Source organism: Oncorhynchus nerka, linkage group LG9a (genome assembly GCF_034236695.1).
Source record: "Oncorhynchus nerka isolate Pitt River linkage group LG9a, Oner_Uvic_2.0, whole genome shotgun sequence".
NCBI lineage: Eukaryota > Metazoa > Chordata > Actinopteri > Salmoniformes > Salmonidae > Oncorhynchus > Oncorhynchus nerka.
The window spans coordinates 27,850,170-27,917,107 of record NC_088404.1 but is presented as its reverse complement, the minus strand read 5'-3'; the positions used below and the strand labels follow the sequence as shown (position 1 = coordinate 27,917,107).

The 66,938-nt window shown below is 44.1% G+C and overlaps 3 protein-coding genes across 4 annotated transcripts in view; 1 reads left to right on the top strand and 2 right to left on the bottom strand.

Annotated features, from left to right (window-relative positions):
- Positions 1–15,792: 15,792 nt before the first annotated feature.
- On the bottom strand, positions 15,793–20,975 carry LOC115134724 (uncharacterized). Its single transcript, XM_029668914.2, has 4 exons — positions 20,737–20,975; positions 20,243–20,459; positions 18,881–19,072; positions 15,793–17,303 (listed from the first exon to the last, which is right to left on the bottom strand). The coding sequence occupies exons 2-4, from the start codon at positions 20,439–20,441 to the stop codon at positions 16,975–16,977; spliced, it is 720 nt and encodes a 239-aa protein (XP_029524774.1). The 5' UTR covers positions 20,442–20,459; positions 20,737–20,975; the 3' UTR covers positions 15,793–16,974.
- Positions 20,976–21,892: 917 nt separating this feature from the next.
- Positions 21,893–32,778, bottom strand: accs (1-aminocyclopropane-1-carboxylate synthase homolog (Arabidopsis)(non-functional)). Its single transcript, XM_029667832.2, is given in 16 exon segments — positions 21,893–23,314; positions 23,523–23,676; positions 23,809–23,951; positions 24,026–24,167; positions 24,315–24,360; positions 25,437–25,526; positions 25,928–26,028; positions 26,139–26,216; positions 26,350–26,447; positions 26,623–26,689; positions 26,880–26,949; positions 27,146–27,216; positions 27,463–27,522; positions 27,706–28,343; positions 28,346–28,447; positions 31,616–32,778. Coding segments are annotated over 16 exon segments (2,961 nt in total). The 5' UTR covers positions 32,292–32,778; the 3' UTR covers positions 21,893–22,889.
- A 9,543-nt stretch (positions 32,779–42,321) lies between these two features.
- The window catches only part of furinb (furin (paired basic amino acid cleaving enzyme) b), a 212,393-nt gene continuing 187,776 nt past the window's right edge, over positions 42,322–66,938 (top strand). For both annotated transcript variants that reach the window (XM_029667831.1, XM_029667830.1), the window contains exon 1: positions 42,322–43,084. The gene's annotated coding sequence lies outside the window, so the exon portion shown is untranslated. The remainder of the gene's footprint in view (positions 43,085–66,938) is intronic.

Below are 66,938 nucleotides of genomic sequence, written 5' to 3'. Positions count from 1 at the left end.
ACAGACAAACAAAATTTGCCCAAGATCAGTCTTGTTTAAATTCATCCAGAGGATGAATGTGGTATCTCTTCACCTGGGGAGACTCTCGCTTCGCCGCTGTGCTGTATCTGCCTGCCAAGTCATTAGACACACAGTGAGCTGCCCCAGTAGAAGCAGTGGAGTTGTTTGGTCTCTGTTATCTCCTACTCATCTCTGCCTTCCACTGTTCCACAGACCTGGAAGGAGGAACAGTACTGTATAGTGGTGGTGTTTGACTGTTGAGAAGGATGTTAGGTTATGTAATTATAGTTAACTGGGATACAATGGGCCACACAAAAAGGCAGGGATAGCCATATATGAAACTAAAAATAAATTGAAGGAAACAGTTTAAAGATCTGCAGTTCACCATATCTGTGGACATGAAGATATATGTATAGGAACCGATGATGGATTATGAAAACATAACCCAGAGTTCAAATTAGGAATTCGGAAGTGGGAGAGCCGTATTTGGAGGGGTAAGGGTTAAGGTTGAACCAGGGTGTGGACATGAAGCTAAGTTTAGGGTGAGTGTTACGGTTAGGGTAAGGGTTAGGGTTACTCATGTAAGTATGTATTACCATTCTAGGGTTAGGATACTATTATCCAACTTTCTATCCTACTCCTTTTGGACCCATGCAGTGCTGGAGGTTGGCTCTGGGTAGCTCTGGCTCAATATAACCATCGAACCCAACCCCATGTTCTGTATAGTTATAGGTGAGCACATACAGACAAAGAGACAGAAAGACAGAAAGAAAAAGCTGCAGGTGTCTGTCCAATAAACAAGCAGGACCCCCTGAGACCCCCATCTCTCTGAGACCCCCATCTGACTTGTTATTGATCAACTCAACGGCTGGTTGATGTATGCATGGAAATAGAGCCTGGCAGAGACAGACACCTGGCATGTAGCTGACTGTTATGAATGTGGATTTGGGGAGAAGTAGAAGGACTGGGAAAGGAGAGATGTAATGGGGTGTAATGGATTACTTCCTGTGTCGACCCTGTAAAGAGAGCCCCGCTTTCCAGGGTGCTGAAGGTCTCTGTGGACGTCTTCTCACATGTTGAAGTTTAAGTGGTCAATCCTACTATGACACACTGCATGACCAAAAAAAGACCAGCTCTGATGAAGACCATGAGGCCGACACATATGCTTGAATAAAAAATGAAAAAGAGCTATGTGCAGGTTTCTCTTGTCTTTGAAATAATCACATTCCTACGCACCTGCAACAAGATACCTCAGATGTGCGAGTGCTTTTTGAATTTCAAATACAGACTATACAATCCAGTGGAGGCTCTTCAGAGGAGGAAGGGGAGGACCATCCTCAGTGAATTTCAGAAAACATTAAATAGTGAAACATTAAAAAGAAAATGAAAAAGTGAAACATTGAAAAAATAATACTTTTCAGATAAAATTATTAAATATATTCACGTCACCGAATAATTGACTAAACCACATTGTTTTGCAATTAAGTTCTACAGTAGCCTCAACAGCACTCTGTAGGGCAGAACCATGGTGTAGCCAGAGGACAGCTAATTTCCATCCTCCTCTGGATACATTGACTTCAATACAAAACCTAGAAGTCTCGTGGTTCTCACCTCTTCCATAGACTTACACAGTAATTCTGACACCGTTCTAAGACAGCACTGAAGTCCACAAGCGAAGGGAAAAGGTGAAAGGAGAAGAGCACGTAGATGCACAAAGGAATTATCCAACTATCAAAGGGAAGTTTGTATGTGGCTGCCATGAAAGGGAACTGTGTTTGAGTGTGATTAGCGGTGTATTCATTCTGCCGATTCTGTTAAAAAAAACGTTTCTTAAACGGAAGCAAAAGGAAGAAAACAGGAATAAACATGCAATTACAGCCTCGTATATTCTTGGGTATGACACTACAAGCTTGGCACACCTGTATTTGGGTTGGATGGGGAGTGTTGGAGCACAGCTCCATTCATCTTTCCCTTGATCCTGATTAGTCCCCCAAACCCTGCCGCTGAAAAACATCCCCACAACATCCCCACAGCATGATGCTACCACCACCATGCTTCACCCTAGGGATGATGCCAGGTTTCCTCCTTACGTGACAATTGGCATTCAGGCCAAAGAGTTCAATCTTGGTTTCATCAGACCAGAAAATCTTGTTTCTTATGCTCAGAGGCCTTTGTGTGCCTTTTGGCAAACTCCAAGCGGGCTGTCATGTGCCTTTTACTGAGGAGTGGCTTCAATCTGGCCACTCTACCGTAAAGGCCTGATTGGTGGAGTACTACAAAGATGGTTGTCATTCAGGAAGGTTCTCCAATCTCCACAGAGGAACTCTGGAGTTCTGTCAGAGTGACCATCGGGTTCTTGGTCACCTTCCTGAAAAAAGGCCCTTCTCCCCCGATTGCACAGTTTGGCCAGGCAGCCAGCTCTAGGAAGAGTCTTGGTGGTTCCAAACTTCTTCCATTTAAGAGTGATGGAGGCCACTGTGTTCTTGGTAACCATCAATGCTGCAGAAATGTTTTGGTACCCTTCCCCAGATCTGTGCCTCGACATAATCTTGTGTCAGAGCTCTACCTCGTGACTTAGTTTTTGCTCTGACATGCAGTTAACTATGGGACCTTAAATATACAGGTGTGTGCCGTTCCAAATCATGTCCAATCAATTGGGTTTATCACGGGGGGACTCCAATCAAGTTGTAGAAACATCCCAATGATGATCATTGGAAGCTCAATTTCAAGTCACATAGCAAAGGGTCTGAATACTTATGTAAATACATTTTATTAATTTTTTGCAAAAAATGTACTTTGTCATTATGGGGTATTGTGTGTAGATTGATGAGGAAAACAATTAATGTAATCTATTTTAGAATAAGGCTGTAACGTAACAAAATGTGGAAAAGTCAAGGGGTCTGAATACTTTCCGAATGCACCCTACCTGCATTTGTCCATTAGAAACTCTCATTTGCAAGTGTTGGACTAATGATCACACCCTTGATCAGCTAGGTGCAGATTGTGCAAGACTGTATTGAATGTGTCAATGTCTGTCACCTTGATTACTCAAATTTCTCTCGACCTGTGCATCTACGTTGTAAACTTCCATTCATAGGCTAGGTTGTAGCAACCTCATGATGGGTACAGGGAAAGAGTATCATGTAGTAACCTAAACTTATCAATGTTACATTGAGCTGAGTTAATGGAATATGAATGGCAGTCATCCAATATGCTGTTTCCAGAGTCTCCAGCGACGGTCTGCGGTCTCCAGTGACAGTCTGCAGTCCAGAGCCTCCTGCGAGGGTTCCCAGTCCGGAGCCTCCGGCGACGATCTACGGTCTGGTTCCTCCGGCGACGATCCACGGTCCGGAGCCTCCGGCGACGATCCACGGTCCAGAGCCTCCGGCGATGATCCACGGTCCAGAGCCTCCGGAGACGATCCACGGTCCGGTGCCTCCGGCGACGATCCAGGGTCCGGTGCCTCCGTCGACGATCCACGGTCTGGAGTCCCCGGCGCCGATCTACGGTCCGGTTCCTCCGGCAACGATCCACGGTCCAGAGCCTCTGGCGATGATCCACGGTCCGGTTCCTCCCGCGACGATCCACGGTCCGGAGCCCCCGGCGACGACCCACGGTCCGGTTCCTCCAGCAAGGATTCACGGTCCGGCGCTTCCGGCGACGATCCCCGCACCAGAGCCGCCATGGAAGATGACGTATCTGAGAGCGGAGTGGGTACTTCACCCCGCACCGGAGCCGACCCCGACGGTAGATGCCCACCCAGACCCGCCCCTATTGAGTCAGGTTTTGCGGTCGGAGTCCGCACCTTTGGGGGGGGGGGGGGGGGGGTATACTGTCACACCCTGATCATAGAGAGCTGTTTATTCTCTATGTTGGTGGTTGGGGCATGACAGTGACTAGGTGGGTTATCTAGGTGATTAATGATTTATGTTGGCCTGGTATGGTTCCCAATCAGAGGCAGCTGTTTATCGTTGTCTCTGATTGGGGATCATATTTAGGCAGCCATTGCCCCATTGTGCTTTGTGGGATCTTGACTATGTTTAGTTGCCTGTGAGCACTATTGTAGCTTCACAATTAATTTTGTTTGTTTATAGTTTTGTTTTGCTTTGCTTTGAGGTTCACATAGAAATAAAGATGTGGCACCCAGATCACGCTGCGCTTTGGTCAAGTTATTATGACGATCGTGACACCTATAGCTTCTGGAACACTAAACTGCATGATTAGAGAATGCTCAGTGCTTCTGCTATTAGTTTATTTTCTCTCTTACTCTATAATTACCTTATCTCTCACACCGTCTGTATGTACCACTCTCTTATGTATATACCCTGGCCTAAGGTTATCAAGTTTACCATCACACCCACACCATTGCAAACGTGTGTAACCTCCCTCTTTGTCTGTCTACTCCCCCAGATGATTTGGTTCATTTGGACTCTGATGCTCAGCCATTTATCAACACTACCTGTCAGAAGAGATCCCTATCCCAACCACTCATACTGCCCTCATCCATCTCTTCCTCTCTCTTTCCTTCTATTTCTCCCTCTCTCTCCCGCTCTTGATCTCTCACTCTCCTTATCTTTCTCCGCTGTCTCCCTCTCTCTTCACCCTGACCTTGCTAATAGTCATTAATGGAATGATGGAGATTCATTACTTGCTCCCTCCCTCCCTCTCTCTCGGGTAGAGGCTCCATAATCACAGGCTGGCAGAGAGGGGACAGGGGAGGTGAGTGATGTCTTCTAGAGACCTTGTTGGGGTTGGCCCTGCGACGTCACCCTGTGTGATGGGACTGTGTTGGAGTCCCCTGTGGAGAGTGGCAGGGCTTCAACACTGAAGTACACACACTGAGCATCACTACTCTTATCATTGGTCCTCAAATGTTCTACTCTCAAGTGCAAACATTGTCAATGTTAAAATACATTTGATTAATATTTCCCTCTTCCTGGTGCTCAAAAAGCTTTATGTTGATTATGTGCAGATCTTGTTCTATTACATTTTTCTGTTCTGTAGAGACTAGACAATATAGGAAACATTTATTCAAATAACTTATTTATTACAAAGAAATCAATCCCAAGAGAAGCCTGCAGAGGTGAAAGTAAGCCGGAACGGTCCAGTAGGGAGGACAGGCAAAATAAATAGTGGGGCTACAGATTTACACCGTACTGGTAAAACATGAGCCTATCACAATAATTAAAACAAAGATGCCAAGAAAACTGTAAGCGTACACTATTATTATCATTACGCATGTCAGTCGCACGGAAAATGTATAAATTAACTTGGAAACGTGGAAATACACTACAAAATTTGCCAAGGCAGAGATGAGTGGCCGAGAGCAAGACGCATGCGGACAGCAGTGGATGTATCAATTCAGGGTACAAGTGTAGGCCTATTTGACAATCATCAAATGTCATTCATAACATTTTGTGACAGATGTGTATATGCCACATGAATAGGTTATATTTTAAATCAACAAATCTTTACTATTAGGCCAACAAAGATCCTTTAAATGAATAATTTTATGATTAGGCCCATACAATTTTGAGCAAGTAAGGCACACATGCATAGGAGGTTAAAGATGTTAAATCTACTTTCACTCCTGGAAGCCTGGCAGTATGTCTACAGACAGTACCCCAGACCAGGAAGTAAAACATGGGTCTGATCAAGAGGCAGACACTCCACATGGTTCTGATCCACTCTCCGTAAAACCAAATCAAATTAAAGCTGGATTCAGGGACACCGGAGTAGTGTGGGTAATACAGCCTGGTGTCTTTAATAAAAACAATGCTCTTTAATTCTGTGTTAATTAACTGTAGAGTTCCCCGAGTGAAGAGAGGGGCACCCGTGAGCCGGGGGGAACTCCAGCCACATAAACACTCACTCAGAGGATTTGTTTTGTGTTTAATCGCCTCTGTATGTTTTTTTAGAAACCCATACAAATGTACACAGCCAGCCCATCACCAGCAGGCTTGTGTCTCCTGGAAGAACCTTTACAGGAGTGTGCTCAGGCTCTTTCAAGGCACCAGAACTTTGTGCTACTACTACAACTGAACAGATGTGGTGGAGCTCTTCAATGCTTATCTGGTTATTAGCAACAGTATTATGGAACTCTACAGAGGTGGTCAGTTGTGTTTGAAAAGGTGTAGCCACCCTTTCAGAGAAAGAAAGGGTGGCTACAGAGAAAGCATAGGTTCCTCCAAAACCTGAAGATATTTTCTCTTTCATCTCATCTTTCTCTCCATCCGTGTAGTGGGCAGATCGCTGACCACGGGAGAAAGGTGTGAAGAGAGAGAGAGAAAAAACTGTCATCCTGCTTGTCTGAGTATGAAAAGAGCAGCGTTGTCTGTCAGCTCAAGCCCCCAGGCCCCCCAGGGCCCGCAACCCCTGACAGTCCCGTTCTGGTCTCCACTCTCCAGGAAGATTCAAACAGCCCTGTTCCCAGACATAGTTCTGGTTATTATTTTCCTGTCCTTTAACTAAAACATCCATTATGGGAAATGCCAGGACGACCGTGCCCTTTTCATTGGAGTTGGTGTCATAGCTCAGACGGAGACAATGGCAACGTAACACACATTGATTCAGGACTGATTTAGAGGGACTGTTCTTTAAACCAATTCACAGCCTAGTTTTATTCTTTTATTTTTTTATTTTACCTTTATTTAACCAGGCAAGTCAATTAAGAACAAATTCTTATTTTCAATGACGGCCTAGGAACAGTGGGTTAACTGCCTGTTCAGGGGCAGAACGACAGATTTGTACCTTGTCAGCTCGGGGGTTTGAACTTTGAACTTTGAACTTGCAACCTTCCGGTTACTAGTCCAACGCTCTAACCACTAGGCTACCCTGCCCTGCCTTCCCTGAGCGGAAGGGAGAGAGGGAGACACTGGCGTCATCTGGAGGCTCGCTGGTCAAGTTGGCGATAGAAATAACAGGCAGAACCAGAGGAAAATAAAAGTTGAGACGTGGAGAAGAGGAGCAGGAGTGAAGACTGTTGTCTTCTGGAGGTTGGCTGGTCCAGTTGGAGTGAGAAATGACAAGAAAACATGACTCAGAATACAACAGGGAGATATTATTTTACCAGCCTGGCCTTCTCTATCTCACACACACACACACACACACACACACACACACACACACACACACACACACACACACACACACACACACACACACACACACACACACACACACACACACACACACACACACACACACACACACACACCAACCTGTTGGTCACACACACACACACACACACACACACACACACACACACCAACCTGTTGGTCATGAGGGTTCCCCTCTGAAGGAGGAATAGGTGTGTGGACACACCTGCTTAAGAAAGTGTTTTGGGATGGGGTAGATTTGGTGGTACACCATTGCTTCCATATCAACATATTTTACCCCCTCTACCTTCCACTCTCAATTTAACTCCCTAGAGCGCATCATTCTAATACAAACAGACACAGAGAGACAGAGCGAGAGGAAGAGAGAGTGAGACACACAGAGACAGAGAAAGAGAGAGAGACAGAGAGAGAGAGAGAGAGAGAGAGAGAGAGAGAGAGAGAGAGACACAGAGAGTGAGAGGCAGAGAGACAGAAAGAGCGAGAGAGAGTAATTGAAATTGAGAAAGATAGCAAAAGAGAGAGACACAGAGGGAGAGAGAGAGACAGAGAGAGACAGAGAGAGAGAGAGAGAGAGAGAGAGAGACTGTTTATTCAGTCAGATGGTCCAACATGGCTGGGATCATGGGAGCCTGGATGTGTGTGCATGCGTGTGCGTGCATCTCAATGTGTGCTAAACTATAATCATTGTCAAGTTATTGCAACATTGTAAGCCTCCCCAAAACTATTATCAAACTCCCCTTACATAGCGAAGTGAACTAGGAGATAACAGTAAAAAGGGAGAATACCTTTAAGACGGAACAGTGAAAAGTTTCACTTTAGGTTATCATTCTAATCACCTTTTTTAACTAATCTTATTTTTTATACAAGGAAATGTCTGTTTCGATATACTTACTGTCTCCTACAACAGCTCTTTACACTATTCTAAAGTATTCGCTTACACAAAACAGTAAATGCAGAAATGTTTCTGCCACCAGATGTCTGTACCTGTCTCTCTCACCACCACATCTCTCTTTCCCCAACCTTCTCCTCCAGATAGCTTTGTGAATGTGAACAACAGCGTAAAGAAAGTGCGTGACTACTTCGGCAGGTATAGGGCCAGGCCCATTATTTCAAACAGGCCTATGAGTAACTTCGCACCAAGCGTCCCCAAAGCAAGCACACTCTATATGCAAAGCAGATGCATGCCGTTAAAGAAACTGGAACAGAGTGATTATATTTGTCATTTAATTTCCTTGGTCACCGGGAGATAAGGGACGGGAGACTGCAGTTGACCAGGCATGAATAGAGAGATGAGAATGGAGCCACAGGCCTACACAAAAAGACACACACTAGCTAGGTCTCCATCCAATTGGCAAGAGATTTTCATGCCAATATTCTAAAATCTGCATAAAAACAATATGCACATTTTTCCACCAGACATGTGTTTGCATCAAATAGACTTGTTGCAGATAAAAATATGTGTGATGACATAGTGCACATAAAAATTACTTTTGTGGTTAAATTCCCATTTAAGACGTTAAATGGGTTTCCATTGCATTTTCAACTCTACTGATGGTTTTGTCACCAAAAATGTTTTATGTTACATAGCGAATGTGTCTACTCTGGTCTTGGCATGTGTGTTCTAGCCAACTGTTCGCAGTTACAGTGAGGGCAGGCTACCTACATATTATGCATTTTATTATGGACAAAATAGAGAAATTATTTGTATTTGTCAAATGGCAGCCAATGTCACCAAAATAAGACCCTAAATATTTATTGAAAGGTGCATCAAGCTCTTCATTGTGCACTTTCACCACCATGTGAAGTTCTTCATAACATATTTCATCTGTAGCCAAGTCAACTATATGCTTTCCCGAGTCGTAGTATCATTGCGTGACTCAAGGTTTACTTTCATATGATGGTTATCATATCAATATTTGAGCATAAGGTGTTTCCACTGACTTTTCTCACATAATTAGTTTTACTGAAACACAAAAAGATTCCACCTTGTCTAGAATATTTTGTTTTGTGGAAATTTGGAAAGTTTACCGTCAAATTTGTTGTTTCCATCAGGCCTGACATTTTTTTTTATCCGACATGTACTTTACATAAAAAGGTTGGATGGAAACCTGGTTACACAAACACACACACACACACACACACACACACACACACACACACTGGGCATATACAGAAAGACACAAACACACACAGGCCCACACAAATAGACAAACAAAACCATTGACATGCACAATAGACAAAGACAGTATAAAGGCCTTTGGAATATATGTACTGCCCTCATACACTGACCACACACATAAGTACCTACACACATACAGACACTCACATACATACTGTCTACCAAAGGGATGACCGTGACCTTCGACCTTCACAATCTCTGAAACATTTTCCTTTGCGCTCTCTTTCTTTCTCTCTCTCTCCTGTTGAAGGGAGTGTAATCAGCAGGGGTGGTCTCACTGGCGTCATGCGCCTAGGAGGCACAAAAGCGCGTGCCCCCTCATATTTGTCCTTTTCAAACATTTTCAAATGTTAAACTAATTATTAAACTTTACACTGGAGCAAAGAGATGCCTAGCAGGGCGCTAGATAATCTAGTGCAGGGGTGTCAAACTCATTCCTTTGAGGGCCTTATGTCTGCAGGTTTTTCTTTTTTTCTTTCAATTAAGACATAGACAACCAGGTGCGGGGAGTTCCTTACGAATTAGTTACCTTAATTCATAAATCAAGTACAAGGGAGGAGTGAAAATCCACAACTACTTGGCCCTCCGTGGAATGAGTTGGAAAACGGTGCTCTAGTGCCATGCAGCATCATCAGCGCAGGAAAGAGAGTGACACACAGCCTTTGATTTGATTTTAGCTGCCGGTAATGAGCAGGAAGTATGTTTGTAAATTAATTTGATCAAGCTATGTAACCTATTGATTCCTTCTTGATGAATAAATAAAACAAAAACGTTTTGTTTTTTCTCCGTAATACTAGCCACCTAGCAATTTTATGAAGTTGGCTTTAGCTAGCCAGCTACATAGGTTCCTAATCTCATCACCTTACCAGCAATTGACAACAATTATTGGGTTATGATACTATATACCAGTGTGGCAGTTGTAATAAACTCCTATGACATAAAACGTATTTAAAAAATCTATGTGCATCATTAATTAAAAGAGGTAAATATACATGTTTTTTTTTTTACATAGAATTAGGCATAATGATTATGGCTCTGGCTGTTTCAGGTGGTTAAAAAATGCAGGACCACCCCCCCTGACGTACTTCATGCCCCCTTTAAAATAATGGGTGCATGATGCCCCTTGGCGGTCTGGACGAGATGGGACACCAGTCACAAAGAGCAAAGGCACGCTTAACATTCACCAGGAGAGACGCACAGCCAGGGTCCTCCTCGCAAGAAGGGAGAGCCTGAAGGACACCAGGGCACTGAGTTTACTCTCCTCACGTCCATGTCCACCTTTATCTCTGTCTTTTTCTCTCTCTCTCTCTTTTAGTCACTCTCTCTTTTAGTCACTCTCTCTTTTAGTCACTCTCTTTTTTCACTCTCTCTTTTAGTCACTCTCTCCCTTTCTCTGGGAGACCAAACATCTTCTGATCTTTCCATTCACTTAGATACTGTAGACTGACCATTTATATTGAATGACTAAAATGTAAAATGCAATGGAATTGACGGTAGAGATCCCATAATAGAGGGAACATAACTATTACATTATAGCGGAGAAAGAGAGTTAAAGAGACAGGGAGGCAGAGAGAGTGGGAGGGAGGGAGGGAATTCTGATGGGCATTTTATCATGACAGGTCTGTGACACAACACAATTCCAACATTTGGTAGACTACAATGAAGAAACGTTAAACCATCTTCTGACTTCTCAAATCCTCACTCCCTCTCTGCCTCTCCAACATCTCATAATTTCCACCTCTGTTTATCCCCTGCTGTCTTGTATTTCTGCATTTCCCCTCAGTGTCTCTGCTCTAACATAACAGCATTTAACTGTCAGAGAAGTTACAAATATGCACAATGAATTATAGAAACCACAGAAAAATACAACTGCAGAGAACACTGAGTTCCTGCTTTATTTCATAATTGATCATCCTCCAAGAGGGAGACAGAGCTGAATAACAGCTGACTTATTAAATCGACCGCCGCATCCTGGCTCCTACTAAATATTCAGAAATATTGTTCTGGATACTTCATCAGGGTTTTTCAGGGTTTGTCTGTAATATATCAAGAAACCCGCAAACGTGTGTGCACTCAGTCACACACGGACACATCATATGAGTCCATCTTCCGTCATTTCATTACTCATCAAATGACAACAAAAATATAACACGTTACACTAGCACCACCAAAAGGCCAAGTTGGCAAACAACACTAAACCACCTTCTCGTCCTCTCTCTCCCTTTCCCTTCATCCTAAGCTATTCTTTTTTTCTATATTACTCTCTTTCTCCTTTGTCCATCACTCTTTCTCTCGCTCCATCAGACTCTGTCTCTCTCTTACCCTCGCTGTTTCTGTCTCTATCTCTCAGGTTGGGGTGAGAGGAAGGTGAAGTGGGTAGAGGAAGTAAGTAGTAAAGGGGTTAAGTGCTACTGGGTTATATAGAGGGGCAAAGTCACACGATAAAGGAGTCACACTCCCACTATAAAAACTGTATTTTTTTACAGTCAGGGTCAAGTCTTAATGCTATGTAGGTACGTGTTAGTGTTTTTATGCAATACTAACAAGTAATTGTTCAAATATATCTTTCAAGCAAAACATCTCAAACTAGTGCTTGGTAATTGAGTCACAGCCAGTTAACATATTTTTTTCGGGGGGGGCTATATGCACACCTACATAACGTTCTGTTTTTTGTGATAATCCATTAATGTAACATATCATCTCACAAATTTTGGTATCATTTGATATAATATTTCATCATGAAAATACAAATAATTGAAAGAGATGTAACGGAGTGCAAAACAGCATATTGCAATACAATTGTCTGTGGATATGTATTTTTAGGACAATTTCCTGATACAAAATGTTCTATATATAATGGACCATATGGGAGTCATAAAATGCATACAAATTATTTTGTTTTGTTTCTGGGCAGCTGTGACTATCACCCACCACTAATAGTTTTTTTGCATGACAGATACAGTATATTTGAACAATTACTTGTTAGTATTGCACTAAAGGACTAACAAATACCTTCAGATAAATGTATAGCATTAAGATTTGGCCTTGATTATAAAAAAAAATATCTGCATATTTCTATTGTGGGAGTGTCACTCCGTTACCACATGGCCTTGCCCAAAGGTCTCAAAGGGCCAGGCAGAGAGCCTCAGCTGTGGCTGATCAAATCAAATCAAATCGTATTAGTCATGTTACATTTACATTTAAGTCATTTAGCAGACGCTCTTATCCAGAGCGACTTACAAATTGGTGCTTTCACCTTATGACATCCAGTGGAACAGCCACTTTACAATAGTGCATCTAACAATGAGAGGATTTAAAATTCCTTAAAGAGGTGGGGTTTCAGGTGTCTCCGGAATGATTGAGAGGATTTGTTCCACCATTGGGGGCCAAGCAAATAAACTGTACTTCCTCAGTGGTAAGGCAAGGCCAGAGGTGGAATTTGTTTGGGTGTAGGGGCCTGATCAGAGCCTGGAGGTACAGTAAAAAACCATGGTCTTGTAGCGGATGACTGGAGCCAAAGAGCAGGGGGGTGACGTGAGAGAACTTGGGAAGGTTGAACACCAGAGTGCATGAGTTGTAGGGGTTTAATGGCACAGGCAGGGAGCCCAGCCAACAGCGAGTTAGTAATCCAGACGGGAGAAATGCCTGGACATGTAGGTGTTGTAGAGTTAGGAGTTATGTTATTTGAAACGACAGGGTGTTGTCCAGGATCACGCCAAGGTTCTTAAACAATGGAGTTGTCAAGAGGCCATGGAAGGGCAGTCCTTCCCGGGAGGAAGAGCAGCTCCGTCTTGCCGAGGTTCAGCTTGAGGTGTGATCCGTCATCACTGATATGTCTGCCAGACATGCAGAGATGTCCACCTGGTGTCAAAGGGGAAAGGAGAAGATTAATTGTGTGTCCTGAAGCAATGATAGGAGAGACCATTGAATGACAGAGCCAAGTGACTTGGTGTATAGCAGAATAGGGAGGGCCTAGAACAGAGCCCTGGGGGACACCAGTGGTGAGAGCACGTGGTGAGCTTCTCGCCACGCCACCTGGTGGAGCACCTGTCAGGTAGGACGCAATCACGTGGGCCGCGCCGGAGATGCCCAACAGAGGGTGGAGAGGAGGATCTGATGGTTCACAAGACAGCCGATAGGTCTAGAAGGATGAGAGCAGAGGAGAGAGAGTTAGCTTTAGCAGTGCGGAGCGCCTCCGTGATACAGAGAAGAGCAGTCTCAGTTGAATGACTAGTCTTGAAACCTGACTGAATCAAGAAGGTCATTCTGAGAGAGATAGCGGGAGAGCTGGCCAAGGACGGCACGTTCAAGAGTTTTGGAGAGAAAAGAAAGAAGGGATACTGGTCTGTAGTTGTTGACATCGGAGGGATCGACAGAAGGGGGTGCAACTCTCGCTCTCTTGAAGACCCAGGGTCAGGGATGAGTTGATGAGCAGGTGAGGTAAGGAGAAGGTCACCGGAGATGGTCTGGAGAAGAGAGGAGGGGATAGGGTCAAGCGGGCAGGTTGTTGGGCATAACAAGACCATCTGGAGACAGAGCTAGGGCAGTGTGAGCAGAACACTTAGCAAACGAGGATCGGATGTCGTCGACCTTCTTTTCAAAATGGTTGACGAAGTCATCTGCAGAGAGGGAGGAGGGGGGTGAATACAGTGAAATGCTTACTTAAGAGCCCCGAACCAACAATGCAGTTAAAAAAATATGAATAAGAATAAGAAATAAAAGTAACAAGTAATTAAAGAGCAGCAGTAAAATAACATTAGCGAGACTAGAAACAGGGGGGGTACCGGTAGAGTCAATGTGCGGGGGCACCGGTTAGTTGAGGTAAAATGTACATGTAGGTAGAGTTAGAGTTATGAAGGGCCCTGCTCTACTTAAATTAAGAGGCCAGGGAAGGGTCACATCTCCATGTATACACAATGTCAACAAGTGGAAACCTGAACTCTTGAAGAGCAATACAGCACAAGGGAGGTACATTCAGTGCAGCTGGGTGCACTACACACACAACAACACTACACAAGACCCAACAACACACAACACATAACAAACCAACACTACACACACAACAACACTACACAAGACCCAACAACACACAACACATAACAAACCAACACTACACACACAACAACACTACACAAGACCCAACAACACACAACACATAACAAACCGACACTACACACACAACAACACACATACACAAGACCCAACAACACACAACACATAACAAACCAACACTACACACACAACAACACTACACAAGACCCAACAACACACAACACATAACAAACCAACACTACACACACAACAACACTACACAAGACCCAACAACACACAACACATAACAAACCGACACTACACACACAACAACACTACACAAGACCCAACAACACACAACACATAACAAACCTACACTACACACACAACAACACTACACAAGACCCAACAACACACAACACATAACAAACCGACACTACACACACAACAACACTACACAAGACCCAACAACACACAACACATAAACAAACCGACACTACACACACAACAACACTACACAAGACCCAACAACACACAACACATAACAAACCGACACTACACACACAACAACACTACACAAGACCCAACAACACACAACACATAACAAACCAACACTACACACACAACAACACTACACAAGACCCAACAACACACAACACATAACAAACCGACACTACACACACAACAACACTACACAAGACCCAACAACACACAACACATAAACAAACCGACACTACACACACAACAACACTACACAAGACCCAACAACACACAACACATAACAAACCGACATTACACACGCCACAACACCACAAAATCACAAGACAAAATATGTCACAACACAAGGCAACACACCGACAACACAGCACCACACTGCATGTTTGTTGTCTATGTAGAGAAAAAGAGCGCACTTGATCTTGATCACACTCTCTAGCACACACTCTCTAGCAAGACAACCTTCAATGACATTCCACTCTCATTCCAACACAAATTCATCTCTACCCTGTTGATAAATTGAAAAAGAGACCCAAATCCTTGGCGGATTTAATAACACAGTCATTAGCAGGCACCAACAGGGAGGAACTGCCTTTTAATTAGAGCAACACCTGATTAGCGGCCAATTAACAAAGCCAGAGCCTGTTAATTCTCCCCTACTTTAACAAGGATCAGAACGTAAACATGTGGCATGATGGCAGGCAGGCAGCCCACTCTCTCCTCTCCTGTTGGGGAAGTAAGAGAAGAGAGAAGACTGAGAGAACTAAAGAAGGGCTGTGAGAGGGACTGGTAGACAGTAGCTTGGCAGTGCTGAGTAGATGGCTGACATGATTCAACTGTACTGCTGTATGTGATGGTTCTACTGCTCATAGGGGAAGAGGGGCGTAATAATAAGGCTTTCTGTTGGACTGGAGTGTGCTATGGCACTGTTCTCTGGTGATGCCTGGTAGAGATACTGGTTAACAGGGCTGAGTAAATAAAAGCAGCAGTTTGTTTATTCATCTGTTTTTTAAAGGTACAATATCAATAATATCACAGTCCCATTGCAAAAACTTTGTGATATCAGTCACTTTATAGTGGTGATGAGTATCAAGCTTACTGAGAAAATTCACATTCACATAGGACTGTCTTAGAAGTATTAGTTAAACTGTTAAACTGTAAATGTATGTATCACTTTCATCTAAATTCAACAAGTAGTGATCCCACTTTGTACACAAACAACCAAAATGTGTGACTTTCCACTAATTAATGTTGAATACTTGCGAACAGAACACTGCTGCCAAGCTGTATCAAAAATAGCTTTTTCAACATCAAACCTTGGTCATACTCACCACATGAGGCTGCTATTGTAACATAAATATTTCCTTTACTACACAGAAAATCTTACTGAAAGTGTGCTTGGCAACAAACAACTACAAATAATAAATTGTTCCTTGCTTGACAAGAACCCTTTATCTCAGCATTGACACTTTAATAATGTTTACATACTGTTTTACCCACTTTATATGTATATACAGTATTCTATTCAAGGCTTATCCTATATATCTACTCCTGTACACAACTTTTCTATTCATATACTGTCTATACACATACCATTATATTTGTGTATATATACACTACCGTTCAAAGGTTTGGGCATAGAAATGTCCTTGTTTTTGAAAGAAAAGCACATTTTTGTCCATTAAAATAACATCAAATTGATCAGAAATACAGTGTAGATATTGTTAATGTTGTAAATAGCCATTTTAGCTGGAAACAGCTGATTTTTTATGGAATATCTACATAGGCGTACAGAGGCCCATTATCAACAAACATCACTCCTGTGTTCCAATGGCACATTGTGTTAAGCATTTCGCTGCATCTGCGATAACATCTGCAAAATATGTGTGCACAACCAATGAAATTGGATTTGATTAGTCTAAATATTACATATTCTCAGAGTGCGTCTGTAAACATTCTCCTACAGTGGAGAAATCTCTGATACAGACACAGACTACAAGCTCCTCTCCCTGGTGAACTGCTAGTGTGAACATGGACCCCTATCAGCTGTGTGCCCAGTCCAGTCCCATTCTGCAGTCAGCTCAGTCTCTGAGCCTGAAGAACGTTACACTAATATTCAATCACTGTCCTGTGTCCTCTCTATTCCTCCTCTCAGGGTACAGACATGTACCTCCTCAGCCCTCTCGCAATGTCTTCATCACTCTGGTCTTCATGACAACGCTGGTGACTCACGATGAACGAGCGCTGGGCGTACGGTACCTGGGAGGCGCCCCGCCACCCATCAGCAGCCTTCATGAGATCTGGCAGGATGTCCGGGACCACACACTGCTCCACCAGGAAGACCACAGGCTGAGCAACCAATAGCAGGGCCCAGCCCAGGGTACCCAGCCAAAAGGAGGAGCCCAGGCATGTGAAGTCCTCGCTGATCTCCACCCGGTGCTGGTAGGTGAAGAGGGACCAGCTGAGGAGGAAGAAGAATCCTAGAGAGAGACAGAGGGAGGAGAAGAGTGGAGTCAGTCAAGTTATCATCAGTAGATAGGAGTCTAAGGAGTCTAGACAGAGGAATCTGAGTGTTTACTGAAGGCAATACACAGGCAATCCATCTTCACTAATATACCTGTGTGGAAACACTCGACAAAACCTCCTCCAACATAAAATAGGAGTGAGCAGAGGAGAAACTAGATTAACATAAGCAGTGACAGGGAAGGGAAATCTTCTCTGAAAACATGTTTTGTATTGTATAAAGCAACATAGTGTCACGCCCTGGTCGAAGTATTTTGTGTTTATCTTTATTTATTTGGTCAGGCCAGGGTGTGGCATGGGTTTTTGTATGTGGTGTGTATATATGGGGGGATTGTAGCTAGTGGGGTGTTCTAGATAAGTCTATGGCTGTCTGAAGTGGTTCTCAATCAGAGGCAGGTGTTTATCGTTGTCTCTGATTGGGAACCATATTTAGGCAGCCATATTCTTTGGTTGTTTTGTGGGTGATTGTCCTGTGTGTCTTGATGTCCTTGTTAGAGGTTAGTAGACACTTGTATAGGCTGTTTTCGGTTACCTTAGTGTTCTTGGGCACAGGAACTATGGTGGTCTGCTTGAAACAAGTTGGTATTACAGACTCATACAGGGAAAGGTTGAAAATGTCAGTGAAGACACTTGCCAGTTGGTCAGCGCATGCTCGGAGTACATCTCCTGGTAATCCGTCGGGCCCTGCGGCCTTGTGAATGTTGACCTGTTTAAATGTCTTACTCACATCGGCTGCGGAGTACGTGATCACTCAGTCGTCCGGGAACAACTGATGCTCCCAAGCGACCATAGAAGTAGTTTAGCTCGTCTGGTAGGCTCGTGTCACTGGGCAGCTCTTGGCTGTGCTTCCCTTTGTAGTCTGTAATAGTTTGCAAGCCCTGCCACATCCGACGAGCGTCGGTGCCGGTGTAGTACTATTCGATCTCATTCCTGTATTGAAGCATTGCCTGTTTGATGGTTCGTTGGAGGGCATAGCAGGATTTCTTCTAAGCTTCCGGGTTAGAGTCCCACTCCTGGTAAGTGGCAGCTCTACTCTTTAGCTCAGTGCGGATGTTGCCTGTAATCCATGACTTTAGGTTGGGGTATGTACCTACAGTCACTGTGGGGACGATGTCATCGATGCACTTATTGATGAAGCCAGTGACTGATGTGGTTTACTCCTCAGTGCCATCGGAAGAATCCCGGAACATATTCCAGTCTGTGATAGCAAAACAGTCCTGTAGCTTAGCATCTACTTCATCTGACCACTTTTTTATAGACCGAGTCACTGGTGATTCCTGCTTCAATTTTTGCTTATAAGCAGGAATCAGGAGGATAGAATTATGGTCAGATTTGCAAATGGATGGAGGGTGAGGGAAAGCATTGTACACGTCTCTGTGTGTGGAGTAAAGGTGGTCTAGAGTGTTTTTCTCTATGGTTGCACATTTGACATGCTGGTGGAAATTTGGTAAAACGGATTTAAAAGCCCCTGTTCCAATACTTTACACATGCACCCTTTCTTCCTTTCAGGCCTGCGCCCTGGACCCATACTGACCTGTGGGTCCCAGAGTGAGGAGCAGCAAGACGGTGGGGTAGAGGGCCTGGCCTGCCATGAGGAGGGAGCGGGTGTTGGAGTAAGAGCGCACTGTCTGGGATGTCCAGCAGAGGGCGAACACGAGGCACAGAGCCCCTGAATTCACAGCCATGAGGAATGACAGCACCCCAAACACTTGCTCTGCCTCCAGGGCTGAAGACACACACACACACACAGTGGTTATAATATGTAAACAGTGACACATGATTTTACAGTGACTTGTAATAATTTCTGCTTCGGACAGTGTTTCTCAGTTATGTGTACATTGAACTCTTCTTCCTCTCAGCAGTGAACTAGAGTTCATGTCTAAACCTGTCTACATCTGCAGGCTATATTCAAGTCCAACATAGAAGAGAGAGCAATAACAACCGGCTATGTCACTTCTGAAAAACTCTTCAAGATCCCAATAATGATTCCAAACGGAGACGAATACAAGGGCCATTGTCAACGTCAATACAATGACAATACACAATGGCATGTATTGTCAAATTAACTGCTGATCTATCATTCTAACATTGTCCATCTTTGATGTCATACTAAACAGAGAACAACAGTGAGAGGCCATTGATTTAATCAGATACCCTTGCTGCCTCAAAACCACACTGAACAGCGAACCTAACAAACCTGTCAGGCCCTAAAAGTTCATCAATAGAAGAAAAGCCTCCACACAGCATACGTCACTACCGTTAATATACATTTAATGGGTGCAGGAATATAGCAGGGGAGCAGCATGTACTGTATACAAAGCTTTTCTATCTTTAACATCAGTTTTTCCTTTACCCCAGCACTGGTGGAGGAATTTGGGATGTGTATATTACCTGTTGTACACCCTCTTCAGCCCTAAAAGTTTAACGTGACCCTCCCATCTCCCTCTCTTCCTGTTCTCTGAGAATGTGAATGATTGGTTCAGGAGCAAGTTCATACCTGTTCACATTACTGGGATTCTGAGGGAAAACTCCACAGTGCCAAAGGCAGGCAGCCAACCTTAAGTGTAACTAAAATGTTCAACAACACTCACAGTTAAGCCACTCCTTGTACGTCTGCTACCTTTAGCATTCCATTAGGTGCAACCACACACTTTGAATTAGCAACCAGGTCTCTGATATTTATCTCAATAAGAATAACCTGGTAAAATAAAGGTAAAATAAATGTTTCTAAACAGATGGTATTACCGTGATTAATTTAAAACATTATAAATGAAATTGTATAAACATGTCACTGACGTTAATACACCCTGCGTACACAGGAGTAATAAGCATTTCTCATTCTGAGTCAAACAGAGCGAAAGTTGATGCTGATAGTCAATGTAGCTTCTTGACTCACCGTTAAAGATGATGTCCCCAGTCTGGTCACCATCACTGTCTATGTTGGTGCTGTTGTTGCCTATAGACCACAGTCCCTGGTCATTGAGCCAGCGAGGGGTCCAAACAGAGTAGGCCACACACAGACACCCTGCCAGCCCCACACATGACTCAGCCAACCTGAACTGACTCACTGAGTCTCCCACCTCTAACACCTTCATACTGACAGACTGAGAGGGCTGAGAGAAAAGAGAATGAGACAGGGAGACGGGAGGAGAGCAGGGAGAGGGGGAGAGAAGGGGTGATGTGGCAAGACAGAGGGTGGAGCATTCACAGGTAAATCTACTACAGTATCAATCTGTTTAAAAACGTTCATCCTTATCAGTAACAGTTCAAAGTTTAAAAGGTATATAAAAGAGAAATTCAATTGGCGCCATAAATCAACAGAGCAATGTAGAGTGAATCAGCTACATGACATTAGCAACAGACAGATTGTATAGTACATTTTCATCTTACCTTTAATTTTGTTTTGTTGATACAGAGGATCAGACAATCTTGTTATGTTGAACTCTGTCTGAACTGTGGACTCCTGAATGCTGGATTAGAGTGTGCGATGAAGCTTTGTATAAATCTTCCCAGCATGAGGAGAGCAGGAGCAGGTCAGATGCGTGATGGACTACTGTACAATGAGTTCACTGCCATCAAACACTCAGATACAGTGACTCACACTACCAGTGTAACAGTCAGGAACGCACACATAGTGGTGGAATATGACACTAAATATTTTCCTCTGTGTTGCTCTCCGCCTCCCCACTACAGTGGAAACCCCCCACTCAGTGTTTGAGTTCCCTCGGCATCTCTTGGCTGTGACACAAAGGCTCATGCCGTTTGGAAAGTGAAAACAGCTCTCTCTCCCTCTACCATATCCACCGTGGTAGTGAAAGGACAATAGTCAAACAACTTCTTATTTTTTTTACTGCATTTATATCTGTTTTGAAGGGTGAGGACACTTTTAAAGCTTGGTCCCTGTTCCCTCACTCTGCAGGTGTGTACAAAGGACAGGTTATCATCATGGAGGGGGGGGGGGGATACCCACCACCACACACACACACACACATTAACACACACAAACACTTCGTGTTTCACTCCTCACCCACAAGAGTAAGTAACATGATGCTTTTACCAGATCACAATCAACCACAAGCTCCCACTGAGCCATGACATTATAGATTTCATGTGTTGGTGAACAGGGGCTCGTATGTGTATGTGTATGTGTGTGTGAACTCAGGAAAGGAAACTGCACTCTCTCACACACACTGGGTACCCCCACACAAATTAAGACATCCAGCTTCCTTTTCTAGCCCCCAGCTAGAGCAGGGTCATCTTGGAAAAACCCCACCTGCCCAGAGCCAAACTGCCAACAACAGCCTATGCAACATTTATTGGTCAATTACTATGTATCAAAAGGCAGGCAAAAACAGATTATGTTGTGTCCTTGGAATATCTACAGTAACAAAAACAGGCAACAATATACTTCAATAATTTGGGTTTCAAAACTATTTCATGTGAGTTTCACTTCCTTGATTTACCAACTAAAAAATGTAATCTACAGTATTTAGGCTTTCAATAGAATTGATTTGGAAAACCACATACGGTACTTCTCCACAAGTGGTAAAAATAAGGCTTTTATTGAACGTTGACCAATTTATCAACATTAAGACTTTGTGAAATATTCAGAACCATTTACTGTACATATGTATACAGTATGAACAACAACTGTATTAAAAGCTCATGAATGGTACTATAGATGACCACGTCATAAACATATAACCATATTCAAGGTTAATCATTAAAGTGGATTACAGAACAAAAGTACAACCAGAAAACGAGTTATAACTAAAGTATAAAATGTATTTGACAGAGACTTAAACTTAACTCTGTATATTCGTTTGAGTCAACATTGGCATTCATTGAACAGAACTGCAGAGATTACAGCACAGCCTGATACACTGACTTCTGGCTGAAATAATGAAGAACAGCTCTCATAACAACAAAAAATTAAGACATTCTGATGTGGACAAACTGGGGAACCTTTGTCCTTTCTTGCCTCCTGTCCTTTCCTTCCACCTCCTCTCCTCTCTATCCCCTCCTCTTCATCCTCTCCTCTCTATCCCCTCCTCTCCTCTCCATCCCCTCCTTTCCTCTCCATCCCCTCCTTTCCTCTCCATCCATCCCCTCCTTTCCTCTCCTCTCCATCCCCTCCTCTCCATTTCCTCCTCTCCATTTCCTCCTTTCCTCTCCATCCCCTCCTTTCCTCTCCATCCCCTCCTTTCCTCTCCTCTAACCTCTCCTCTCTATCCCCTCCTCTTCATCCTCTCCTCTCTATCCCCTCCTCTTCATCCTCTCCTCTCTATCCCCTCCTCTCCTCTCCATCCCCTCCTTTCCTCTCCATCCCCTCCTTTCCTCTCCATCCTCTCCATCCCCTCCTCTCCTCTCCATCCCCTCCTCTCCTCTCCTCTCCATCCCCTCCTCTCCTCTCCATCCCCTCCTTTCCTCTCCATCCCCTCCTTTCCTCTCCATCCCCTCCTTTCCTCTCCATCCACTCCTTTCCTCTCCATCCACTCCTTTCCTCTCCATCTCCTCCTTTCCTCTCCATCCACTCCTCTCCTCTACTTTCTGGCTCTGTCCAGCAGGTCTTTGAACACATCCAGAAGCTCTGGGTCCTCCCCAGCAGACAGTTCCGGAGTGTTCTTCTCAAGCCAATCAGAGGTGTGGATCTGTTGCCTCAGGGCACCAATCAGGGAGTCCAGACTTTCTGCGGGGTGGGACGTCTGGCAGTCAAGCAAGATCAAATCTTCACTGACCAATGGGATGGCATCAGGGATGTTATTATCCTTCTCCTCTGGCTCTTCTGATGATCTGTTCTTGGACAAGGATGTTGACTTAACAGCAAGAGGTTTTTGTGCGTCTGTTGTGTCCCCCTGTGTTGTCTTCTCTGTCCCTTTCTCCTCTGTGGCCTCGTTGGTTGTGCCCGTGTCAAGGGTGGATGTGACCCCATCTATCTCCTCCAAGGCCCTCCTGATCCTCTGCATGCCTACAACAACCACATATAACACCATCTCTTTGATTTAGTTTTCATGTCATTGTATGACTTCACATACTGAGATGAAGAAATGGGAATTAGAGGAAAACAGGATAGAAGAGAGAAGAGGGCGAAAAGGGAGGAGGAAAAAATATCAACATCTCCCTATATCTGTTTTCCTCCCCCACTATCATGAGAAGAGAAAAGCATCTGAATGTACCGAGCGTAAGGTGTTGCTGTCGGTCTGTGAAGACAATGCGGAACCAGCCGGGAGTGGAGCAATGGAAGGCTTGGCCACAGCTCAGCACCACCTTGTGTCTGAGGAAACACCTCCACAGGGACAGTTCCTCCACAAATGACGGTTCATACAGGTACTGACCAAGAGAGAGAGAAAGAAAGAAAGAGAGATAAATAAATAAAGAGAGAGAGGAGGAACCATGTCAGGAAGAACCAAAACAGCAGCTCCACACCATGCAGTAAACCCCAACCTGTTTCAGTATTCTTACCTTCCTGAGGTCAGCCCAGATGTAGAAGCCAGCAGGCCGGTGGAGGTAGGGGACTCCCAGGCTCTGTAGCTCCCCTGTCATGTACCTGTGAGCTGCCTGCATTCTCAGCCTGTTCTCTGGAAGAAACTTCCCATTGATCCAATCTACAGAGTAGAACACAGGTAGATTGAACTCCCTACTTGGATGGTATGTCCTCTCATCTAGTGTGTGTGTGTACCTTTGTCCTGGAGCAGGATTGCAATCTGGTGCTGTATGGGACCAGGGACACCATGGAACATCCCCAGTTTATCTAGAGCTTCCACCAAGTCCCTGTTATCAGAGTACACAGTGCCCACACGCACTCCTGCCATCGCAAAGTCCTGCACAGGGACAACACACAGGAGACAGGGGACAATCTAACAGGATGAACACATAACCCCCAAATAGTCCCCACAACAACATGTACGTACAAACACATTCAGACACATGCATATGCACGCACACACACCCTCACTTTAAACTCTTACCTTGCTCATCCCCCACATCACATGTGTTCTCTGGGGGTCCGGCAGGCTGTAAGCACACCATTGTTAATGTACACTACCGTTCAAAAGTTTGGGTCACTTAGAAATATCCTTGTTTTTGAAAGAAAAACACATTTTTTGTCCATTAAAATAACATCAAATTGATCAGAAATAGAGTGCAGATATTGTTAATGTTGTAAATGGCTATTGTAGCTGGAAATAGCTGATTTTTAATGGAATATCTACATAGGCGTACAGAGGCCCATTATCAGCAACTATCACTCCTGTGTTTCAATGGCACGTTGTGATAGCTAATCCAAGTTTATATTTTTAAAAGGCTAATTGATCATCAGAAAACCCTTTTGCAATTATGTTAGCACAGCTGAAAACTATTGAAAAAGCCATATCTCAGACTGGCCAATAAAAAGAAAAGATTAAGATGGGCAAAAGAACATAGACACTGGACAGAGGAACTCTGCCTAGAAGGCCAGCATCCCTGATCACTGTTGACGTTGAGACTGGTGTTTTGCGGGTACTATTTAATGAAGCTTCCAGTTGAGGATTGTACGAGATCTTCAGTTTCTTGGCAATTTCTCGCATGGAATAGCCTTCATTTCTCAGAACAAGATTAGACTGACGAGTTTCAGAAGAAAGTTATTTGTTTCTGGCCATTTTGAGCCTGTAATCAAACCCACAAATGCTGATGCTCCAGATACTAATAAACTAATCTAAAGAAGGACAGTTTTATTGCTTCCTTAATCAGAACAATAGTTTTCGCTGTGCTAACATAATTGCAAATGGGTTTTCTAATGATCAATTAGGCTTTTAAAATGATAAACTTGGATTAGCTAGCACAACGTGCCATTGGAACACAGGAGTGATGGTTGCTGATAATGGGCCTCTGTACACCTATGTAGATATTCCATTAGAAATCTGTTTCCAGCTAAAATAGTCATTTACAACCTTAACAATGACTACACTGTATTTCTGATCAATTTGATGTTATTTTAATGGACAAAAATAGTGCTTTTCTTTAAAAAACAAGGGCATTTCTAAGTGTCCCCAAACTTTTGAACGGTAGTGTACATTTAATAGGCAGAGTTTGTGTGCGTGTGTGCATCATACCTGTCCATGCTGAGGACGCTGTGGAAGGTTACTGTGTCTTCAAACACTGTCAGCATGTACACCTCATCTACAATGGCGTGCAACTTATGCCTTAGGCAGGGGGAAGGAATGGAGAAAACAGAGAGGAAAAGATAAATCATTTATCATGAATTTCTATTGCACTGTTTTATGATGTATACTGTTCTTTAACATAAAGGCAATACAAGCAGGCAGTAAAAGGCCTCTATCAGTAGGCAGCCGGAGGGAGCAGCGCATTGTACAAACGGGCTGGTTTATGGTTACTACAGCTCAGTGCAGCTCAATGCATAGGGAGGTCTGTAGAGGGTGCTAATGCTGAGTGAACCACAGACTACAACCAATGGTTCTGGGAGAATCCTCAGCCCTTAGCTGCACTTTAAAATACAACTACAGTCATAATACTCAGTGTTATATGCGCAAGAGGGGAAAAAATATTGCACAATATGGAAATATGATATGAGGACAAAACTCACCTCTTGGCAAACTCCAGAAAGCCAGTCATCTCTTGAGGGGAGTAGACATCAGCCAGGGGGTTATGGGGGTTCACCAGGACCACGGCCCGCACATTCAACCCCTGACAGACAGGGCCACAACAAGGGACAGTTACACCAATGAAACTTTCAAATACCTGTATCTTTGTTTTATCAATGGATAACTATTCTGTTTTTTTTTGGGGGGGTCAACCTCGCTAATCGCCTTCCTCATAGCTTCCTCCAGTTTGTCCACAGTGAGGTGGAACGGCCGACTGCCACTGCCACTAGGCTAAAAGCACACACAAAAAGCACTTCAGAAAATACATTGCCCAGAAAATGAAGCCATCAAATAACATCTACAACAATACAACACAGGGTGATATTATGGTATAGGGTGTATTACGTTAAGAAAGGAGACCTACCTCACAGTCGAGATGAACATGGAAGAGCTGAACACCGCTGTACAGATGCATATCCTCAGTGATCACTCCATAGAATGGAGTTGGAATGAGGATTGCATCTAACACACACACAGACACATTGTCAGGATAAACCTTAAATTCAACCACTGAAATCCATGAATTAAATACCATATCTTACACAGTTTGACAAGGCATGGATGATATTTAAAACTATAATATGTGAGACATAGGTGAAATGACTGGACATACTTGAGTCTACGGAGTTGAACTAACCTTCCGGGTCACAAAGCACTGCGGCTATGGATGAGAAGAGGGAGCCACAGCCATTCATCACCACAACCTGAACACACACACACACACACAAATAAAACACTAGCTTTATGAGTAAAAACATTCTTCATAATTGAACTATTCACACCCATAGATGAATCCAGCAATCACAGCCTTATTCCCTAATGGCCAGGATTATAGACTAGATTAGCGCCATTATACAGTACTACTAAGGGCTGAGGCGAGCTCAGTTCACTCACATTGTCTGCTCTCAGTGGCCTGGGCGAACCACAGTAGTGGGACAGGAACCTGGACACCTCTTCTCTCAGACTAAAGAGGGGATATCATCACCATCATTATTAACATCCTCATCATCCTTATCTTTATCGCTGCTGTAATCAACATCTTTCTTGTATGTAATAAAAATGTTATTGAATTGAACTTCAATTATCTCTAACGAATACATGTACATTAACCATCCTTTTCCACATGACATATGAAGTCCTCATACAAGGTAATTGCTTACAAGCGGTGGCCTTTCCAGTCAGGATACTGCAGCAAGGCTGGGTCGATATGAAGCATGTCAGGCTGGGTCATCTGTGGCAGGGAGGCAGGGGCACAAAAAGGGTTTTGATTTATGGACGGAGAGAGAATGGTTACATTCCATTGGAGTGTAATGCAATATAGTTACAGTAAGTACAGAACCACATTCTCCAACAGACACATCACTAGCTATAAATAATGTATCATTCTGATTGACAAAGTCAGTGATTAGCAATGTGGAGCTACCACATGAACCACTCTCCCTCCCCTATTTTCTCCTGTTTCTTCCCCCTCTCTCACCCGTTTGTGCAGCAGATCATAGCACAGCTTGTTCTCACTGGTGCCCATGTTGATGATGCCCTGGAGATGAGAGACATCGAAATCTATCAATCTATCTTTCAGTCAATCTATCAATTATTATCTGTCTAGCACTTTTTACAGAAACATTTGCCACAAAGTGACATGACAAGTGGTATGACACCACACACAGGTCTGGAACGACTGTTCTCAACATGCGGAGCAGCAGCAGTGTTGGAGACTCACATTGGGGTTGTCAGTGTGCTGGTATTTGTCAGCGTGGTACTGGGTGTAGCCCTCCTGTAGAATGCCCTGGTGCTGTCTAATGGAGTTGCCACGGCGGGACAGGTACACACTGTGGCCAGGGGTCTCTGCACCACTTAGTGTGGCCAGTATGCTCTCAGGTTTAGTGGGGCAACGGGCTGGGATGGATGGTGGTGGTTCTGTAGTTGGGGCAGGACAGCCAAATGGGACAGACGAAGTAGCTGGGGCAGATAGGGCGTTAAGTATAGCGGTATGTCCAGAAGTGGCAGAGGGTACAGTTGAGTCAGTAGAGAAAGTAGGAGCAAACGGTGGAGCAGTAGGGGCAGTCTGTCTAACAGCGGCCAGGGCCCCAGTGAACATGCTGAACAGACGGAGCTCATGCTGTCTCTCCTGCTCCGCCCTCCTCTCCTCCTTCTGCTCCCGCCTCTCCTCCGCCTGCGCCTCCCTCTCCAGCCGTGCCTCCTCCAGGGAGATGAGCCGCTCCTCAGCAGACCGCTGCCAGCTTAGGAAGCTGACCAGGGCCTCGTCCAGGGGCCCCCGGCCCCCACATCCACCCCCTCCTCCCCCACCAGCCCCTCTACCTGCACGCCGACGCTTCCTCTGCCTCACAGGGGCTGCAGGTCGGGAACCCCTGGGTCACGCTGGTTCCCTATGTCCCGGCCATCAGGACCAGCAATGGAGGCCCCTGTGCCTGAGGACCCAGCCTGGTTCTGATCACTGAAACCTGAAGACGGAAAGAGAGAGAGGAGAGAAGAGGGAAGAAGGGATAATAGATCACAAAAACGTATTTTGCTTATTAAATCCATACTTACACGTACACTCCCCTACGTATTTATTTAGACAGTGAAGCTAAAACTTTGATTTGTCTCTGAACTACAATATTTGGGATTTGGGATCAAATGTCTCATGAGTCAACAGTACAGAATGTCACCTTTTATTTGAGGGTATTTTCATACATACGTATTAAAGTAGTCCAAAGTTTAGTATGTGGTCCCTGTATGTGGTCCCATATTCCTTGGGACTCTTCAAGCTTGGGACTCTTTTGTCATTTTGGAGTCACTTTTATTTATATTGGATAATCATGAAGGAATCCTGAATAATGATGAGTGAGAAAGTTACAGAGGAACACTCCTAAAAAATGCTGTTATTGTAGCCTCATGGTGAGATGTTAGCATGATCTTTGTGTCTCTAACTTTCTCACTCATCATTATTATTCACAATTAATTTACGATTATTCATAATCATGGTAGCATCCACATTAATGTAGAAGTGTTCAGAGACATCTTCTATTCTTATGTACAATAAAAATGGGTCCAACATTACACAAATATATTATTCATCCATTCAGTTCCTAAGATACAAAACTGCAAATGCAGTCACACGCTTGATATAGTCATTGATTGCTAAGAATATGGGACCAGATACTAAACTTTTCACAACTTTAATACACTATAAGTGAATATGTCCGAATACTTATGAAGAAAAATATATATATTCAAATGAGGGGACTAGATACATAAAGTGATTTTACTTCTAAACGGTAAAACAGATATGTATGAAGCAGTGGCAGTCGGTGCCGTTTAAGGTGATGGAGGACGATCATTTTTTTCATGAGCTTGGCCATATTTCTATTATAGCATATTAGATGACTTTCATTCATATTCTATTCAACCAGCTTAATGTAACATCGATAGGTTTAGGCTACTACATGATACTCAAATTTTCCCTATACCCATCATGAGGTTGCTACAACCTAGCCTATGAATGAAAGTTTACAACGTAGGTGCACAGGTCGAGTGAAAAATTGGAGTAATCAAGGTGACAATACCGCCTTCAACACTCTTGACTACATCTAGCTGATCTAGGGTGTAATAATTTGTCCAACAGTTGCAAACTAGAGTTTCTATTGGACAAATTCAGTTATGTTTATTCCCGTTTTGTTCAAGAAATGTTATTCAACAGAATTGGCGGAATGAATAAACCCCTGATCACACAAGAGTTCCCTTTCATAACAGCCACATACAAACAGTATAATTCCTTCTCGCATCGAAAGTGCTCTCCTCCTCTCACATGTTACCTTTGTTTGTGGACTTCAGTGCACAACACATCAGCTATCTGTGACCAGGCGAAAAAACCTTTCCAAGCCAAAACTTTATATCATAAGTGCTAACCGTTACACACAGCCTACATCGTTGTCACCATATTCGCTAACGTCATCGTCAACATAGCTACTAGAACTAACGCGTTAGTAAACCCACTAAAATAATACAGTACGGTGTACAGTCAGCAAGCAGTTTAGCAGTTACACTGGCAATAAATGAAAAAAATCTAAAGCTTACCTTGACTTGGTAGAGTTCCATTGTTGGATAGCCATAGCCAGCTAGTCAACATAGCATCCCTCTCTGTTTGAGCCGGGTGTTTGAGTAGGCTAAGCTAGCTAGCTGCATTCGCTATCTAAAAGTGGAAGTGAAAACAAAATACAACAAAATATAGCTCTCGCTCTCGCTTCTCTTTCATTTTTGTTCAAAACTGTTCAACTATTGTCTTTGTCAACTACTCACCACAGTTTATGCACTGTAGTGCTAGCTAGCTAATGCTTTCAGTACTAGATTAATTCTCTGATCATTTGATAGGGTGGACAACATGCCAGTTCATGCTGACAGGTTGGAGGACATCCTCCGGAAGTTGTCGTAATTCATGTGTAAGTCAAGGGGTTAGAACCACTAGCCTCCTAGGTTTTATATTGAAGTCAATGTACAGAGAGGAGGATGGAAACTAGCTGTCCTCCGGCTACACCATAATGCTACCCTACAGAGTGCTGTTGAGGCTACTGTAGACCTTCATCGCAAAACAGTGTGTTTTAATAAATTATTTGGGGATGTGAATATATTTAGTATTGGGAAAGGGGGATCCCTAATCAGTTGTCCAACTGAATGTATTGCACTGAAATGTGTCTTCCGCATTTAACCCGACCCCTCTGAATCAGAGAGGTGCGGGGGGCTGCCTTAATCGCCATCCACGTCTTCGGCACCTGGGAAACAGTGGGTTAAATACCTTGCTCAGGTGCAGAACAACAGATTACTACTGTGTCAGCTTGGGCATTCGATCCAGCAACCGTCCAGTTACTGGCCCAACACTCTAACCACTAGTCTACCTTTTGTTTTATCTAAAAAGGAGAATTTTTTTCATGTAGCACTTTTTCATTTCCTTTTTTATTTACTGAGGTGGATGGGAGGACCTCCTCTGAGGAGCCTCCATTGGTATGAAAATAACCTCAAATAAAAGGTGACATTCTGTACTGTTGCCTCATAGAAATCATTTGATCTCAAATCCAAAATGCTGGAATATAGGACCAAATGTACTCATCTTCACTGTACAAATAAATACATAGGCAGAGGAGTGTATGATTATCTGACCCTGCTGGTCATCTATGAACATTTGAACATCTTGGCCATGTTCTGTTATAATTTCCACCCGGCACAGCCAGAAGAGTACTGGCCACCCCTCATAGCCTGGTTCCTCTCTAGGTTTCTTCCTAGGTTCCGGCCTTTCTAGGGAGTTATTCCTAGACACCGTGCTTCTACACCTGCATTGCTTGCTGTTTGGTGTTTTAGGCTGGGTTTCTGTACAGAAACTTTGTGACATCAGCTGATGTAAGAAGGACTTTATAAATAAATTGATTGATTGATTAATTGATATGTGCACAAATCAAAGTGTAATCATGTAGTGTGTTTTTGCAAGGACAAAGTTCAGTTCGAATTGCGCAATGATACAGTGTACCAAGTGTTTGGACTACAACATAATAGTTGTAACTCATACCCTCACTTTTAATAAAAGTACCGAATGAATATCCATGCAAAATTATACAGGGCAAGAGGCATTTTTAGCCAACCTGAAGGAGAGAATCGCGCGCTCGTCGTGCGCTCTCCTCTCGCCATCTCGACCGGATCCTCTTGGTCCAGCCCGGCAGACTTCCCATCAGTGTCATGCTCATCTCCAGACCCGGTATGGTACAGTAGCTCTGGGGGCGCAGCATCGGAGTTCAGCAATCCGTCCTCGGACTCTGCATGCTCACATTTGATCTCAAGCAGCTCCCCCAGCCTGGGCGGATGACCAAACAAGAACCCGCCCGAAGCAGTGGAACCAAAGGCACCACCTGGCAGACCATGGATGTATGCGTCTGCCCCACTAGGCGGGCTCTGGAGGACTTGGTGGGCTATAACGGCACCGCCCAATGAGGAGTAGGATATGGCCGGTCGGTTCGTTAAGACCCGGTCCATAACGTCATAAAACTTCCACGACCTCCCGCCGCGTATCATCCTGTGGTTGTCCTTAATGCGGCGGTACTCCAGCTTCATCTTTTTTATCTTCTCCCTGCACTGGTCGCCAGTGCGATAGATACCGTTCTCCCGCAGGACGTCCGCTATTCGGTTAAATACATGTTGATTTCGGAGGCAACTTTCCAGCTCGAGTTGGACCGACTCATCTGACCACAGCTGGAGGAGTTCGGCCACCTCTGGGTCGGACCAGTTGCTGCCCCGCTCATACTTTCTACCGCGGAAGTCCATTCTAGACGCCACTTTGACAGATGACAGGTCTTCTGAGTTAAACTCTGTTTTTTTCTCTCCAATCAAAGTAGTGATAGCCAAGCATTAGCCCGAGATTGGCTGAAGGCTAATAACCCTGCTAGTACAGGCTATCCTATTCCCTATTATTTAGGCCTAACCTGAATTAGCTAATACATGATTTGTAGGCTAAAATTATTTAAATCGTATTATGAAGCATTCAACTAAAGTAATAACAAAATCGGAGCCTACAACCTCAAAACTAAGGTTTGTTATGCTTACAGTACTGCCAAGCTTCAGTAGACCTACCACTGCTGTCAGCTGTGACAGTTCACGCGACACTTCTGTCTATCCCGGTCTAGACCGGTTCAAGCGTGCCACAAAAGGACTACGTGTTCTATTTTTGACACAGTTAGCAACAATGTCACATAAAATAATCAAATATGGGAAGCGTATCGTACAAATTCTACATCCGGGTTGACTGCACATGCGTGCTGTCCTTATTCCGGGATAACTTTGACCCGTGTTAACAGTTGAGCCACTAGGCTGGAAACGGGCTGGTTTATTTCTCTTGAACCCGGCTGCTTGTCATGGGGTTTGTGTGCGAGCAAGCGTGTCAGAATAAAAAGGATGGCTCTTTTGCACCATCTAGTAGTCAACCGTACAACATTGAACGGAACCAATTGTTTATGCATGAACGTATGGTATAAATCCGGGAGATGGCGGTCGTAGACAACAGTTTGTGGTTGCGCAAGGTGGCGGCGTTCCACTTATGATCGAACGGTGACGTAGAGCTGTAGCACAGATACAGGGTTGCCATGTACATTGTTTTCTAGTAAATTGGGATACTTTTAAAACGATGTCGCGTTGAAAATATATTGGTCGTGGTTTGCGGGTTATTGATGTGGTTACATTAATTCGCACGGAGATGGTTAACTTTGCTAAAAGAAAACGTTATCAAGGGAAGTGTTTTACGTATGCTCAGTTATTGTGTCTCGGGGGCTGCCTGAGTGGAAATGTGAAATGAGCGTGGTTCTTTTATGAAGAAAAGTACTATATGAAACTGACATTAAATGTGGAGAATGATACATTTGCCTCTGTTGGCCATCAAGTAGTCTATTAATTGATATGCCATTGTAGTCTACTTTAGGCCACCATTTGATACAATAAATATTTTGAAGTGATGATATCACTGGTCATAGGCGGGGTCTTGTTTCAGAGGACGCATAGCTCTCGACCTTCGCCTCTCCCGAGTCCGTTCGGGAGTCACAGCGATTGCATAAAACTTTACCAAAAACATCACGGAATGTGATGCCACCAAAACAATAAAAAATGGTCATTGCAAATAAATGTGCCCTTGTGTAGCCTACCTGGAGCTGGCAAAACAATTTAATAAATAGCCTATAACTTCAGTTTATTGTTGTTGTAAACATGTGTTGTTATGCAATTATTAATGGACATGTTTAGTAAATTAAATTAGAAGTCATCAAAGCTCTATCAAAATTCCCCATCAGTTGTTAGAACGCATTAGATTGATGGTAACAGTAGTAAGATTAGGCTAAAAATAAACATATTCAGTTCATATACAGTACCAGTCAAAAGTTAGGACACATATTCATTCAAGGGTTTTTCTTTATTTCCACTATTTTCTACATTGTAGAATAATAGTGAAGACATCAAATCTATGAAATAACGCATATGGAATCATGTAGTAACCAAAAAAAGACATCAAAACTATGAAATAACACATGTGATCATGTAGATTTTAGATATGGAATGGAATGGAATCATATAGATTTGGAATCATATAGATTTTAGATTCTTCAAAGTAGCCACCCCTTGCCTTGATGACAGCTTTTCACACTCTTGTTGCAGTACTCCATTGCTCTCCCTCCTGGTCAAATAGCCCTTACACAGCCTGGAGGTGGGGTTTGGGTCATTGTCCTGTTGAAAAACAAATGATAGTCCCAACTAAGAGCAAACCAGATGGGATTGCGTATCGTTACAATATGCTGTGGTAGCCATGCTGGTTAAGTGTGCCTTGAATTCTAAATAAATCACAGACAGTGTCACCAGCAAAGTACCCCTACACCATCACACCTTCTCCTCCATGCTTCACGGTGGGAACCACACATGCAGAGATCATTCTTTCACCTGCTCTGCGTCTCACAAAGACATGGCGGTTGAAACTAGAAATCTCAAATTTGGACTCATCAGACCACAGGACAGATTTCCATTGCTCGTTTTTCTTGGTCCAAGAAAGTCTCTTCTTATTATTACCTTTAGTAGTGGTTTCTTTGCAGCAATTCGACCATGAAGGCCTGATTCACGTAGTCTCTTCTGAACAGTTGATGTTGAGATGTGTCTGTTACTAGAACTCTGTGAAACATTTATTTGGGCTGTAATCTGAGGTTCAGTTAACTCTAAGGAACTTATCCTCTGCAGCAGACGTAACTCTGGGTCTTCCATTCCTGTGACGGTCCTCATGAGAGCCAGTTTCATCAAAGTGCTTGATGATTTTTGCGACTGCACTTGAAGACATTTTCCGAATTGACTGACCTTCATGCCTTAAAGTAATGATGGACTGTTGTTTATCTTTGCTTATTTGAGCTATTCTTGCCATAATATGGACTTGGTCTTTTACCAAATAGGGCTATCTTCTGTATACCACCCCTACCTTGTCACAACACAACTGATTGGCTCAAACGCATCAAGAAGGAAAGAAATTCCACAAATTAACTTTTAACAAGGCACACATGTTAATTGAAATGCATTCCAGGTGACTACCTCATGGAGCTCATTATTTCATAGTTTTGATGTCTTCACTATTATTCTACAATGTAGAAAATCGTGGAAATAAAGAAAAACCCTGGAACTTTTGACTGCTACTGTACATATTATTAATATTTAATTCAGTGATTAAAATGATGACCCCATCCTTCGTAGCTTATTACAGCAGGCTATTGGGAAACACAAGCATTTCTTACCTCTAAATCACCTACCTATTCATGTTGATTTAATGAGTCTGTTAATTTTAACTAAGCAAGCTGCTAAATTGTTTAGTTTACATATTGCCTACATCTTGTCTAGGCTACTGTAGACTATCTGAAATTAGATGTAGGCCTATCAGCGGCTATAGGCTACCTGCCTTTATCTAAGCAAACCATGGCAAAATGTAATTACAATCATAAACCCAGATTTTAGTCTGTAGCCTATGCCTATTGAAATGACAAGTCAATCTCGCAAATGGGCGGTTTATAGTATTGTAATGACCTGACTAGATCATAAATGAACAATTGTCCAGACAGAGGCTTGAGTTTGCGAATTGACGGTTTATTAAACCAACTTTACACAGGCTACTGTTTGGGCCGTAGCACACGCCAAATAGATGACAGATAACCCACAAGCCAATCGTGACCTTCTCTTGTGAAGCCCAGACGTAAGAGAGGGAGAACAAAGGCTGAACCTGGTCTTAACTTCCAATGCTCCACCCCCCTGCCCAACCCCCCCTCCACGCCACTCCGCCAACCACCAGGATGCCCGGCATCAGAACATTCCAGGCATTCCCGTGATTGGCAGATAGCAGGTTGATTGACATGTCGGACCCCGCGAACACCGGGTACTGGTCAGTACAACACAACCACCTCCTAGCCTAGCACATAACACACAGCTGTCTGTGCGGGTCGCTACACAGCCCCCCCCACCACAAAGTCCCTCGTCCCCGAGGGAACAAACAAAGTCTCTGAAGCGACCCGGAGGTCTCCTTTGCCTGCGTGGCCGTGATGGTCGCAGAGTGCCCCTCTGGGAACCAGGGGATGAAGGCAGGGATATGGGGGACAAGGAAGCGGGAACGGGTAATACAGTCCGTGGCTCTGGGGAACCACGCGGTGACACAGGGGGAGACAGGGGGAGGGCTGTCTGGAGCCTTTTCTGCGGCACCTGAGGGTGGGTGCCTGGAGAATGTCATTGCCAGAGAGGGGAATTGTGGGGGTTCCTGGGGTTTGGGGAGAAGAGGCCCCTCTGTATGGGGCTAACCTGTCCCGGTGCAGTGCCACCTTTCTCCCCCTGGGAGGAAGCTGCACCCGTACACAACCTCCCCTACCCTCTCCAGGACACTGCAGGGTCCCACCCAGTGACTGTCCAACTTGGGGCATCTGCCTTTTTCCTTAGGGGCTGTAGACCCAGACCAGCTCCCCAGCCACAAAGTGCCTTCCCCGGGTGTGCACGTCATAGTTCCTTTCTGCCTCACACCTGCATTCACCAGCTGCTCTCTGGCGAAGGTGTGGGCTGTCTCAGGCGGTCCTGGAGTCTCCGGGCATACTCCGGCCCCGGAGGAACATGAGGGCTATCCAGGGGCCGACCAACGCCATCTCCGCAGGGTGCGGATCTCTCCCCCAGCATGAGGAGGGCAGGCGTGCAGGAGGTGGAGTCTTGGACGGCGGAGCGGCATGCCATGAGGACCATAGGCAGGTGCTTGTCCCAGTCACGCTGGTGTTTGGAAGAGACGATGGCCAGCTGCTGTCCAAGCGTTTTGTTGAAGCGCTCCACAAGGCCATCACTTTGAGGATGGAGAGGAGTAGTGCGGGTCTTGTGCATACCCAGCCTCTCACACATGGTGGCGAACACACGGGACTCAAAGTTTCTGCCTTGGTCGCTGTGGATGGACTCTGCAGCTCCAAACCTGCTGAACATCCCCGCTGTCAGGGCGTCGACGATGGTCTCTGCCTCCTGGTCAGGCAGAGCATAGGCCTCGGGCCATTTTGTGAAATAGTCCATGGCCGTGAGCACCCAGCGGTTTCCACTGTCTGTGGTGGGGAACGGCCCAACTACATCCACTCCCACCCTCTCCATGGGAGCCCCCACTGGGAACTGTTGGAGCTGAGCATGAGAGCGGCCTGGGGGCCCTTTCTCGCTGTGCAGTTGTCACAGCGGCGACAAAAGTCCTCCACATCCCTCTTGTGCTGCCCCCAGTAGAAGCCCTGACGGAGACGGCGCAGTGTTTTTGTGACCCCAAAGTGTCCAGTCCCCACCCCCATGAGTACTCTGGAGCACAGCCTCCCGCAATGCTTTTGGGACCACCACCTGCCACCTCTCCTCTCCCGTACCTGACTCCTTCCATGCCCGCTGTAGCACGCCATCAGCCAGCCGCAGTCTCTCAAACTTCGACCACAACCCTTTGGTCGCGAGTGAGAGCGCTGTCACCTCTTCCCATGGTGGCCTCACCTGCGCCTCTACCCACTGTAGCACTGGCTGTAGGTCTGTGTCCCGTCCCTGCTGCTGCCGCCATTCAGCCACGTCAACAGTCTGCAGCTCACAGCAGACAGGCCCGCTCGCCCGACACACTGTGGCACAGACACCCTCCTCTGCCCGCAGCTCTCTCCCGTCCCTCTCTCCGTTCACAGTGGCGGCAGCCGTCTGCAGTACAGGGCCGACGGGACATGGCGTCGGCGTTGGAGTGGCGTGCCCCTGCCCTGTGCACCACCGTGAAGTCATACGGCTGAAGCTCCTCCAACCAGCGTGCCACCTGCCCCTCTGGCTCTCTGAAAGACATGAGCCACTGGAGAGCAGAGTGGTCAGTCCTTACAGTAAAGGGCAGACCACCCAGGTAGTACTTGAAGTGTTTGACGGAAGCCACAACAGCCAAGAGCTCCCGCCGGGTGACACAGTAGCGGCGCTCATGTTTGTCAAATGTTTTGCTGAAGTACGCCACCACTCTCTCCCCCTCTGGCCCCACCTGGGCCAGCACCCCACCCATGCCCACATTGCTCGCGTCTGTGTCCAGGATAAAGGGCAAGGTGAGGTCAGGGGGGGCGAGCACGGGGGCCTCGATCAGTGCACGTTTGAGGGTGTTGAACGCCTCCTCACACTCCACTGTCCAAGTGAAAGCCTTGTCCTTCGGCAGCAGGCGGTTCAGTGGAGCAGCAACGCTTGAGAAGCCCCGTACAAACCTCCTGTAGTACGAGGCCAGGCCCAGGAAGCTCTTCAGCTGGCGCTGGTCGGTGGGGGTGGGCCAGTCTCTGACAGCCCCTACCTTGTCCTCCATGGTGCTGATCCCCTCCTTCCCCACTCGGTGGCCCAAGAAGGACACCTCTCTCCTCATGAAGTGGCACTTCTCGGGGTGGAGCTTCAGACCTGCGGCAGCCACCCTCTCCAGCACACGCCGTAGCGCCCCCAGGGCTGACTGGAAGGAGCTGCCATGGGCCAGGATGTCATCGAGGTATACCAGACACTGCTGTCGGGGGATGCCATCCAGCACCCTGTCCATCAAACGCTCAAAAGTAGCTGGAGCGTTGCACAGGCCAAAGCACAGGACCTTGAACTGCCAGTGTCCTCTGTTAGTGGAGAACGCAGTTTTGGCTCTGGCCTCTGGGGAGAGGGGCACCTGCCAGTAGCCGCTGCGGAGGTCTAGTGAGGAGAACCAGGAGGACCCCCTAACCAGGTCCAGCGACTCATCGATACGTGGTATGGGGTATGAGTCCTTCCTGGTTACCTCATTCAGCCAACCTGTAGTCCGCACAGAACCTCAGCTTGCCCCCCTTCTTCGGAACCATGACGACTGGCGCCGCCCAGGGGCTGTCTGAGGGCTCAATGAAGTCTGCCCGCTGCATCTCCAACACAGCCTTGTCTGCCGCCTCCTGGCGTGCCAGCGGGATACGGCGGGGACGCATCTTGATGGGTCGAGCATCACCTGTGTCGATCTCATGCTGCACCAGATGGGTCTGACCCACCTCTTCCTCACTCAACGCAAAGCTGTCTCTGAATTCAAACAGCAACTGCCACAACCGTTCCTGCTGCTCGGGGTCAAGACCAACACAGTTCCTCCCCCATTTCTCCCTCACTGCAGACAGTGTCCTCTCCTCTCCCATCTGGGGTAGCTGGGCTGGGGGGGTGCGGCCCGGGCTCACAGAGGGCTGTGTCATGGAGGTAGCTGGGGGAATGTAACACACCGCCGTAGGTGACAGGGGGACTGGGGAAAAGTCACACACAGCTGTGGGGGAGGGGGCGCAGCCATGAGTCTATGCTGCTTTAACTGTTGGAGTAAAGGGTTTGTTGGGTTGAGTGAATGTGACATTAGGGGGGGCCATGGTGACTTCCGTCCCTCCCTGGAAGCTCAACGTGCCCCTATTTAGGTCTAACTGGCAGCCTGTGCTCCTAAGAAAGTCCAACCCCAGGATACAAGGGTCCTGCACAGCCGCCACCCACACAGGATGACGCACAGTCCTGCCCCCTACTGTCAGAGTCATTATTCCCTTCCCTTTCATGGGTGCCAGCTCACCTGTGACTGTGCGGAGCTGCACAGTTGTAGGCTCACACTGAGTCCAACCTGGCACAATATCTGGCCTCACCAGGGTTACTGTGGACCCAGTGTCCACCAGGGCGGAGCAGGGCACCCCCTCCACAGTGACAGGGACATGACAAAAGTCCCCAACACAGGTCCGGCCCACCACAACAACAGGCTCCATCCGCTTGCCCTCGTCTGCTTCTGGGGAAGTGGAGCCTTGCTTCCCCGTCTGTGCCGGTGGGCTCCTCCTGAAGATGATGGTGGTTGGGATAGAAAGCCAGGGGTCCGCACTACCCGGGCTATGCGGACCCCGAGCCGTTTCCCTGAGCTCTGGGGACATGGGGCAATCTCGGCGCAGATGGCCTGGCTGGCCACAACCCCAGCAGACCCTGGGACCAGGGCTTGTGTTTCGTGCCGCCTGTAGCGACACAGCCCGAATGAGTTCTGTCATTTCGGCCACCCAAGCAGGCTTTTCCGGCTCCGGGCTGCTCTGCCCCCAGCTCGCACAGAGGGTGTGTCTCCCTGCACCCCCACCAAAGCCCCAGCTGAAGCCCCAGCCCACACCAGCTCCCTCTCCAAAGCCATCTCCAAGGCTGTCTGCAATGACTCAGGATGAGCCAGCTGGGTCTGTATGCGCAGCTCCGTAGGGGAGAGCGCCTGTATGAACTGGTCCCGTGCTAGCTCGCTCTGCACGGAGGGGGGCATGTGAGCATATGCCCGCCGAGAGAGGCTCTCAATGTCATTAGCGAGCACCCGTAGAGGCTCTCCAGGCTGCCTGCGTCTATTACTCAGTTCGGAGCGCAGTAGCCCGGGCTGTACACACTGTCCATAGCGCCTCCTCAGTGCTCCCACTAGAGCACCATAATCATGCCTGTCCTCGGGGCTAATCAATATCAAACAGGCCAGAGCTTCATCCGTGAGGCATAAAGCCAACTGCAGTGCCCTTTCTTCATCCGACCACCCCTAAAATGAGCTAACAGTTCAAACTGAGCATGAAAAGCTTCCCAATCCGCCTTACCGGAATACTTCGGGGTCTTAACAGATACGGACGCAGCCGGGAACTGGGCGCCGCCATGTTTGTTTACATCCTGAGCCCCAGATTCCTCGTCACGCCGCGTCGACGCCGCCACTCGGTCCGCCCACCAGAATCCGCGCGAAATACCTCGACGAAGCACTCATGCCCGCTTCAGCCGCCATCACTCTAACGTCCTCCCTCAAGCGGCCTCTGCGCTCCGACGCCCTGGCGATCTCCTCAGACAGAACCCCGACGTCCATTCACACGCACCTCCTTGGCCATAATCGTCCCCTACCTCCACCTTCACTTTCGGATTCCCTCGAAGCATTTTCAATCCCGTTCTCACCTACGGTAGCTAGCCACATAAGTCAGCTAGCTAGCTGGCTAACTTGTATCAACGTTTTTACTTCTGACACCAATGTAATGACCTGACTAGATCATAAATGAACAATTGTCCAGACAGAGGCTTGAGTTTGCGAATTGACGGTTTATTAAACCAACTTTACACAGGCTACTGTTTGGGCCGTAGCACACGCCAAATAGATGACAGATAACCCACAAGCCAATCGTGACCTTCTCTTGTGAAGCCCAGACGTAAGAGAGGGAGAACAAAGGCTGAACCTGGTCTTAACTTCCAATGCTCCACCCCCCTGCCCAACCCCCCCTCCACGCCACTCCGCCAACCACCAGGATGCCCGGCATCAGAACATTCCAGGCATTCCCGTGATTGGCAGATAGCAGGTTGATTGACATGTCGGACCCCGCGAACACCGGGTACTGGTCAGTACAACACAACCACCTCCTAGCCTAGCACATAACACACAGCTGTCTGTGCGGGTCGCTACAGTATGGTATGTGGATGAAAGTCATGCTTAGGCAAATCAACTATAAAGGGGAAAAATGGCTAGAGTTGACACTTTTTTAGTTATTTCATGAAATGTAAAAAAAAATATATATAAAAAATTAAGTATGGGGGTAATTGCCATCCCCTCCCTCTTTTTAACTCACATTTTTCTTTCTTTGCTGTTCCTTTTCCGTACAATCCATTATGTACAATTGCACTAAATATTATTTGAATAATGCAAGATTTTACATCCCAGCAGTCTTTAAAAGGACATTCAGGGGCAAACGGCGATCAAAAGTTGTTTTAAATTAATTTTTAAAATATATAGTTTGGAATATAATATTGAAAAGGGATATATAGTTGAAGTCGTTGGCTGTGTCCAAGACTCGCCGTTGCATCATGCTTAGGAACAGCCCTTAGTTAGCTATGGTATATTGGCCAAATACCATAACCCCTGCGCCTTAATGCTTAATAATAGCAGTCAAACAAGTTACATTTACATCCATTGATGGAAAATTATCTCGTGAGTTTAATAAGGTCAAATGATCTTTTCTCTTGCAACATATTCAAATTATTTTATTGCACCTTGTCATAGCTGGCAATAATTATTATTTTGAGGGAAACCGAATTTTGCTTCGAACGTCATTACAAGTTACTATGATATTCCTTCTTAAATGTCTCGATAACGTTATGGCAAAAGGGTTTATTGTATACACATGGCAACATCCTCTTTTGCGTTGAAAACGTTTTTGGCTAGTTTTCAGGACTTTGGTGTAGGTTTTGACAATCATTGTTTTAGAAATGTCAGCTTGCCTGGCAACCCTGCAGAAATATAACAATGAAAATAGTGGAGTGTGGACGTAGCTACTTCCTGTGTTTTTTGCTATTTTATTATAGGTAGCAAAGTGGACAAATATATCCGTTTCCTGTATAAAGAAATGTATAACATTTTCATAATTTTAGAACATGCTTTGAATATATTAGTGTGTTCGAGTAGAGCAGTATGCATATCACGGAACTGTTTTGAACGCCCTAGCTAGCTACATAGAAAAACAACTGGGTTTTGAAGTACTACTCGTTCGAGACAACGGTTAATAAGACGAGGAAAGTGTAGCAGAGTGTTAGGTGTGACAATATTGCAGTACCAAGGTACACGGGGGGACCTTGAGTGGTGTCTGAGTATGTTGAGTGGTGTCTGAGTATGTCACACACGTAACTCCACAGAGTTCCTGAGCAACGCCGCGGGAGGAGAGAGCTGTCAACCGGGCAGCTGAGACGTGACGTGGACATTTTATCCGACAATTTGGTGCAAATGTCATAGCCAACGTGTATTGTTTTGCTCTTTGAGGAAAGGTTGGAGAGGTATCCCGAAGTGGCGGGGTGGGAGGGAACGAATTAACCAGGGAAGCATATATGGTAATATAAACTACAAGGCAAGAGCGCATTCTCTGCCTTTTATTCCAGTGTTTGACAGAACTGTCGATACTAGATAGCTACTTCACTTACCAAGTTGGAGCTCGGAGTTCGGGGTACATTGGTGCTATAGCTACACAGGACCAGCTGACTGATGCGACTATGTTTTATTTGATGACATGAAGTCAGCCCTATAACGCTTGCTGATTGAGTGCACGTCCCCATCAAAGAAATAGCTCTTGGTAAGACCTTGGCATAATGTCAAATATTGATTTATTTGTCTGTAGTGTGTGATACATTTATTTGCCTTCAACATAGTTGATTGTTTGTGCGTGTGTGTCAGTGTATGTATTTGTTCCTTCCTTTTATAAATGTTCCTTTGTATAAATGTCTGAATCAGTTTTGTATTGTACATCTGATTTGCACATGTATTGCTGTCTTATTACTATGTTATAGGCGTTTTCTGTAGCCTATGTCATTGATATCAAGATCAGGATTTACAGATGAGCTGACATAATACTACTCGTCTGGATTTAGATGAATATCAAAGAAACAAATACAGTCCTGATTGACAGGATTATAAAGAGAGTCAGGTTTTCTTCTAAAACTGAATTTCTGTGACCCAGCTAATCCCTCTTCTGGTTATTGTATATCTGATCATTCATGCCACAAGAATCTCAGTAGGGTAAAAACAAGGTCATACATTATTGTAGCATGCAACACCAAAGTGAAGTGTGCAAAGTTGTACATACGCAGAGCTTTTCCAATAGGATTAACTCCATGACACAATTTTCACTTTTTAAAGTATATGTTTTGGCTGCTCATCATGTCCAATATTCAGGAGCTCTTGTTTTGTTTGCCTGTGAACTTCTCTTCTGACTGGCTGAACTCGGGGGGGGTGTAAACTGTTGAACACTTCGACCTGACAATTTCTAGAGTGACCTGAATCCTATTGACATGACACTCACTTGGAAATAGCCTTTATTTAGATGACACAGATCAATAGGGAGGGCCTAGATGTTTTGTTCATCAGTACTAAGGAGGTATAAAGTCAATCATAAGGTAATATAATGAATGGTAAGAGGCTGACATACAATTTTGTTTTTATATATATATTTTTTTATTTCACCTTTATTTAACCAGGTAGGCTAGTTGAGAACAGGTTCTCATTTGCAACTGCGACCTGGCCAAGATAAAGCATAGCAGTGTGAACAGACAACACAGAGTTACACATGGAGTAAACAATTAACAAGTCAATAACACAGTAGAGAAAAAAGGGGAGTCTATATACAATGTGTGCAAAAGGCATGAGGAGGTAGGCGAATAATTACAATATTGCAGATTAACACTGGAGTGATAAATGATCAGATGATCATGTACAGGTAGAGATATTGGTGTGCAAAAGAACAGAAAAGTAAATAAATAAAAACTGTGGGGATGAGGTAGGTGAAAATGGGTGAGCTATTTACCAATAGATTATGTACAGCTGCAGCGATCGGTTAGCTGCTCAGATAGCAGTTGGTGAGGGAGATAAAAGTCTCCAACTTCAGCGATTTTTGCAATTCGTTCCAGTCACAGGCAGCAGAGTACTGGAACGAAAGGCGGCCGAATGAGGTGTTGGCTTTAGGGATGATCAATGAGATACACCTGCTGGAGCGCGTGCTACGGATGGGTGTTGCCATCGTGACCAGTGAGCTGAGATAAGGCGGAGGTTTGCCTAGCATGGCCTTGTAGATGACCTGGAGCCAGTGGATCTGGCGACGAATATGTAGCGAGGGCCAGCCGACTAGAGCATACAAGTCGCAGTGGTGGGTAGTATAAGGTGCTTTAGTGACAAAACGGATGGCACTGTGATAAACTGCATCCAGTTTGCTGAGAAGAGTGTTGGAAGCAATTTTGTAGATGACATCGCAGAAGTCGAGGATCGGTAGGATAGTCAGTTTTACTAGGGTAAGCTTGGCAGCTTGAGTGAAGGAGGCTTTGTTGCGGAATAGAAAGCCGACTCTTGATTTGATTTTCGATTGGAGATGTTTGATATGGGTCTGGAAGGAGAGTTTGCAGTCTAGCCAGACACCTAGGTACTTATAGGTGTCCACATATTCAAGGTCGGAAACATCCAGTGTGGTGATGCTAGTCGGGCAAGCGGGTGCAGGCAGCGATCGGTTGAAAGGCATGCATTTGGTTTTACTAGCGTTTAAGAGCAGTTGGAGGCCACGGAAGGAGTGTTGTATGGCATTGAAGCTCGATTGGAGGTTAGATAGCACAGTGTCCAATGACGGGCCGAAAGTGTATAGAATGGTGTCGTCTGCGTAGAGGTGGATCAGGGAATCGCCCGCAGCAAGAGCAACATCATTGATATACACAGAGAAAAGAGTCGGCCCGAGAATTGAACCCTGTGGCACCCCCATAGAGACTGCCAGAGGACCGGACAACATGCCCTCCGATTTGACACACTGAACTCTGTCTGCAAAGTAATTGGTGAACCAGGCAAGGCAGACATCCGAAAAACCGAGGCTACTGAGTCTGCCGATAAGAATATGGTGATTGACAGAGTCGAAAGCCTTGGCAAGGTCGATGAAGACGGCTGCACAGTACTGTCTTTTATCGATGGCGGTTATGATGTCGTTTAGTACCTTGAGTGTGGCTGAGGTGCACCCGTGACCGGCTCGGAAACCAGATTGCATAGCGGAGAAGGTACGGTGGGATTCGAGATGGTCAGTGACCTGTTTGTTGACTTGGCTTTCGAAGACCTTAGATAGGCAGGGCAGAATGGATATAGGTCTGTAACAGTTTGGGTCCAGGGTGTCTCCCCCTTTGAAGAGGGGGATGACTGCGGCAGCTTTCCAATCCTTGGGGATCTCAGACGATATGAAAGTGAGGTTGAACAGGCTGGTAATAGGGGTTGCGACAATGGCGGCGGTTAGTTTCAGAAATAGAGGGTCCAGATTGTCAAGCCCAGCTGATTTATACGGGTCCAGGTTTTGGAGCTCTTTCAGAACATCTGCTATCTGGATTTGGGTAAAGGAGAACCTGGAGAGGCTTGGGCGAGGAGCTGCGGGGGGGTTGGCCGAGGTAGGAGTAGCCAGGCGGAAGGCATGGCCAGCCGTTGAGAAATGCTTGTTGAAGTTTTCGATAATCATGGATTTGTCGGTGGTGACCGTGTTCCCTAGCCTCAGTGCAGTGGGCAGCTGGGAGGAGGTGCTCTTGTTCTCCATGGACTTCACAGTGTCCCAGAACTTTTTGGAGTTGGAGCTACAGGATGCAAACTTCTGCCTGAAGAAGCTGGCCTTAGCTTTCCTGACTGACTGCGTGTATTGGTTCCTGACATCCCTGAACAGTTGCATATCGCGGGGACTGTTCGATGCTATTGCAGTCCGCCACAGGATGTTTTTGTGCTGGTCGAGGGCAGTCAGGTCTGGAGTGAACCAAGGGCTGTATCTGTTCTTTGTTCTGCATTTTTTGAACGGAGCATGCTTATCTAATATGGTGAGGAAGTTACTCTTAAAGAATGACCAGGCATCCTCAACTGACGGGATGAGGTCAATGTCCTTCCAGGATACCCGGGCCAGGTCGATTAGAAAGGCCTGCTCACAGAAGTGTTTTAGGGAGTGTTTGACAGTGATGAGGGGTGGTCGTTTGACTGCGGCACCGTAGCGGATACAGGCAATGAGGCAGTGGTCGCTGAGATCCTGGTTGAAGACAGCGGAGGTGTATTTGGAGGGCCAGTTGGTCAGTATGACGTCTATGAGGGTGCCCTTGCTTACAGAGTTAGGGTTGTACCTGGTGGGTTCCTTGATGATTTGTGTGAGATTGAGGGCATCTAGCTTAGATTGTAGGACTGCCGGGGTGTTAAGCATATCCCAGTTTAGGTCACCTAACAGAACAAACTCAGAAGCTAGATGGGGGGCAATCAATTCACAAATGGTGTCCAGGGCACAGCCGGGACCTGAGGGGGGTCGGTAGCAGGCGGCAACAGTGACAGACTTATTTCTGGAGAGAGTAATTTTCAGAATTAGTAGTTCGAACTGTTTGGGTATGGACCTGGAAAGTATGACATTACTTTGCAGGCTATCTCTGCAGTAGACTGCGACTCCTCCCCCTTTGGCAGTTCTGTCTTGACGGAAGATGTTATAGTTGGGTATGGAAATCTCTGAATTTTTGGTGGCCTTCCTGAGCCAGGATTCAGACACGGCAAGGACATCACAGGGTTAGCAGAGTGTGCTAAAGCAGTGAGTAAAACAAACTTAGGGAGGAGGCTTCTAATGTTGACATACCAAGGCTTTTTCGATCACAGAAGTCAACAAATGAGGGTGCCTGGGGACATGCAGGGCCTGGGTTTACCTCCACATCACCCGCGGAACAGAGAAGGAGTAGTATGAGGGTGCGGCTAAGGGCTATCAAAACTGGTCGCCTAGAGCGTTGGGGACAGAGAATAAGAGGAGCAGGTTTCTGGGCATGGAAGAATATATTCAGGGCATAATGCACAGACAGGGGTATGGTGGGGTGCGGGTACAGCGGAGGTAAGCCCAGGCACTGGGTGATGATGAGAGAGGTTTTATCTCTGGACATGCTGGTTGTAATGGGTGAGGTCACCGCATATGTGGGAGGTGGGACAAAGGAGGTATCAGGGGTCTGAGGAATGGGACTAGGGGCTCCATTGTGAACTAAAACAATGATAACTAACCTGAGCAACAGTATACAAGGCATATTGACATTTGAGAGAGACATACAGCGAGGCATACAGTAAACACAGGTGTTGAATTGGGAAAGCTAGCTAAAACAGTGGGTGAGACAACAGCTAATCAGCTAGCATAACAACAGCAGGTGAGATGGCATTGACTAGGCAACTCGGCCGACAGATAAAACAAACAAGCAGAATGGAGTACCGTGATTAATGGACAGTCCAGCGTGCATCAGCTATGTAGCCAAGTGATCAGAGTCCAGGGGGCAGCGGTGGATGGGGCAGGGGGGCTGGGCTGGCGAGTGTTATCCAGGTTAAGAGAACTAACAATGACTAAATAGCTTGTAGCTAGCTAGCTGGTTAGCTTCTGGAGGTTCTTGAGTGTGTTCTAAAAATAAAGATAATATCGATTCCGTATCACATTGGGTGAGGCAGGTTTCCGGAAGGTATAAACAAAAGAAAATTTAAATCGGGAAGAGATAGAGTACATATGGGCCACTGCGTTTTTGGGACGCGGCGATGAAGACGGTTAGCAGGCCTGTGCTAACAAGCTAACAGATTAGCAGGCCGGGGTAAACAAGGTAGTAGTTAGCGGACCTGGGCTAAACAAGCTAGCAGTTAGCATGCCGAATTAGCAAGCAAGGAGATAGCGAGGGCTAGAGAGTTAGCCTTTGGAGGACGTCGCGATGGGGTGAGTCTGTTTATTCCTCTTCATGCGGTGATATCGATAGACCGGTCGTAGTCAGGGTATTGTAGCCCAGGAGTATGCTAGGAGCTCTGGCCGGGCTAGCTTCAAGCTACGTGGGTGGAAACGCTAGCCAGGAGTAATCAACCAGGGTTGCTGTTTAGCTCGATAGCTAGTTGCGAAGATCCAGCTGAAGAATGTTCCGTTTGTGGTGGGAATCCGGGGGTAAAAAAAATGTAAATAGGTCCGTTATGCTCTGGTTAGCGTCGCATTGTTTGAACTGGCGAGAGCTTTCCGAGCTAAAGGTTAGTTGATGACCGGTTAGCTGAAGACCGCTAGCATAGCTGGTAGTTAGCTGGCTAGCTTCAGTTGAGGGGGTCCGTTGAGGGGGTCCGGTTCCGAAGTAAATATAACTACTTTAGGAAAAGTAGCTACATTGGCGGGTTGCAGAAGAGTATTTGGAAGCTTAGGTTTAGCAAAATGTTTTTAAAGATATGCGAAGAAAAAAATATCTAAAAATATCTAAAACGGAAAAGAGACGATATTTACAGAGAGACGATACGACAGGACACTTACTGCTACGCCATCTTGGGGGGACAAGAGGAATGTCCAGAGGAATGCATTGACCCAGGCTGTGTCAGTGGATTAATGCACTATACAGTACTATGAGCTGGTGGCAGCATTCATTCTATCTTTGTGCATTCCTAAGTAGAGCCAGTCATGAGCTAAGTGGGACTGAAAAAATAGTGGGAAATTCAGCAACTTGTCAAGGACAAAGAAAGTTCACTTAAAAAATGCTTTTTCTGTGGGTTTAAAACAAATAATTTTGGGGGGGAGGTTCACTACCATTGTCCTTGAAGAGTTGCTGCATTATTTCTTCCTTTTCAGTTTGCTCCTCTGTACAGTGTGAGCTAAGCTCAGAGAGAGAGAGTAGATTGAATTTTACCTAGTTATGCAGTCTCAGTGACTCACCTTTACTCAGCAGGTCCACACACTGATGAAGAGATCCGAGGTCACTGCCTGCCGTGCGGTGGCCTCTAGCCAGGTGTGTGTGTGTGCATGTGCGTGTCTGACTATGCTTGCAGTTAGGGTGTTTGTGTGCTTCCCACTGCTGTGATGATCGTTGTTCCACCGTTGCTTCGGTTTCGGTATAATTATAAAGCAAATCATTTGATAATTTTTTTGAACATGAAATGTTTTGTAAAATAAGGACGTTACAATGATATTAGAGCTTTTTAATTCAAAAGCCAAAAATAGTGAACATTCAATTGCCAAAATATTGAAGATATTCCATTGTCTCTGTCAGGTCCTGGTTTGGTGGATATCAATAAAAAAAAAATTAAAAAAGGAAATTACTATGAAATAATAAAACATTTCAGTTGTGTATTTTTCTTAGTTTTTATTTGATTACTTATTTGTCTCTTCTCAGCTCAGGCAGTAGCAGTCAGCCAGTCAGGCCATCTAACGTTTTAGTCATCCAATTTAGCTGGCCTGCCTAAGTATGTTGCAGAGCTGTCTGACAAAATAATGTTACTAGTTATTCAAAGTAAATAAGGTATACTTTTATGAACTGCATCTGTCCCTGTGGATGTTGTGTTGTGTACAATTCCTCTCTCATGCGGTGTATGCGGTCTGTGTGTATCTGACCTAACGAAGCATGCGCAAAAGTGTATCCGTCCAGAGATCTGTAGACAATTACAAGACAATCATGTCTATGCCCTTACAATGGGAGTCGTTATTTTGGAAAGCTTTTGGCGAGAGTGAAACCTCTCGCTTCGCCTCTTCCTCTCTGATCCGTCAATGAGCCAGAAAAAGCTGGTGCAATGGATTATGGTCAATGTGGTTATTTACCACGTTTCTGCGCTGAACTAGGTTTAATATTTGCTTAATGAAAACTACAACTCCCTTTAGCCCAGCGTCCCACATAGTTCACTTTATTTCTCAGATTTCTCTTGAGAATGATTTGATTTCTCTGAAGAGAAACGAAATGGGTTTCAGGTAGTTAAACCAACGGCGGCCAATTAGTTCTTTAATAACAGAAAAAATTATGGTTAATCTCTTAGCACTAGTAGAAACTCCTAAGATTAAGTCGTCCAGAGCTGGGTAGATGTCATGGTAACAAACTATAGTTTTGGCAAGTCGGTTAGAACATCTGCTTTGTGCATGACACAAGTAATTTTTCCAACAATTGTTTACAGACAGATTATTGCACTTATAATTCACTGTATCACAATTCCAGTGGGTCAGAAGTTTACATACACTAACTTGACTGTGCCTTTAAACAGCTTGGAAAATTCCAGGAAATGATGTCATGGCTTTAGAAGTTTCTGATAGGCTAATTGACATAATTTGAGTCAATTGGAGGTGTACCTGTGGATTTATTTCATGGACTACCTTCAAATGCAGTGCCTCTTTGCTTGACATCATGGGAAAATCAAAAGAAATCAGCCAATACCTCAGAAACAAAATTGTAGAACTCCACAAGTCTGGTTCATCCTTGGGAGCAATTTCCAAACGCCTGAAGTTACCACGTTCATCTGTACAAAAATAGTTTGCAAGTATAAACACCATGGGACCACGCAGCCGTCAATACCGCTCAGGAAGAAGATGTGTTCTGTCTCCTAGAGATGGACGTACTTTTGTGCAAAAAGTGCAAATCAATCCCAGAACAACAGCAAAGGACCTTGTGAAGATGCTGGAGGAAATAGGAACAAATGTATCTATATCCACAGTAAAACAAGTCCTAGATCGACATAACCTGAAAGGAGGCTCAGCAAGGAAGAAGACATTGCTCCAAAACCGCCATTAAAAATAGCCAGACTACGGTTTGCAACTGCACAGATCGTACTTTTTAACCATAATGACCATTGTTATGTTTGGAAGAAAAAGGGGGCGGCTTGCAAGCCGAAGAACACCATCCCAACCGTGAAGCACGGGGGTGGCAGCATCATGTTGTTGGGGTGCTTTGCTGCAGGAGGGACTGGTGCACTTCACAAATAGATGGCATCACGAGGAAGGAAAATTATGTGGATATATTGAAGCAACATCTCAAGACATCAGTCAGAAGGCTAAAGCTTGGTCGCAAATGGGTCTTCCAAATGGACAATGACTCCAAGAATACCTCCAAAGTTGTGGCAAAATGGCTTACGGACAACAAAGTCAAGTTATTGGAGTGGCCATCACAAAGACCTGACCTCAATCCTAGAGAGATTTGTGGGCAGAACTGAAAAAGCGTGTGCGAGCAAGGAGGCCTAAAAACCTGACTCAATTACACCAGCTCTGTCAGGAGGAATGGGCCAAAATTCACTTATTGTTGGAAGCTTGTGGAAGGCTACCCGAAATGTTTGACCCAAGTTAAACAATTTAAAGACAATGCTACCAAATACTAATTGAGTGTATGTTAACTTCTGACTTTAGGCTACTCATTCTCATCAACAGGAGATTGTTTGTTGTTACTCGCTTGTATCATTTTACAAAATCAGCCTGGGGTCAGCCTGTCCTTGCTCAGACCATACGCAGTACACTGCATCAAATTGGTCTGCATGGCTGTCGTCCCAGAAGGAAGCCTCTTCTAAAGGTGATGCACAAGAAAACCCGCAAACAGTTTGCTGAAGACAAGCAGACTAAGGACATGGATTACTGGAAACATGTCCTGTGGTCTGATGAGACCAAGATAAACTTATTTGGTTCAGATGGTGTCAAGCGTGTGTGGCAGCAACCAGGTGAGGAGTCAAAAGACAAGTGTGTCTTGCCGACAGTCAAGCATGGTGGTGGGAGTGTCATGGTCTGGGGCTGCATGGGTGCTGCCGGCACTGGGGAGCTACAGTTCATTGAGGGAACCATGAATGCCAACATGTACTGTGACATACTGAAGCAGAGCATGATCCCCCTCCCTTCAGAGACTGGGCCGCAGGGCAGTATTCCAACATGATAACGACCCCAAACACACCTCCAAGACGACCACTGCCTTGCTAAAGAAGCTGAGGGTAAATGTGATGGACTGGCCAAGCATGTCTCCAGACCTAAACCCTATTGAGCATATGTGGGGCATCCTCAAACGGAAGGTGGAGGAGTGCAAGGTCTCTAACATCCACCAGCTCTGTGATGTCGTCATGAAGGAGTGGAGGAGGACTCCAATGGCAACCTGTGATGATGGTGGCCACACAAAATATTGACACTTTGGGCCCAATTTGGACATTTTCACTTAGGGGTGTACTCACTTTTGTTGCCAGCGGTTTATACATTAATGGCTGTATGTTGAGTTATTTTGAGGGGACAGCAAATTTACATTACAAGCTGTACACTCACTACTTTACATTGTAGCAAAGTGTCATTTCTTCAGTGTTGTCACATGAAAAGATATACTGAAATATTTACAAAAATGTGAGGGGTGTACTCACTTTTGTGATATACTGTATGTAAGAATGCTGTTCATCGACTACAGGTCAGCATTTAACACCATAGTAACCTCCAAACTCATCAATATGCTCGAGACCCTGGGCTGTGCAACCCTCGACCCCGCCCTGTGCAACTGGGTCCTGGACTTTCTGATGGGACGCCCCCAGATGGTGAGGGTAGGAAACAACATCTCCACCCCGCGGATCCTCAACACTGGGTGCACAAGGGTGTGTTCTCAGCCCCCTCCTGTACTCCCAGTTCACCCATGACTGTGTGGCCATGCACACCTCCAACTCAATCATCAAGTTGGCAGACGACACTACAGTGGTAGGCTTGATTACCAACAACGACGAGACGGCCTACAGGGAGGAGGTGAGGGCCCTCGGAGTGTGGTGTCAGGAAAATAACCTCACACTCAACGTCAACAAAACAAAGGAGATGATTGTGGACTTCAGGAAACAGCAGAGGGAGCACCCCCCTATCCACATCGACCTGACAGTAGTGGAGAAGGTGGAAAGTTTTAAGTACCTCGGTGTACACATCACGGGACAACCTGAAATGGTCCACCCACACAGACAGCGTGGTGAAGAAGGCGCAACATCGCGCCTCTTCAACCTCTGGAGGCTGAAGAAATGTGTCTTGTCACCAAAAACACTGACATCGCCTGGTACGGCAACTGCTCCGCCCACAACTGTAAGGCTCTCCAGAGGGTAGTGAGGTCTGCACAACGCACCACCAGGGGTAAACTACCTGCCCTGCAGGACACCTACACCACCCGATGTCACAGGAAGGCCAAAAAGATCATCAAGGACAACAACCACCCAAGCCACTACCTGTTCACCCCGCTATCATCCAGAAGTACAGGTGCATCAAAGCTGGGACCGAGAGACTGAAAAACAGCTTCTATCTCAAGGCCAACAGACTGTTAAACAGCCATCACTAACATTGAGTGTCTGCTGCCAACATACTGACTCAAATCTCTAACCACTTTAATAATTAAAAACTGGATGTAATAAATGTATCACTAGTCACTTTAAACAATGCCACTTTATATAATGTTTACATACCCTACATTACTCATCTCATATGTATATACTGTACTCTATACCATCTACTGCATCTTGCCTATGCTGTTCGGCCATCGCTCATCCATATATTTATATGTACATATTCTTATTCATTCTTTTACACTTGTGTGTAAAAGGTCATTGCTGTGAAATTGTTAGATTACTTGTCAGATATTACTGCATGGTCAGAACTAGAAGCACAAGCATTTCGCTACACTCGCATTAACAAATCAAATCAAGCATTTCGCTACACTCGCATTAACATCTGCTAACCATGTGTATGTGAACAATAACATTTGATTTGATTAAAACACATAAGATGTATCTATATATGGAACAATTCACATTTAAAAATGTTGACCAATCAATTGGTCGAAAGAACAGACGATTCTCGTTGAGCAAGATTTGTTTCGGGACAGCCCTAGGTTCTACACACACATTCAGGTGTGCAAGCTAAAGAGAGAGAGTGTAAATTACAGAGCAGAGGGGAAAGAGAAAATCAAATCACTCCCCTGGATGTCACCCTGCATAGCCACAGTGTTCCTGAGCTCATTAGAAACAGAGCTGAACCTCAAGAGTGGGGGGTCTGACAGAGAAGGCGAAAGAGGGAGAGACAGCGAGAGAAATAGAGAGAGGAGCAAACACACAAAATGATGCAACTAACATTCTCTCTCTCTCTCCACCCTCTCTCCTTTAGTCTACTACAGTGATGGACAAAAGCCTCAGATCAGATTAAAACAGCCCTTTCCCTTCCATTAGATAGCTTCATTCCAGACTGAACCTCAAACTGTCAAAATTAGATATACTGTAGGTGCTCATTACTGGACTGAAATGAGAAGAGGCTGAAACGAATGGGGCAAGCATTCCAATAAAATTACATTTCTGATAATTATCATTAACAGTGCTTGCTGAAACGTCTGTATACTAATGACAGACCTGCAAGTCTGGCTCCCTGAAACTGTGATACAGCCCATTACTGTGATCAGGGTACAATGAACAATTTGTTAATTTCTTCTCGTACCTCAATGAGGCTGCTATCCTAGAAGATAAAGTAGACTAGACCTGAAGGCATTTCTGTTCTGCTTAAAATGAACATTTGCTGATTCATTCTTTGAATTAAGCTGTTATGTTTATTGTTTGTTTCCTAAGAAACATTTCATAACTGACTTTCAAAAAGGAAGACACAACTTGCGTACATCCTGTAGTATTAAGAAAAACACAAAGCAAGCATTTCAATACTCACCAGGGCTATAAATTAGCTGGAGCTCCCAAATGTAAAAATATTTAGTACCAGAAAAAGAGATTGATTAAAATGTATTTGATTTAGATATAGCCTACATTAGTCCAATATTAGTCTGATTAATCAGGCTTTTATACACAATTAATTGGTATATACACCCTGAGAAACCTGTGCAAAATTTTGTAAATGTTCCTTATTGAGAAATCATGTGACTAAACTGAATAAAAAGAAGAAACTACACTATGAAACAAAGATAAATTAAATAAAGAATGATAGTAAGAAGTTTTGGGGCACCTTAAATGAAATTCTGGGGAAAAAGGCAAACTCAGCTTCATCATTCACTGAATCAGATGGCTCATTCATCACAAAACCAACTGATATTGCCAACTACTTCAATATTTTCTTCATTGGCAAGATTAGCAAATTTAGGCATGACATAACATCAACAACTGCTGACACTACACATCCAAGTACATCTGACCAAATTACAAAAGACAAGCGTTGTAATTTTAAATTCCATAAAGTTAGTGTGGAAGAGGTGAAAAAATTATTGTTGTCTATCAACAAGGACAAGCCACCGGGATCTGACAACTTGGATGGAAAATTACTGAGGATAATATTGCCACTCCTATTTGCCATATTTTCATTTTAAGCCTACTAGAAAGTGTGTGCCCTCAGGTTTGGAGGGAAGCAAAAGTCATTCCGCTACCTAAGAATAGTAAAGCCCCCTTCACTGGCTCAAATAGCCGACCAATCAGCCTGTTACCAACCCTTAGTAAACTTTTGGAAAAAATGTGTGTTTGACCAGATACAATGCTATTTTACACTAAACAAGTTGACAACAAAGTTTCAGCATGCTCATTGAGAAGGACATTCAACAAGCACAGCACTTACACAAATGACTGATGATTGGTTGAGATAAATTGATGATAAAAAGAGTGTGGGGGCTGTTTTGTTAGACTTCGGAGCGGCTTTTGACATGATCAATCATACTCTGCTGCTGGCAAAACGTATGTGTTATGGCTTTACACCCTGCTATATTGTGGATAAAGAGTTACCTGCCTAACAGAACACAGAGGGTGTTCTTTAATGGAAACCTCTCCAACATAATCCAGGTAGAATCAGGAATTCACCAAGGCAGCTATCTAGCCCCATTACTTTTTTTCAAACTTTACTAATGAATTGCCACTGGCTTTGAGGAAAGTCATAGTGTCTATGTACAGTGGGGCAAAAAAGTATTTAGTCAGCCACCAATTGTGCAAGTTCTCCCACTTAAAAAGATGAGGCCTGAAATGTTCATCATATGTACATATGTACATCCAGAAAATCACATTGTAGGATTTTTAATGAATTTATTTGCAAATTATGGTGGAAAATAAGTATTTGGTCAATAACACAAGTTTATCTTAATACTTTGTTATATACCCTTTGTTGGCAATGACAGAGGTCAAACGTTTTCTGTAAGTCTTCACAAGGTTTTCACACACTGTTGGTGGTATTTTGGCCCATTCCTCCATGCAGATCTCCTCTAGAGCAGTGATGTTTTGGGGCTGTTGCTGGGAAACACGGACTTTCAACTCCCTCCAAAGATTTTCTATGGGGTTGAGATCTGGAGACTGGCTAGGCCACTCCAGGACCTTGAAATGCTTCTTACGAAGCCACTCCTTCGTTGCCCGGGCGGTGTGTTTGGGATCATTGTCATGCTGAAAGACCCAGCCACGTTTCATCTTCAATGCCCTTGCTGATGGAAGGAGGTTTTCACTCAAAATCTTACGATACATGGCCCCATTCATTCTTTCCTTTACACGGATCAGTCGTCCTGGTCCCTTTGCAGAAAAACAGCACCAAAACATGATGTTTCCACCCCCATGCTTCACAGTAGGTATGGTGTTCTTTGGATGCAACTCAGCATTCGTTGTCCTCCAAACACGACAAGTTGAGTTTTTACCAAAAAGTTATATTTTGGTTTCATCTCACCATATGACATTCTCCCAATCTTCTTCTGGATCATCCAAATGCTCTCTAGCAAACTTCAGACGGGCCTGGACATGTACTGGCTTAAGCAGTGGGACACGTCTGGCATTGCAGGATTTGAGTCCCTGGCGGCGTAGTGTGTTACTGATGGTAGGCTTTGTTACTTTGGTCCCAGCTCTCTGCAGGTCATTCACTAGGTCCCCCCGTGTGGTTCTGGGATTTTTGCTCACCGTTTTTGTGACCATTTTGACCCCACGGGGTGAGATCTTGCGTGGAGCCCCAGATCGAGGGAGATTATCAGTGGTCTTGTATGTCTTCCATTTCCTAATAATTGCTCCCACAGTTGATTTCTTCAAACCAAGCTGCTTACCTATTGCAAATTCAGTCTTCCCAGCCTGGTGCAGGTCTACAATTTTGTTTCTGGTGTCCTTTGACAGCTCTTTGGTCTTGGCCATAGTGGAGTTTGGAGTGTGACTGTTTGAGGTTGTGGACAGGTGTCTTTTATACTGATAACAAGTTCAAACAGGTGCCATTAATACAGGTAATGAGTGGAGGACAGAGGAGCCTCTTAAAACCTGTTAGGGCTAGGCAGAATACTGCCCCCTTTGGATGAATTGCGTGCCCATAGTAAACTGAAAAGAAATCTGTCCAAAATTGCTAATATATGCATATAATAATTATTATTGGATAGAAAACACTCGAAATCTTCTAAAACTGTTTGAATTATGTCTGTAAGTATAGCAGAACTCACAGGGCAGGCGATCTCCCAAACTAGTTTTGGAATCATGAAAGTTGGGGCAACATTGACGTCATCGCCCCCACCCTTCCCAACCAGCTATGGATCTGGAGACACTTTCTATGTCTTCCACTCGATGTCCTCATTCAGTACAGCGTTTAATTGTGCAAATCCCGCGAGTTTTGACCCTTTGGGAGGCAAAAGAGTGAGTGTCGCGAGAAAATACCTGCGAGTTAGGGCGCGAATTGGACAAAGCCCTTCCTTTGTTCCAGCTTGCCTCAGAAGAAGTATGATTGTCCGGTTGAATTGAGAATTGTTTTGTACGTTTATAACATCCTAAAGCTTGATTCTGCACTTAGTTTGACCAGTTTAGTCGACATATAATATGTAATTTTGAAGTTTTGATGCGCAACTGTTCGGGACCAGAAGTCATTTTGGATGCATTTCAGCTGGAACTCGTAGCATATGCTACTGTAAGGACACACCAACTGAAACCAAACTATATATTAGGTAAGTATGACTCCTTCCACTACATTCTGATCGAAGACCATCAAAGGTAAGGGAATATTTATGTTGTAATTTTGTATTTCTGTTGACTCCAACATAGCGGAGAAATATTGCTTACGTCTGAGCGCCGTCTCAGATTATTACATAGTGAACTAATTCTGTAATGTTAAAAATAAATGTGGCACAGCGGTTGCATTAAGAAGCAGTGTATCTTTCTAACTATATGTAGAACATGTATATTTAGTCAAAGTTTATTATGTTTATTTCTGTTATCTGGCGGTGCTATCTATAATTTCTCCGGATATTTTTGAGCATTTTCTGAACATGGCGTCAATGTAAACGGAGATTTATGGATATAAATGGCATATTATTGAAAAAAACATAAATGTGCTGTGTAACATGTCCTATTACTGTCATCTGATGAAGATTTTCAAAAGGTTAGTGAATTATTTTTCTTTTAATCCTGTGTTTGTGATTGCATCTTTTGTTCGACAAAATGGCTATATATCGTCTGTGTCTTTGTGATGGTTTGACATAAATATGTGCTATGTTTTCGCCGTAAAACATTTTAGAAATCTGACACGCTGGGTAGATGAACAAGGTGTTTATCTTTCATTTGAGCTATTGGACTTGTTAATGTGTGTAGGTTAAATATTTCTAAGAATATTTTTGCATTCTGTGCACCACTGTTTCAGTTGAGCGGGGGGGTGTGGTACCCCTTGGGGAACATGTACCATCAACAGGAAGAAGAAGTTACAGGTCTGTGAGAGCCAGAAATCTTGCTTGTTTGTACCTATGATAAAAATTACAGGCCTCTCTCATCTTTTTTTGTGGGAGAACTAGCATAATTGGTGGCTCACTAAATACTTTTTTTGCCCCACTGTTTTTGGATGACTCAACACTATACTGTACATGTCAGCAACTACAGCGACTGAAATGACTGCAACACTTAACAAAGAGTTGAAGTTAGTTTAAGAGTGTGTGGTAAGGAATAAGTCAGTCCTAAATATTTCTAAAACTAAAAGTATTGTATTTGGGACAAATCATTCACTATACCCTAAACCTCAACTAAATCTTATAATAAATCATGTGGAAATTGAGCAAGTTGAGGTGACTAAACTGCTTGAGTTACCCTGGATTGTAAACTGTCATGATCAAAACATATTGATACAACAGTAGCTAAGATGGGGAGATGTCTGTCCACGATAAGGCGCTGCTTTGCCTTGACAGCACTATCAACAAGGCAGGTCCTACAGGCCCTAGTTTTGTAGCACCTGGACTACTGTTCAGTCGTCAAATACCTGAATGTATTTGCATTGTGATTGGTCCCTGAACCCCAAGACTCTATTTTGAAATAAATAAAAGCCTCCTTAACCTCATAGTCCGACCCATCCCGGATCCGGTATCGTGACTACAGCTCAAGCTCATTAGCATAACGCACAATGCGAAAAAATATTCCTAAAAATATTTAACCTCCACACATTAACAAGTAAAATAGCTCAAATGAAAGATAAACAAGTTGTTTATCTACCCAGCAAGTCAGATTTCTAAAATGTTTTACGGCGAAAACATAGCACATATTTATATTAGATCACCACCGAAACAAAAGTCCCAGAAAAAATAAAATTTAAAAGTAGGATTAAAAAATAAATAATTCACTAACCTTTTGAAAATCTTCATCAGATGACAGTAATATTACATGTTACACAGTACATTTAATTTTTTTTCAATAATATGCTATATAATATCCATAAATCTCGGTTGACGACATTTTAAAAAAAAACATGCTACTCAAATGTCAGGAGAAATGATGATAGCTCCGACAGATAACGTCAGATAACAAGCAATAAATATGACTAAATATACATGTTCTACATATATTTACAAAGATACACTTCTTCTTAATGCAACCGCTGTATTACATTTATTTTTAACGTTACAGACATCGTTCACTTGGCTATACTAGGAGTCGGCGCTCAGATATTAGCAGTACGTTTGGAGTCCACAGAAACCCAAAATAACCACATAAATATTCCCTTACCTTTGATGTTCTTCCATCAGAAGACGTAGAAGGAGTCATACTTACCCAATAAATCGTTTGGTTTCACGTTGCGTGTCCCTGTATTAGCATATGCTAACTGCTTCAGCTGAAATGCATCAAAAATGACTTCTGGTCCAGCACTCTTGCGCACCAAAACTTCCAATTTACATATTATATGTCGATTAAACTGGTCAAACGATGTGCAAAATCGAGCTTTATCCTGTTGTTAGCATGTAGAACAAAGGACAGCGCTAACAGACAAACCGGCTTCAAATGCTGCATGTTGGAAAAAGACGTACTCCAAATCGGCCGCGCGCAATAGAGTGCCCGGTTTTGAGAGGGACACGCGGAATTTCGCGCGACAAAGGTGCAGGGCTCGTGCGATTCTCACAGTGAACGCGCCATTTGAAAGCAGACATCGCGCTAAACTGATAGAGACTGTTCCTGGATCCGTAGCTGCCTGGGAAGGGTGTTGGCGATGACGTCAAAGTAGACCCAACTTTTCTATTGTTGTGTTTGGGAGAATGGCTCTCCTGAGAGTTCTGCTTTACATACAGACATAATTTAAATGGTTTTAGAAACTTTAGAGTGTTTTCTATTCAATAATAATTTTTATATGTATATATTAGCAATTTTGGGAAAAAATATTTTCAGTTTACTATGGGTACGCACTTTCTCCAACAGGGGCAGTATAGAGCGAGAGTTCTAAGAGGTTAAAGGTGCAATCAGTAGTTGAAACAATAACAAAGCGGCACCCCCCTGTTTCTGTAAAAAGCTGAGGAATGACAGTGAGTGACTGTGTGACTAGCACCCATTGTCTCTCTCCTCCCTGCTGTAGCAACCACCACAGAACATCAACCATGTTGACTGAAATCCCTAATTTGTTTGGGAAAAACGTTCCCTATTCTCTGAACCCTCACTCTCTTTACGTGACACATGTATGCATTACATGCAAATGACCAATAGGGCCTGACCTATAGCATATCATAATCACACTAATAATCTGGTTATAACAAACCCCAAACACTGTAGCACATGTAACAGAAAAGTGGATGCAGATGACATGACAAAAAACTCGAAATGGGGGTATGTTTGGTCACTATAAGGAGGTAAAGGGGAAGTCAGATGTGTGGAATACATTTTGACTAGTTGTGGAAAATATGTAAAGAAAAATAAGTTAAGGAGCAAGTGCTGACCGTTTGGAACAACATCAACAACACAAAATAGTTTTTTAGAGGCCATGCAATTCAGTACTCATTTATAAAACAAAAGCAACTTAGATCAAAAGAGTCCATATTAACAAAGGAAATTGAAGGACTAACAGTACAGTTAGATAGCAATAAAAACCTGTACCATAGAGGCACAGAATAAGTTAGAGGAAAAACTAAAAGAAATGGAGGAACTTATTCAAGAAAGATCCAGGGTAATATATTATAAAAATAAAGCGAACTGGACGGAATATGGGGGAAAATGCACCAAATTATTTTTCAATCTTCAATATAGAAATGCTACCAAAAAAAAGTATTGTAACTTGTTACAAATGATGGAGTCACGCATGATTCACCAAATTATATTTTGGAGGAAGTAAAGTACTTTAAGAATATGTTTTCGTTTCAGTCTCCTCCATCTCCACTAACCGAAGCTAATTGTATGGCTTTTTTTCCTAATAATAATAATGTAAAATGAACATCTGTGCAGAAAGACTCATGTGAAGGCCAAATTACAGAGGAGGAACTTCTTGATGCAATTAAAGCCTTTATGGCTGGGAAAACTCCAGGGCTGGATGGCATACCCGTGGAAGTATACCAAACTTTTTTTGATATACTCAGAGGACCATTATTAGCATGTTTTAACCACTCCTATATGAATGGCAGTTTATCGGACAACCAACAAGAAGGTCTGATATCATTATTACTGAAACAGGACCAAGTGGTATATATAAATTTAATAAATTGGAGGCCTCGTACACTTCAGTGTTGTGATGCAAAAATCCCATCTAAATGCTTAGAGTTTAAAAAAGTATTGTCAGATAGTATTCATCCTAATCAAATCAGTTTTTTTTACATGGATGATACATTGGAGATAATATAAGACAAGTACTGGAAACAATAGAATACTATGAAATATCGGGGACACCAGGCCTGGTTTTCATAGCTGATGCTTTTGATAAAGTATGGCTGGAGTTTATATATAAATGACTAGAATATTTCAATTTTGGGGAATCTCTTAATGGGTTAAAGTTACAGTGCCTTGCGAAAGTATTCGGCCCCCTTGAACTTTGCGACCTTTTGCCACATTTCAGGCTTCAAACATAAAGATATAAAACTGTATTTTTTTGTGAAGAATCAACAACAAGTGGGACACAATCATGAAGTGGACTTTTAACAAATCAAAAACGGAAAAATTGGGCGTGCAAAATTATTCAGCCCCCTTAAGTTAATACTTTGTAGCGCCACCTTTTGCTGCGATTACAGCTGTAAGTCGCTTGGGGTATGTCTCTATCAGTTTTGCACATCGAGAGACTGAAATTCTTTCCCATTCCTCCTTGCAAAACAGCTCGAGCTCAGTGAGGTTGGATGGAGAGCATTTGTGAACAGCAGTTTTCAGTTATTTTTTTTAAGGTATAATTTTAGTGAATGATATCATAAATAGGACTGGTGGAGTTGTGTCACACAAGCAGCTAACACAGACGCCGGGAAATGTCTGCTCTACCCAAAATTACAACAAACTAATTGCAGCATTACCACAAAAATGGAAAAGGCAAGTAGAAGGGGAATTAAATAAGGAACTTTTCTGTCTGCCCTGCATTAAATAACATAAAAGGTTAAAGAAATGTGTGATAAATAAAAACATATACCAAATTGATTTAAGGACCAAAAAATTGACAGCTGTGCCATATAAATTGCAAAATAGTTGGGAAGAGATTTTCGATGTACCCATTCCACATGGTTTATGAATTGACACGCAAAACCAATTCGAATTTTTCTATTTAAATTACTATACAAAATTATTGCAACCAATAGAATATTATATATATGGCGATACAATCTTCCCAGCTCTGCAGATTTTGCTGTGAGGAGGCAGAGTCATTAGATCATTTATTTTGGTACTGTCCATATGAACTTGTTTTTGGTCACAGGTCCAGGAATGGCTGAAGAATTGCAACATTTGCCCAGAACTAATGCTGCAGTTAGCAATACTGGGTGATTTGAAAAGTCATAGTCAATCAATAAATAATATAATAATTATTTTAGCTAAATGTTTTATCTTTCACAGTCTGTAGAAGCTATGAGAGTTGAAAGGTTCAGTACTTTTGTGAAGCATCACAGCACAGTTGAAAAATATATGGCAAATAGAAATCCAAAATGGATGGTGTTAAGAGATAGATGGGAGGGATTGATTGGAGCTTAAGGGTGGGACTAATAACAAGATAACCAATGTAAAACATATGGGGTCTGAAAAATTAATATAGATTCAGAAATGTAGTGAAATAGCACAGTTACAAATCGAAATCAAACTGGATGGACATCAGAATTAGAGGAAGGACTAAAAACAAACAAAATATAACTATTGTAAAATAGATTGTGTCTGTAAAATGTGTATAATATGTATGTAATATAATAAACTGAAGGTAGAAGCCTAACACTGAACCAAAACCGGCTGCGCGCGTGCGACATCGTGTGCCATCGTGCATACATTTATTTTGTCCCCCTACACCAAACGCGATCACGACACGCAGGTTAAAATATCAAAACAAACTCTGAACCAATTACATTAATTTGGGCACAGGTCGAAAAGCATTAAACATGTATGGCAATTCAGCTAGCTAGCTTGCACATGCTAGCTAATTTGTCCTATTTAGCTAGCTTGCTGTTGCTAGCTAATTTGTCCTGGGATATGAACATTGAGTTGTTATTTTACCTGAAATGCACAAGGTCCTCTACTCCGACAATTAATCCACACATAAAACCAAATCGTTTCTAGTCATCTCTCCTCCTTCCAGGCTTTTTCATCTTTGAACTTATATGGTGATTGGCATCTAAACTTTCATAGTATTACCACGACAACCGGCAAAAAAGTTTGCCTTTAAATCACCCACATGGGTATAACCAATGAGGAGATGGCACGTTTGTACCTGCTTCTATAAACCAATGAGGAGATGGGAGAGGCAGGACTTGCGGTGCGATCTGCGTCAGAAATAGGAATTACTTCTATTTTAGCCCTTGGCAATGCAGATGCTCGTTGGCGCGCGCGAGCAGTGTGGGTGCAATAATTGAATAACATGGATTTCTAAATATATTTTGCAACACTCGCGCATGCGACGTGTCTGGTCTGGTCAGCATGTAAGTGTTATTGTTTTGTGTTGTGTTATTAGTTTACTCCAATTGGGGGAAGTGTGATAAGGTTTGCGGGGAATATCAATGGTATATTCTAAAAAAAAAAGTATGTATATCTACAGTGGGGAGAACAAGTATTTGATACACTTTTTATTTTACTTATTTATTTCACCTTTATCTAACCAGGTAGGCTAGTTGAGAACAAGTTCTCATTTGCAACTGCGACCTGGCCAAGATAAAGCATAGCAGTGTGAACAGTGTGAACAGACAACACAGAGTTACACATGGAGTAAACAATTAACAAGTCAATAACACAGTAGAAAAAAAGAGAGTCTATATACATTGTGTGCAAAAGGCATGAGGAGGTAGGCGAATAATTACAATTTTGCAGATTAACACTGGAGTGATAAATGATCAGATGGTCATGTACAGGTAGAGATATTGGTGTGCAAAAGAGCAGAAAAGTAAATAAATAAAAACAGTATGGGGATGAGGTAGGTAAAAATGGGTGGGCTATATACCGATAGACTATGTACAGCTGCAGCGATCGGTTAGCTGCTCAGATAGCAGATGTTTGAAGTTGGTGAGGGAGATAATTAGTTCCAGTCACAGGCAGCAGAGAACTGGAACGAAAGGCGGCCAAATGAGGTGTTGGCTTTAGGGATGATCAGTGAGATACACCTGCTGGAGCGCGAGCTACGGGTGGGTGTTCCCATCGTGACCAGTGAACTGAGATAAGGCAGAGCTTTACCTAGCATGGACTTGTAGATGACCTGGAGCCAGTGGGTCTGGCGACAAATATGTAGCGAGGGCCAGCCGACTAGAGCAGGTCGCAGTGGTGGGTGGTATAAGGTGCTTTAGTGACAAAACGGATGGCACTGTGATAAACTGCATCCAGTTTGCTGAGTAGAGTGTTGGAAGATATTTTGTAGATAACATCGCCGAAGTCGAGGATCGGTAGGATAGTCAGTTTTACTAGGGTACGTTTGGCGGCGTGAGTGAAGGAGGCTTTGTTGCGGAATAGAAAGCCGACTCTAGATTTGATTTTCGATTGGAGATGTTTGAAATGAGTGTGGAAGGAGAGTTTACAGTCTAGCCAGACACCTAGGTACTTATAGATGTCCACATATTCAAGGTCGGAACCATCCAGGGTGGTGATGCTAGTCAGGCGTGCGGGTGCAGGCAGCGAACGGTTGAAAAGCATGCATTTGGTTTTACTAGCGTTTAAGAGCAGTTGGAGGCCACGGAAGAAGTGTTGTATGGCATTGAAGCTCGTTTGGAGGTTAGATAGCACAGTGTCCAAGGATGGGCCGGAAGTATATAGAATGGTGTCGTCTGCGTAGAGGTGGATCAGGGAATCGCCCGCAGCAAGAGCAACATCATTGATATATACAGAGAAAAGAGTCGGCCCGAGAATTGAACCCTGTGCCGATTTTGCAGGTTTTCCTACTTACAAAGCATGAAGAGGCCTGTAATTTTTATCATAGGTACACTTCAACTGTGAGAGACAGAGTCTAAAACAAAAATCCAGAAAATCACATTGTATGATTTTTAAGTAAAAAGAGGCAGGGGGAGGGTCTTGGTGTATGTGTAAACCATAGAGGAAGAGGCGAAGCACTAAAATCTGTCCAAAATAAGGCCAATGCGTTTATATGTGCTTATTTTGGACCTAAGTTTGTAGTCTGCCTTCCCGCCTTTGGGACAACGACTCCCATTGTTAGGGCGGAGATGTGCGTCTTGTCATTATATACAGATCTCTGGTGTAAATGGGAAGGTGCACACAGCAAAGAAGAGCAAAGGAAATAAGAACAAAAATACAGCATGAGAAAAAGCGGACATAAACGTTCATAAAAATGAAAAATAACAAAACCTTGATTCTTGCGATACAGGCATTTGGAATATCGTGCAAAAACATACATTCGAATTAATCTTATTAATTCTCTGTATCGCCCAGCCATAGCCTTAGTGTAACCTGCAATCTGCAATAGATCCTCCCAATTAAAGTTAAGGAACGCGGTTTACTTGATGTTTAGTGAAATGTTTTTTGGACAGATCCAGATTTTAATGATCACCCTGGGACTGTGGGAAACCAATGGTTGTGTGACTCCACCTAAAGACTAATCATGATAAATAAATTGCCTTCAACTGTTTGAATAATGTGTGGTCCAGGTAGTGATGGGGTAAAAAATTGATACAGTTACATATTGGGATATTATTTTTGATGATATATTGTATCGTTTTGACAATATGGCAAAAACAATAATTGCGCTAGTTGGCTGTACCTGCACCAACTCCAGTATTTTCCTTCATAGCTTGTTCTCCATCTTCTTTTGAAATAGGGAGCCAATTTGTTTTCAGCACTTTTATTTATATGACTGATCAAAACTCATTTTCTCATGGCTCTCTCTTGTCCCTCTGCAGAAGTCATAT

What these genes read in the sequence shown, in the direction of transcription:
- LOC115134724 (XM_029668914.2), bottom strand. Translation starts at nt 20,441, where the DNA reads ATGAAGGTGTTAGAGGTGGGAGACTCAGTGAGTCAGTTCAGGTTGGCT. An exon ending in TGGGGACATCATCTTTAACG is followed by an intron (nt 19,073 to 20,242) that starts GTGAGTCAAGAA and finishes GTGTGTCTTCAG; the next exon opens with CCCTGGAGGCAGAGCAAGTG. An exon ending in CCTCACTCTGGGACCCACAG is followed by an intron (nt 17,304 to 18,880) that starts GTCAGTATGGGT and finishes GTCTCTCTCTAG; the next exon opens with GATTCTTCTTCCTCCTCAGC.